Genomic DNA, 52,908 nt, shown 5'->3' with positions numbered 1-52,908 from the left:
CAACTCCGAAAATATTTTATTACCACCTTCCACAAATTGTGGGAATACAGAACTCTTCACTCAACAAACACTCACTCTACAAGAGGAAACTTGTGTTTTTGAGTAATTTCTGAGTTGATTTACAAGTGAAATGGGGAGGCCTATTTATAGTTGAAGCTCCAAGGACAATCTCGTAAATATCCTAAAGCTTAGGGGCAAAATCGTAATTTTCCCTTTTGATTTTTTTTCACCAGCACCGAAAGTTGTTTGGCTGGTTTTGGTGGCTGGATTCTTCTACAAATCTCCCCCTCCAGCCACAGTCATCCCGACAAGCTCGATACATCGTCTGAGCTTTTCTCTGGTCACATTCTTTGTTAGCATATCAGCAGCATTTCTATCTGTATGAATCTTCTTTAACTGGAATAACTGCTTTTCAATGGCCAATCTGATCCAGTGATACCTTACATCAATATGTTTAGTCCGAGAGTGGTACATAGTATTCTTGCTCAAGTCTAAAGCACTTTGACTATCGCAATAAACTATGTATTCCTCTTGCTTCAACCCTAGTTCTTGAAGAAATTTCTTCATCCACAGCATCTCCTTTCCGGCTTCAGTAGCCGCAACATATTCTGCTTCAGTTGTGGATAATGAGATGCATTTTTGCAACTTAGATTGCCATGATATAGCTCCCCCTGAAAAAGTAAATATATATCCTGAAGTAGATTTTCTATCATCAAGGTCTCCAGCCATATCTGCATCTGTATATCCTTCAAGAATTGGTTTGGCTCCTCCAAATCTTAAACACAGTTTGGATGTTCCTCTCAAGTATCTCAAGATCCATTTTACTGCTTCCCAATGTGTCTTCCCGGGATTTGATAAATACCTACTCACGACGCCAACAGCATGAGCGATATCTGGTCTTGTACACACCATAGCATACATTAAACTTCCGACTGCTGAAGAGTATGGAATTGTTGACATTTTCTCCCTTATTATTGGACATGATCTCTTGCTGAGTTTGAAATGCCCAGCAAGTGGTGTAATAACAGGCTTAGCATTTTTCATATTGAACCTCTCTAGAACCCGTTCAATATATCTTTCTTGTGATAACCACAATTTTCCTGCTTTCCTATCTCTGATGATGTCCATTCCTAAGATATGCTTTGCTACGCCCATGTCCTTCATGTCAAATGCCTTTGACAATTCTACTTTTAGATTTTTGATCATTTGAACATCTTGGCCTACAATTAGCATATCATCCACATATAGGAGAAGGATAAGGAATTTACCATTTGGATATTTGTTGATATACACACAAGGATCTGCATCTGTTCTTTTGAAACCTTGACTTTTTATGAACGAGTCAAACTTCTTATACCATTGTCGTGGAGCTTGTTTTAATCCGTACAAGCTCTTTTTCAACTTGCAAACCATATCTTCTTTTCCTTTGACCTCAAAACCTTCAGGTTGCTCCATATAGATCTCTTCATCTAAATCACCATGCAAAAAAGCTGTCTTTACATCAAGCTGCTCCAACTCCAGATCCATGCTTGCTACTAGTCCTAGTATGACTCTGATAGAACACATTTTAACAACTGGAGAAAAAATTTCTTCAAAGTCAATACCTTGCTTTTGGCTGAAACCCTTTACCACGAGTCTCGCTTTATGTCTGACTAGCTTATCACCATCTTTCTTTAGTTTGAATACCCATTTATTTTTGAGTACTCTTCTTCCTTTTGGCAGCTGTACTAATTCATATGTATTGTTCCTTTTTAAAGAATCCATCTCCTCTTGCATTGCCTTCACCCAGCAGCCTTTGTCTTTATGAGACTGCACTTCTTGGAAGCTTTCAGGCTCTCCCTCATCAGCAATGAGGATGTATTCAGAACTGGGGTACTTTGTAGATGGTTGGCGTTCTCTGGTAGATCTTCTTATTTGTGGTTCTACTTGCCCAGAGGTATAGGATGGCTCCCCCTGCTCATTAGCCTCTGTATCAGGTACAACTACTTCTTCATCTACGCTTTCTTCATCCCCAAAAACTGGCTCTTCTGTCTCATGTTCTGGTTCTTGGGTTTGTCTTCCATCAGTGGCACATTCTGATGGAACATGAGATGTTGGATTAACACCATCTTCCATAGGTTTTGCAGCTTCCCCACCTTTTAGATCTTCTATCGTCTCGTGCTCATGGAATATTACGTCTCTGCTTCTGACAATTCTCTTCCTTTCTGGATCCCATAGCTTGTAACCAAATTCCTCATTTCCGTATCCAACAAAAACACAAGGAATGGCTTTATCATCCAGCTTTGATCTTTGTTCCTTTGGCACGTGCATAAATGCTTTGCAGCCAAAGACTTTCAGATGAGAGTAACTTACTTCTTTTCCTGCCCAAACTCTCTCTGGAATATCAAAACCCAATGGTACTGATGGTAATCTGTTGATGAGATAGACAGCAGTCTGTACAGCTTCTCCCCAAAATGGCTTTGGTAGTTTAGCCATTCTGAGCATACATCGTACCTTCTCCACAATTGTACGATTCATCCGTTCTGCAATGCCATTGTGTTGAGGTGTGCCAGGAACAGTTTTCTCGTGACGAATACCATACTTGGAGCAATAATCTTTAAACTCCTTTGAGATGTATTCTCCACCATTATCTGTTCGGATACACTTCAACTGTTTTCCTGTTTCCCTTTCTACCATGGCATGAAACTGCTGAAAACATTGGAATACCTGACTTTTTGCTTGTAGCAGGTATACCCATGTCTTTCGTGAAGCATCATCAATAAATGTGACAAAGTATTTATTGCCACCAAGTGATTCTATCTCCATGGGACCACATACATCAGAATGTACTAGCTCCAACTTATTCTTTTTTCGATTGGAGCTCTTTTTGAATGATACTCTATGATGCTTACCGAATACGCAATAATCACAAGGGTTCAAAAAATCTCCTTTGGCTTGAGGAATAAGGGACTGCTTGGCCAAAAGTTGTAATCCTTTCTCACTTATGTGCGCCAGTCGTCTGTGCCATAAATTAGGTGAAGCATCATTTTCCACTGCATTTAGTTGTCCTTTACACACCTTTACATATGTCTTGTAAAGCGTGCAACATAACTTCCCTTTTGCTACCACCAAGCTTCCCTTGGTGAGTTTCCATCTGCCACCTTTCATGGAATGTTCATATCCTTCCTTGTCCAGCACATTCACAGAAATCAGGTTCAAACGTATATCTGGAATATGCCGCACATCTTTTAGTATTAATGTGCACCCAACACCAGTTTGTAAGTGGATGTCACCAATTCCCACTATTTGTGAAGTACTTTTGTTCCCCATGTTCACGTGGCCAAAATCTCCTTTTCTGTAGGTGGTAAAGTATTCCCTCTTGGGAACACAATGGTATGAGGCAGCCGAGTCGATAATCCATTCCTCATCTGGTTCTGCAATATGACAACACTCTCCTTGATTACATAAGAGTGTTATTTCATCATCACTGGCTGATGTTGCTGCTGCAGTGTTTCTGTCATTTGCCTGATTCTTGTCCTGGATTTCCTTCTTCAGGAATCTACAATTTTTCTTGAGATGGCCTGGCTTGCCACAGTTGTAGCAACTGCGTCTCTCCCTGGACTTGGAATGATCTCTATGCCCTCTTGGTGTTCTGCTTTTACTTCGACTCCTGCGTTCTGTGACAAGAGCATGAGTCTCATTTTTGGCAGCATCTCTTCTTCGGATCTCCTCATTGAGTATGCTATTTCTTACCATATTCAATGATACTTTGCCTTCTGGTGCAGAATTACTTAAGGATACCACTAAAGTATCCCAACTGTCTGGTAATGACCCCAAGAGTAGCAATGCTTGCATCTCATCTTCAAGCGTTAAGCCTGCTGAAATTAGTTGCATGACTAGGCCTTCGAAGTCATTCAGGTGCTCCGCTACGGCTCGTCCTTCTTGTAGTTTCAAATTCATGAGCTTTCGCATCATGAATATTTTTGATTGAGCATTCTTTGTCTCGTACATACTCTCTAGCTTCTTCCAAAGAACTTGGGGATCTGTTTCTTTGGACACTTGATTATAGAGAGTAATATCCACCCATTGACGGATGGTACTTAAAGTCTTCTTCTTTAATTTCTTCCAATCACCATCGGACATCTTTTCGGGCTTCGATCCATCGCCTCCAATTGGATCGTAAAGGTCCAATAAATTAAGACGATCCTCCATCATTGACTTCCACAATGAATAATTTGTTGCCGTCAATTTCACCATGGTGCCTGTGTTGCTCTCCATGACTTATCTGCTTCTTCTCGGATCGCTTCTGCAAACTTCTACCAAATTGGTGATGAAGACCAATTTGCACTATTCACTATTCACGTAAATAGTATTTTTTTTTTTCACAAAATACTATTTACTTGAACAGTACTCTCGCCAGCTGTTTAGCAGAAACAACCGGCTCTGATACCAGTTGTTGGGAAAGAAAGCAGAAACATGTTAATAAAACCAGCCATTTAGGCGGATCCAGCCATATAGGCGGCAACAAATAAATAAAACTAGCTAGATGATGATAGACAAAAAAAGAAAAGAAAGTAGACAACACAAGAATTTTACGTGGTTCACCCTTACACTAGGGCTACATCCACGGGACCAACTCCGAAAATATTTTATTACCACCTTCCACAAATTGTGGGAATACAGAACTCTTCACTCAACAAACACTCACTCTACAAGAGGAAACTTGTGTTTTTGAGTAATTTCTGAGTTGATTTACAAGTGAAATGGGGAGGCCTATTTATAGTTGAAGCTCCAAGGACAATCTCGTAAATATCCTAAAGCTTAGGGGCAAAATCGTAATTTTCCCTTTTGATTTTTTTTCACCAGCACCGAAAGTTGTTTGGCTGGTTTTGGTGGCTGGATTCTTCTACATTTATTATCTAAAATTTCTGTTTGTGTCATGTCAACCTCTTAGCATAAAAATGTGACATGCTTTCACATAGTTTCATTCCAGCATCTTTTACTTCACCACCATCGATTCGTGGAAGGTGAGTTTGTTGCAAATATCAATTAACACCTACTAGACGTTGAAAATTATTTTTCATAATTGAAACTTCGTTTACCAGATCCAAAAAGGACCTATATTAATGGATAAAAATTCATTGTTTGATTTTATACAAAGAAAAATATCTCTCTATATCTATATAATTCTCTTCCAAATTCAGTGAATTAACTCCTTATTTTTTTTTTTTAAGAATATTTTAAATTTTAATTATTTGGTAATAAATTTTATCATATTATTTTTATTTAATTTAAAATAATTAATAATTATATTAAATTTAAAGCCGTGTATCGCACGGATTATTACAAATAAATATGCATATCAATCTTGTTTAATTTTATATTGTTCAGGAAATCTTATTATTCATTAAAAAGTTATAAGAGAACTTATTTTATATTTATTTTAAACTTCAACAATAAAAACTGACATTTAAGTAAATATAGAACTTAAATTTCATAAAAAATAATATGATCTATAACAAAACATTATAAAGGATAAAATAGTGATGAAATTACTGATCAGTGTAACGACCCGGCAGGTCACTACACTCACCATCACAGTACACCGGAAACTCGAGACAGGATAGAACGAGTATATAAATATAGTGTCTAGAATATAAGTATATACAATGTCCTACATCCGACTAGAGTTAGAGTGTAGAGTACAAAATACATCCAAAACCACTATATCAAGTAGCCGTAACAAAAATAAAACAAAACATCCATAGGAGTCAGCTCCGCCTACCAGCTGCAGACTCACCACTATCCACCACCTATCCCTGCTCTGCTCCCATACATAGTATGATCATTGCAGTCCAACCACATGGAAACAACAGAAGGGTAAGCTAGCATAAAAAGAAACAGCATATAGAAAGATTTAAGTAATATAAACAACTACAACTATCAACACTTCATCAACATACATCCCATCGGTTTTTCAACATGATTATCAATGAGCATACAATGCGTCGTCACGCATATCAACTCGGAGATCTCCTACAACAACTCAGCCTTACGGCCTACAACAACTCAGCCTTGCGGCCTACAACAACTCAGCCTTGCGGCCTACAACAACTCAGCCTTGCGGCCTACAACAACTCAGCCTTGCGGCCTATAACAACTCACATCAATATTCCAGCACAACATAACTTATACATCTCAACATATCAACTCACAGTTCAACAAATCAGCCACAACATAACCTCACTTCTCAACACATTCATCAGATATAATTTAATATCAAAAATAACTTTATCTGCTATACATCATTTCATAACCTTCTATTTCAATTCAACTCAGCACAAAATTTCATACACGAACATCCCTTCTCCGCGCCCGGCGCACACGTGGCTGCGCCCAGCGCAGCGCAACCAGAGAGCACCAGGGGGCTAGCGCGCCCAGCGCATGCATGCACGTGCCCAGCGGGACTCAACCAGAGAACCCAAGACTATCTCGCGCTTAGCGCAATAGTCCTTGCGCCCAGCACTGGCCGGGCAGAGACTCAAGGAGTCTCATGCGCCCGGCGCACCAAAACCCGTGCCCAGCGCGGGGAAGGCAGAGACCTCCCTTGGTCTCGCGCCCAGCGCAATTTAAATTTGCGCTCAGCGCCCACAAGGCAGAGACTCCTGAGGAGTCTCACGCCCAGCGCGACAAGGGGCGCGCTCAGCGCCCAAAAGAAAAACCAAAACCTGCCACAACTGGTATCGCGCCCAACGCGGTCCAAGTCACGCCCAGCGCGAGCCAGCCAGAGACCCACATTCTCAAGCGCGCTCAGCGCACTCATCATTGCGCTCAGCGAGCTTGGCCAAATGGGGTCTCCTGGTGGCCACGCGCCCAGGCGCGAAGAACTGCGCTCAGCGCGAAGCTCAGCAGCAGCCAACCATTTTCGAAAAACTCTTCAAACAATCTGCAAAACAACCAGAAACTTCACATGCAATCGGTTCGAATCACTACAAATTCATCCAAGAGTCCAAAAATACCACCTTTTTCAACATGCAACAACAAATCAAGTATTTTCCCCCAAAATTTCTCAACACCCCGAAACCCCAAACAACAAGTTTCTCTTAATCCAGCCACGAATCAACCATCTACAAGCATCCAACGAGTTTCTAGCACACATCCACACCCAAAAATAGCGAAAAAGAACGAGAATACTAGCTTCCCTTACCTCGGGTGAAGATTCCGAGTTCCGGGAAGCTTTGAACGGAGGAGAAAAGAGAACTAATGAGCTTCGAATGCAAGAGGAAGGAGAGGGGATCCCGACACCGGCTAGCACACCTCACAACTCAGCACCACCACCTTGAGTTCAAATAAGGAGAGAAAAGAGTTTTAAAGGATTGAAGGAAAGAGGCTTCAGTTCAAAATGAGAGGGAGAGGGTGAGGTCTTATGGAAGAAAGGAAAAGTTAGAAAAGGGGCTCACAACCTCCCCAACAACAAAAGTTTTCGTCCCCGAAAACAGACTTACTTGAGAAAAGGAACGGATACTGCTCCCTGAACTGCTGTTCCACCTCCCAAGTAGCCTCACCGGTAGCTGCGTCCCACAATACCTTTACCAGAGCAATTGACTTGCCCCTCAGCTCCTTCAGTTTACGATCAATTACAGCTACCGGAAACTTCTCAAAGGTCAGGTTCTCCTTCACCTGCACATCATCTAACTCCACCACATGACTCGGGTCGTGGACGTACTTCCTCAGCTGGGAGACATGAAACACATCATGCAGATTTGAGAGAGATGGTGGCAAAGCCAACCAATAGGCAACCGGACCCACACGCTGTATGATCTGGTAGGGACCCACAAACCTCGGTGTTAACTTCTTTGCTTTCAGTGCTCTACCCACACTGGAGGTCGGAGTCACCTTCAGAAACACGTGTTCCCCTTCGGAAAATTCTAACGGCTTCCTCCTCTTGTCAGCATACGACTTCTGCCTACTCTGAGCAGTCTTCATTCTTTCCTGAATCATTTTCACTTTCTCAGTGGTCTATAGGATCAACTCCGGACCTACTGCCACTGCCTCACCATCCTGGTACCAGCACAGAAGAGTCCTACATCTTCTGCCATACAACGCTTCGAATGGTGCCATCCCAATGCTTGCGTGAAAGCTGTTGTTGTAGGTGAACTCAACTAATGGTAGGATCTCCTCCCAGCTACCCAAGTGATCCAACACACACGCCCTAAGTAGATCCTCCAAGGACTGAATTGTCCTTTCTGACTGACCATCCGTTTGTGGATGATAAGCAGAGCTCAACTTCAACTTCGTGCCTAAGGCTTGGTGTAGACTCTGCCAGAATCTGGAAGTGAACCTCGGATCTCTGTCTGAAATAATACCGGAAGGCACCCCGTGCAACCGTACTATTTCCCTCACATACAACTGCGTCAGCTTCTCCAAGGACCACTTGATGTTGACAGGCAAGAAGTGTGCGCACTTGGTCAACCGGTCTACAATCACCCAGATAGCATCACTATTCCTAGCTGACCTAGGTAACCCGACAATGAAATCCATAGTAATGCTATCCCACTTCCACTCCGGAATCTCCATCTGCTGCATCAACCCACTCGGCTTCTGATGCTCCACCTTTGCTTTTTGACAAGTCAGACAGGCCGCCACATACTCAGCTATTTCCTTCTTCATGCCAGGCCACCAGAAAGTCTTCCTGAGATCCTGGTACATCTTAGTCATACCCGGATGTATGCTAAGTCTACTCTTGTGGCCTTCCTCCAACACAGCTTTCTTCAACTCAGCATCCTGAGGTAGGCAGACTCTGCCCTTGAACCTCAAGATTCCATCTCCTCCTAGTTCGAAGCCAACAGCCTTCTCAGTACCCAACAACCCAAGAAGCTTCACCAACTCGGCATCTTGCAACTGCTTAAGTCCAACCTGCCCTCAGGAACTCACTAGTTATGGTGACTGCCCCACAACTAATGTGATCCGGAGCTAACTCCACACCGAGGTTCAAATCTCGGAATTTCTCAATTAGATCCATCTCCCTCACCATCATGCTCGACATGTGGATGGATTTCCTACTCAACGCGTCTGCCACAACATTGGCCTTACCAGGATGATACATCAACTGGAAGTCATAGTCCTTCAGGAACTCCATCCATCGTCTCTGCCTCATGTTCAGCTCCTTCTGATCAAACAGATACTTCAGACTCTTATGATCACTAAAGACGCTGAACCGGGCTCCATACAAATAGTGTCGTCATATCTTCAAGGCAAAAACAACAGCTGCCAACTCCAAGTCATGAGTGGGGTAATTCCTCTCATGGTTCTTCAGTTGCCTTGAAGCATAGGCCACCACTTTCCCATGTTGCATCAATACACACCCAAGACCCTGGTGAGAAGCATCACAATACACATCAAAGGGCTCACCAGAATCCGGCAACACCAACACAAGGGAAGTAGTCAACCTCCTCTTCAACTCCTCAAAGCTCCGCTCACAGGCATCTGTCCAAATAAACGGCTGTTCCTTCCTCGTCAACTGGGTCAGAGGCGCTACTATTTTAGAGAATCCTTCAATGAACCGACGATAGTAGCTCGCCAACCCCACAAAGCTCCGAATATCAGTGACAGTCCTCGGACGCTCCCACTGCAACACCGACTCCACCTTAGCCGGATCAACAGCAATCCCCTCAGTTGAAATCACGTGGCCCAAGAACTTCACTTCATCCAACCAGAACTCACATTTAGAAAGCTTAGCATATAGCTGCTTCGCCTTCAAAACCTCTAGCACTATCTTCAAATGCTCTCCATGTTCTTCCCGGGTTCTTGAATAAACCAAAATATCATCAATGAACACCACCACGAATTTATCCAAGAACGGCCGGAAGATCCTGTTCATGTAATCCATGAACACTGCAGGGGCGTTGGTCATACCAAACGGCATTACAACGTACTCATAGTGACCATACCTAGTCCTGAAAGCAGTCTTTGGTATGTCACCCTCCTTCACCCTAATCTGGTGATACCCCGACCTCAAATCGATCTTAGAAAACATCGATGCTCCTCTTAGCTGATCCATCAAGTCATCTATCCGGGGGAGAGGATATTTGTTCTTGATGGTCAACTTATTCAACTGCCGGTAATCCACACAAAGACGACTGCCCCCATCTTTCTTCTTCACCAACAACACAGGAGCACCCCACGGTGAAACACTCGGCCGCACCAACTGCTTCTCCAATAAGTCTTCCAACTGATCCTTCAACTCACTCAGCTCGACAGGAGCCATCCTGTAGGGAGCCACCGACACTGGCCCCGCACCTGGAACCAGATCAATGCCAAACTCTATCTCCCTAACAGGAGGTAACCCAGGCACATCATCAGGGAATACTTCAGCAAAGTCTCTCACCACATCTATCTCAGAAATGATTCTCTCAGTCTCCTCACTCATCATAGCAAACAGAAGGCAACCTTCTGCTCCATCCCTCAACCATGATTCAGCTTGACCAGCTGAAATCAATAACTCATCTCCCTCCTGCGGAAAGATCAACCGTCGGTTGGCACAATCTATGAGAACACGGTTGGCAGATAACCAATCCATCCCCAAGATTATGTCAATATCAACTAAAGGTAAAAAAATCAAGTTTACCTTGTACTTCTTCCCATTCACCACAATGGGGCAGCCAGCACACAGCTCAGAAGCGACTACTGAAGCAGAAGCGGGCGTCGACACTAGCAGTCTCAACCCCAAATCAGACACAGGCACTCCCAACATAGCAACACAAGCATAGGAAATAAAAGAATGGGAAGCCCCAGAATCAAACAAAAGCATCACATCCTTACCAGCAGCCTTGCCCTTCCCCTTCACTAGGTCAGAAGAAGTCGAAGCCTCAGCACTAGTCAAAGCGAACACCCTACCAGCTGTAGTGGGTCGGTCACCCCTCTGAGTCTCTGTCCTCTGAACGCTACTCCTCTGAGTATCGGATCTCTGTGCATCGCTCCTCTGAGTACTCCTCTCCGGTCTACCCCTGGTGGGACAGTTGAAAGACACATGTCCTATCTGCTGACATCTGAAACACCTGCTTTCAGTGTGTGGACAATCCCTGATCAAATGGGATCCACCACATCTGTAACACCTAAGGGCAGCACCTCCACCCTGTCCTCCCCCTCTGGTAGTCTCAGTAGGTTGCCTAATAACAGGACCCCTTTGTTGTGGTTGGGGCCTATCATATGGCTTCCCCTGACTTCCACTTCCTCTCTTGGACCCAGATGGTCCATCAGCAGCTCTGATCACCCGGCTACTCCCTTCCAACCTCTCTACAATCTTCGCCTTCTCCACTAAGGCGGGAAACTCGGTGATGGCCATAGGCACCACCACCTTCTTCAACTCATATTTCAGCCCCTCCGCAAATTTTCTGCACTTCCAGGCTTCAGAAATAGCCTGAGAATAGAAACGAGCCAAGTGCTCGAACTTCAATGCATACTCTGATACAGTCAACCCACCCTGAATCAATCGCAAAAACTCGGCCTCTTTGGCGTGTCTCACGCTCTCCGGATAGTATTTCTCCATGAATACGGTTCTGAAACACTCCCAATCAACTGTAACTCCCCGAGCAGTAAGCATCTGGTAAGTGTTTCTCCACCAATGTTCGGCCTCTCCTACCAGCATATACACAGCATATGCCAACCTCTTCTCTGGAGAGCACCCCAGAACATTAAAGATCTTCTCTAACTCACGTATCCAGCGGTCAGCTACCTCTGGATCCGCTTCACCCGTAAACTGCGGGGGTTGACACTTCCGGAACTCAGCTAGGTCCCGGCTCTCTTGTGACCCCATGGGCCTTGCTGCACCAGCTGCAGCTCTCTCAGCTTCCATCCTAGCAAAATATGCATTCTGCTGTTGCATAGCCATAGCCATCATCTCTATGGCACGGGCTATCTGTTCGTTGGTTCTAGTCATCGTCTACAAAATAACAGTATCTTTAGTACACTACCAATCACCCAAACAACAACTATCAACACAGTAATTCATCACATCAATTAGCACAGCAAGCAACACAACAAGGCAACACATCACAGAGTTAACACAACAAAAGCCTAAAGGAACCACCCCCAAAGAGTGTCCACTAGACTCGACCTGCTCTGATACCACTAAAGTGTAACGACCCGGCAGGTCACTACACTCACCATCACAGTACACCGGAAACTCGAGACAGGATAGAACGAGTATATAAATATAGTGTCTAGAATATAAGTATATACAATGTCCTACATCCGACTAGAGTTAGAGTGTAGAGTACAAAATACATCCAAAACCACTATATCAAGTAGCCGTAACAAAAATAAAACAAAACATCCATAGGAGTCAGCTCCGCCTACCAGCTGCAGACTCACCACTATCCACCACCTATCCCTGCTCTGCTCCCATACATAGTATGATCATTGCAGTCCAACCACATGGAAACAACAGAAGGGTAAGCTAGCATAAAAAGAAACAGCATATAGAAAGATTTAAGTAATATAAACAACTACAACTATCAACACTTCATCAACATACATCCCATCAGTTTTTCAACATGATTATCAATGAGCATACAATGCGTCGTCACGCATATCAACTCGGAGATCTCCTACAACAACTCAGCCTTACGGCCTACAACAACTCAGTCTTGCGGCCTACAACAACTCAGTCTTGCGGCCTACAACAACTCAGCCTTGCGGCCTACAACAACTCACATCAATATTCCAGCACAACATAACTTATACATCTCAACATATCAACTCACAGTTCAACAAATCAGCCACAACATAACCTCACTTCTCAACACATTCATCAGATACAATTTAATATCAAAAATAACTTTATCTGCTATACATCATTTCATAACCTTCTATTTCAATTCAACTCAGCACAAAATTTCATACACGAACATCCCTTCTCCGCGCCCGGCGCACACGTGGCTGCGCCCAGCGTAGCGCAACCAGAGAGCACCAGGGGGCTAGCGCGCCCAGCGCATGCATGCACGTGCCCAGCGGGACTCAACCAGAGAACCCAAGACTATCTCGCGCTTAGCGCAATAGTCCTTGCGCCCAGCACTGGCCGGGCAGAGACTCAAGGAGTCTCATGCGCCCGGCGCACCAAAACCCGTGCCCAGCGCGGGGAAGGCAGAGACCTCCCTTGGTCTCGAGCCCAGCGCAATTTAAATTTGCGCTCAGCGCCCACAAGGCAGAGACTCCTGAGGAGTCTCACGCCCAGCGCGACAAGGGGCGCGCTCAGCGCCCAAAAGAAAAACCAAAAGCTGCCACAACTGGTATCGCGCCCAACGCGGTCCAAGTCACGCCCAGCGCGAGCCAGCCAGAGACCCACATTCTCAAGCGCGCTCAGCGCACTCATCATTGCGCTCAGCGAGCTTGGCCAAATGGGGTCTCCTGGTGGCCACGCGCCCAGGCGCGAAGAACTGCGCTCAGCGCGAAGCTCAGCAGCAGCCAACCATTTTCGAAAAACTCTTCAAACAATCTGCAAAACAACCAGAAACTTCACATGCAATCGGTTCGAATCACTACAAATTCATCCAAGAGTCCAAAAATACCACCTTTTTCAACATGCAACAACAAATCAAGTATTTTCCCCCAAAATTTCTCAACACCCCGAAACCCCAAACAACAAGTTTCTCTTAATCCAGCCACGAATCAACCATCTACAAGCATCCAACGAGTTTCTAGCACACATCCACACCCAAAAATAGCGAAAAAGAACGAAAATACTAGCTTCCCTTACCTCGGATGAAGATTCCGAGTTCCGGGAAGCTTTGAACGGAGGAGAAAAGAGAACTAATGAGCTTCGAATGCAAGAGGAAGGAGAGGGGATCCCGACACCGGCTAGCACACCTCACAACTCAGCACCACCACCTTGAGTTCAAATAAGGAGAGAAAAGAGTTTTAAAGGATTGAAGGAAAAAAGCTTCGGTTCAAAATGAGAGGGAGAGGGTGAGGTCTTATGGAAGAAAGGAAAAGTCATAAAAGGGGCTCACAAGCTCTCTTATCAAAATGTGGTACTTTATTTTTGAAGTTAACAAAATATTTTACTTTTTTGACAGTTAGCTTTATTTTTATATATTACCTGGCAATTAAAAACACAAAAATTAGTGATAAAATCTCCTGAAATTGCTTTTAAATAATAAAAAAATGTGGTGGTTTACAGCATATAATTTTAACGGTTTTTTTATAACTAAAATGGATATTTTGCTTTTAAATTTACTAAAATGGTACAATTTTCAATAACTACATCAATCACTTTCCAGATGCTTCTTCACGAAAGAGCTTCCCTGTTAAAAATTAAAACTCTTCGACTCATAATACATTTTCTTATTTTCATCTCAAAGCATTAGTGTAAAGAAGCCAAACATTTTTGCAGAATCAGCAACAGGCAACGTGGACGCAAGCTATTTATGATTAAAAATAAAAATAAACAATAAATAAAAAAAATGAATATTTTTTGAACGAAACTCCAATATATTTTATATTAATTAATATTATTAGGATTGTGACCCTACCATGATGACGTAGTTCTTCTTTTTTAGTTTAGGATACCTAGCTATATTCTGATTTCTGATCCTTTGTAAAAACTATATATGTTTAATTAGGCTAATATCGGGTAGTCCACGCTATAATTATATCTGTTTTGCCGTAAATAAATTGCACCCTAAATTTTGTTTATTTGTCAGTGTTAGTTGCAGCATAGTACCCAGTTAGTGATTAACCGATGGAAACCCTAATTTTCCCAAACTTTCCCTATACCCCCAAAAGGCCATTCCTTTGGTTTAGGCCTCTGGGTAGAAATCTGAAATTAAATTACACACTTCTCTCTCCTTCAATACCACCTCTTTATTAAAAAAAAAAAAATACCGCCCTTTATTTTCAAAACCAGAGGCCAAAATCCCCAAATACTCTCACATACATGAACATCAACCCAAACCCTCAAACACCCTCACCCAAGTTTGAGAGCGACACGGTGGGAGATCGAAACCCTTTCAATATATTTTCATGTTTGGACCAAAATAAAAAATTTGATTTTTTTTTTTTTAAATGACGAGCCCACTAATCTAAAAATAAATGAGTTAATAAACTAGTTGTTTAGCATAAGTTAATTTTTATCCTCAAATATATGTCAATAAATATAATACAAATATTTTGGAATTGAGGCTGAATATACCTCCTCCCAGATTAAACATGGACATCGACCCCACTCCACTACCTTTAAATATCATTACACTCATCAATCATCATAAAACATTTCTCTTTCTATTTCTTTCCCATGAAATACTATATTGATAAAAGCAAGCAAGGTATGTTACATATGCTAGACCTGAGCTTCGAGTTGTTTGAGTTCCATATTTGGCATGGGATCAACATTGGAAGGAGTGATGCAGTTGAAGAAGCATGTGATCAGGAGGTGAGTGATGGAGTTGAAGAAGCATTTGAGGAGGTGAGTAACATGGTTGAAGAAGCAGAAGGAGGCTAGCAGTAAGAAAAGGAGGTTGATGATAGAGTACCACAACAAGTGAACGAGTAGAATCCAAAGAAGAGTCTCACATCCAATGATCCCTGACACGTGGAATGTTATGAGGATAGTTTGGTTATTCATGTCAGTTATGGATGCAAGCACGTGGGAGAAGATAGCAGTGAGGAAAAGCAACAGGGTTGGAGATGGAGTTGGAGTTGAACGTTGGAAGGGATTGGTTTTAGAGACTCCACTCCCATACTTGATTGTAATACATGCTAACTCTAAGGCCATGAGAAGAAGGTAGGCTTTGTCATTGTGCATATTCATGGTGAACAAGTGAACGAAAGAAATAATTAAAGATAATTGTTTATTGTTGTATAGAGAGAGTGAGTAGGGGATAGTTGGGTGTCTAAGGAAATGTGGCATATAAAGGCCAGGGACGATCCATGATTATGTGAGCAGCAGGAAACCCCACTAAAATTTTGGGGAATGCTCCGGTGCCCTCTTATTTGAAGGGGTTTTGGTGCCCCTCAGTACAAGAGTTGGGTTTTTAGGGGCAATAAGGTAAATTGATAGATCAATTTACCTTATTGCCCCTAAAAACCCAACTCTTGTACTGAGGGGCACCAAAACCCCTTCAAATAAGAGGGCACCGGAGCAATAGCCTAAAATTTTACTTTCTCATTTATCTATATATTATTATTTTTAAATATTTTGGTAAGTTTATAACAAAAAAGTCATTTCTTTTAACAAGTATTCTTCAAAGAAGACGGCGGGCGAGAGGATACACAGTACACACATGCACGTAAGCCAAAATTAAAATTTTCATTTAGTATGTAGAATGTTCATTATTACCTTCAAAACTCTTATAAGTTTATTCTAATATATGGCCACAGTTTCTGATGAGAAGTGAACAAGAACAACAAGTATTAATGATTTAACAAATTACAAGCTCAAGCCTTTCTTCGCTTGTTGCCTTAATTCTAGAAGCCCTAATTACGGATGCTACGATACAAAAATGCAAATAGAGCAAGACAGTGACTTGTTATAGTGTTTGTTTGTGACCCCAAATGTAATTAATTTTATCCTCTCGAGCAAAAAAATGTTATGAATACTGCAGTACGTAATATTATTATTACGGAAAGGAAAAATTAAAGGAAGATTGATAATTAATTAACGTATAGTAATGGTCAGGATTATTATAAATGAAAATGATTGATTTATTATTACTTATAAGTTTTCCAGCTAACTTAATTATTATTTTGTATCTAATATTTTAAAATAATTTCACTTTCGTCCTCTCTTTTTATACATCAAGGTTAAAGTGTCTTTTTTTTTTTACTTTCCACTAATTCAAAAATTTAATAAAAGGTATAATTTTTATTTTACAGCAAAAAAAAGTACAATCTTTTAGTTCACACTGTTTGTTCATATTGTTACATTTCCTTAAAATTGATTGGCATTCTATGCATTACTCAAAAGAAGAAAAAAATTGTATACATTATTAACGGAAAATAAAATATACAATTAATATGAAAACATTGATAGTTACGATTTAAAAATGTAAATACAAGTGGAGGAATAAAGATAACACATTTAAATTATTACTATTTTCAACTTATATTTTCATATTATATTATTTTTTTAGTTAATACATTGTTTATTTTAATTTTTAATGAAATATTTTATCTTTAGAAAAAAAAAATGATAAGACTTGAAAAGTTGTGAAAAAAATTAAAATTATCATTATCTATAAAAAAATTAAATGATGTGTTTATTAATAACAGCAATAGAAGACTTAATAATTTTATAGTCAATTATATTATTAGGGCTACATATTTATTAATATTTGTAGAGGTTTCTGTAAAATATTTCTTCCGTTTTTTATTTATAGTCGTTTTGACATTATTTTTTTTTATTAGTATTTTTCTAAAATCAATGACTTATTTTTTTTTTTCATTTTTACCCTTAATAACTAATGTGTGTTTATTGAACAATGTGTTTATTCATTTTTAATGTATTTATTTCTTCTCTAACCACCTAAAGAATATAACAGAAAAATAAATAATAAATACTTTAAAAAACAAAAATATTAATCATTTTCTTAATTCTTGTGTATAAACCTTAAACGTCAAACAAAAAAAAATTGAGAAGTATCATAGTAACTCTGGATTAATGATGTTGTTAACCAATGACTAGTTAATTTCCTTATTATATGGACAAATGTATGTTTAGGGAAGTCTAAGGCACTAGAACAGAAGAGGTAATTAAGTGCAGTGGGTTTCTGCTATATAGGAGAACTTTTAGAGCCCAACCATCTTACTTTGAATTAAGAGGGTAAAATAGTGTTAATGTTAAGAAACAATAGTAAACATCATAATCTTCTATTTTATTTTAGTTCATTATAATAATTGTTTGTTTTAATTTAATCTCGCTTTTATTTTTTGTTTCAATTTGGTCCCTAATAAATTAATTGGTTACAATATCAGACTTTTGTCCAAATTATTTAAATGGAGTTAACTGTTGGCCACGTAGATGCCACGTAGATGCATAGGTGGATGCCAAATTTTTTGAAAACACCTGGAACCAGAACGGCCCGCTCTAGTTTCAGGTGTTTTCAAAAAATTTGGCATCCACGTGGCATCCACCTATGCATCTACGTGACATGGTATTTTTTCTTGAAGTCATTAACGATGTACTCAACAACAACCTGTTCTTGAAAAGATAGAACCTAAAGTAAAGGAAGAAGATACACAGGCACTTCCCCACTAAAAATTTTTTCATTCTTTTTTATATATAAAATATTAATAATTTTACAAAATATATATTATTAATTATATTTTAATTATGTTGTTATATTTAATATAATAAATACATTAATATTTTTTTTATATTTTATTTTATTGTTTAGTTGTTTTTTATTTTGTGGTAAAATTATCTTCATTTTTAATGAAGAAAAAATTTACTTACTTCAAGAGTAAGTCTTGATAGATTTATTCTACTTAATAATTAATGTTCTATATCAAATTTTTAAAAATTTAATTGTTAAATTAAAAAGCTTTTCATGTATAGATCAAATTTATAAAAAAAAAATTTTAAAAATTAAAAATCATGATATTTTGTTAAATTAATTCAAATTAACATATAAAATATTTTTGTTTTATTAAATGAGTGTAAAAATTTAGAGGACACTAAAAGAAAATAAATTAATAATTTTATTATGTTTATTCTATTAATTTTTATCATTTTATTCCTCTAATTTTAAATAAGTTGCAAAAAATTATAAAGTGACATTTAAATATTTCTTCGGACAGAAAGAGAAAAAGGAAAAGTTATTACTCTATGTATAAGACAATTTTATTTTATAAAAATAAGTAATTTTAAAATTTTTACCATAAAAAAAATATTTTTTAAATTATATTTTTAATAAAATTAATATAAAATATTTTATTGTTCTCACTTAACAGCGTTCTGGATCGGGCCGTTCTGAATCCGGAACGGGCCGTTCTAAATCCAGAACGGACCGTTCTAAATCCAGAACGGCCCATTCTGAAACCAGAACGGCCCATTTTGAAACCAGAACGGCCCGTGCTGGTTTGAGAACGGCCCGTTCTAATGTACTGGTGGTTTGTTAATTTTGCATCTGGAACGGCATGTTTCAGATGCAAAATTAACACACCAAGAGTGCACCCAGAACGGCCCGTTCTAGTTTCAGAACAGGCCGTTCTGGTTTCAGGTGTTTTCCAAGAAATTTGACATCCACGTGGCATCCACCTATGCATCTACGTGGCATCCACGTGGCCAACAGTTAACTCCGTTTAAATAATTTGGACGGAAGTCTGACATCGAAACTAATTAATTTATTAGGAACAAAATTGAGACAAAAAATAAAAGTGAGACTAAATTAAAACAAACAATTATTATAAGGGACCAAAATAGGTTTTTAGCCTTCTTACTATGAATGTTGTCCTAGAGTAGTCAACTTGTCTGGAAAATCATCCAAGATTCCGGGATTAATTATCTAACCCCTTAATAATATTTCGAGCTCTCATATTTCGCTTGCTCCAGTTTTCTCTGTATATGGTTCTTGTTTTTTGCATTTATTTGTTAATTATCTCTGATTTCTTCAATAATCTAGTGTTGTGTGTTTTATTTTTTGTTTATCTCATAAGTTAAGGATTTTATTTTTCATCAGGGAAATAATCGCCTTTTATTTTTTTCAAAAACACTCTGAAAACTACAAAAAGAAGAAAAAAAATTACACCAAACCCCAACCTTAACCAAAAATGTGCTAAACTCTTATAATATAGGTAAATTTAGTTAAGGTTCATGATTATTGATTCATTTCATTTGATACATCTTAACCAGCATGTTGAAGTAAACTTGTAAGCTAAAATTACAACAAAATTTAAGAAAAATAATTATGGTCTTTATGCATCTTGAACCGGTACTTCAAGAATATCTTCACAAACTCGAACATGATATTATTAGTTTCTTATGGAGAAACAGCATCACGATCCATGTCTTGCATTAGGTTATGCTCTTGCTGAATTTGAGATGTATATTTTAACTGCAAAAGTAGTGATGATGCAGGCAGTACAAGAAGCTTAAGATTCATTTGTGGTTATTTAAAAAGAAATGATGGCTTGAAGCATAAGAATCCTCTCAGGTTGACTTTGACAGAGTTAATCTACACCCTACAAGCTTAGGATCAGAGAAAGAAAATAATTATTAATTTGTCAATTAACACATTCAAAGCTGCCAGAGAAGAAAACAAGCATCAAAGCAGGAAAGAATACTCTTTGTTACCTACTGTTATGCAGCAGATAGCAACATAGATGCATGGCTGATAAACTAGACAAGACCTACTCACCAAAGTGAAGATAAGGTAATGGAGAATACTCGATGTCAAAGGAAAGGGAGAAATCGTGGTTGACACTTCAGCGGAATAGTTGGTGTTCTATCTGGAATGAGTCAAACTTATCAGAGTGAGTCAATGCTTTAAAAATTACTCTCTACATTTTTCATGTTAAGTCATGCAAGATGCACCATATTTGATCCATACAGAAACAACTTGTTGTTACAACATATGCTAGACAATTACAAGTAGTGGCTCTGTCTCAACTCAATTCTCTGCTGAAGTAGAAAATGTCTTGGCAGCAAATCAAGCTATTTGACTAAGAAAAATCTAGCTAAATTGAGACAAAATTAAAATGAAGCTATTTTATTGTGGGATGATCATAAATCAACCATTACTGTAACTAACATTCATGTCCAGCATGAAAGGACTAAACGCATAAAGAAAAGTTTCATACAATCTAATAATGAGAGAAACCCGGTTTTGTCCAACTCATAGCTACTCCAAAAAACCTGTTAGCACATATTAATGACCAAGGGTCTGACCAAAACTACATTTGAATCTCTTAAGACTAAGATTTTTAAGGATAAACTTTAATGGGTGTTGTGTTCTTATGTTGTGTGAAATTTTAGGACAGACATTTTGACAACAAAAACAGTAGTGATCTTGAAGTTCAGAACTTAGTTTTGGGATGTGTTTAAATGTTTAAAGTGTTGATCTGTGTATCCAGTAAAGCTTAAGTAAATGACATTCAGCTTTGGCAGAAAGAAGCTAAGTACAAGTTTGCAGAAACATATGCTCTGTTTAGTTCAGCTCTTTTTAGCATGATTCTAATGTAGCAGGTTTATTTTTTCCTTCTTGTTATAGTGACTCTAACACTAGATACAAACCAATCTGTGGTCCATCAACAACATAACGATTCACAAACCAAAGAATCCTGTAATGGAGAAATCCATTTTTTCACTTTAGGAATTCCTTATTAAATACTGGCCTTCACAATATTTTTTTCACCAATACTATCAACCAAAAGGATTTCTTAGAGTAGAACTAGGCTTCAGTGAATTGGATTTTACCCAACATTAGGCAAAAAACTTGCAAACTCAATTGATCAAAAACAGATGCATCATTTTTTATTCATGCAGAGACAAAGTGATGATTGTAAATATGATAAACAGAAATAAAATATGGTGGCTCATATCAATCCTCTGCTGAAGCGAAAAATATCTCAGCAGCAACAACAGTAAACAAGCTATTTGGCTAGGAAAAACCCAAATAAATAATGAAAAACTTGTAATGAAGATATTCATTGGGGGGATAATAATAAATAAGCTATTACCAGATCTAAAATTCCTGTCCAACATGGAAGTTGGTTAAGTTAGTTTATTCATTACAGCTCTTAAAACTAGTTGGCATGCATAATGCTTAAGGCTCTAACCAAAAATACATATTCTCTTAGGACTAAACTTGTGTCCAGGAAAGCTTAAGGTAATGAAATTCAGTTGTGGAAAAAAACTGCTAAATACAAGTTCTTGCTCTTTCCAATTTCCTGCAATATAAGTTGTTTCAGTTCAGTTCAGTTCTTTTGGTATCCCATACGGTAGGCATGTGTGTTCCTTTCTGTTACAATGATCCCACTACCATAACCAAACCAATCACAGGCTTCTACTAATAGTTGTAATTGCCCTAATATCATCAAGAACTGTCTTACGAGGAAGCCTTTTTTTTTTCCTGCTACAGGAATTCTTTTGTAAATATTGCTTTATTCAATATGCTTCCTCCAATATTCTTTGCTTAAAGCATCACTTGTAGTGAAACTAGGCCACTCTGAACTGAATTTTATTCAACATTAGGAAGAAAACTGGCACCTTAAATTGATCAATAATATAGTTATACAGAACTTGTACAATTATGAATTACCCAACTATGTGTATATCAAGTTAAATATATTTGAGGAAGCCTCCATAAAATATGATAGTAATTCTGTATTAGGTGATTTTAATCAATGCCAATTGCCAAATTTCCTTATTATATAAACATAGTATGTTTAGGGTAGTTAAAGGCAGTAAAAGGCATGCTTTTAGCTGATAGCCCCCAACCATCTAACTTTGTAACAGTCATGCTATAAGAGGATAAAATAGTGAAACTGTTAAAAATAACCAATTATGATTCTTCTGGACTCTTTGTAGCAAGCAGCACAGGGTTCTCACATCTGTAAATTGAACTTCATAACCTTCTATTTTTGCTATGGATGTTGTGCTAGATTAGTTAACTTGTATGGAAAATCATTGTAAAATTAAGCAGGCTGGACAGCTAATGTATAACCCCATAATTTCAGGATTAATCTAACCAAACCCTTAATCATTATTGAAATCCAACATAATCATGAAAGGAACTATTACAGCAACAAAAGTTGTGTGTAGAGAGAAATAAGAAAATATCAACAGAAACACAACTATAAGGCCATCCAAATGCTACACCTGAACTTCCTGCAGTTCCATATTTGACATCTGATCAGCATTGGAAGGTGTGCCACGAAGCAGCTGAGTGATGTTAGCAATGTAGTTAAAGAAGCAGAGGCAGAGAAGCAGTAAAAGAAGCATGTTGATGATAAAGTACTACAAGAACTGAGCAAGGAGAATCCAGGGGAGTGTTTGACATGCAACTATCCCTAACATGTGGAATGTTATGATGGTAGCTGGCAAGCTCATGTCAGCGTTGGATGCAAGGACATGGGAGAACATAGCAGTCACGAAAACCAACTTGGTTGGAGTTGATTGTTGGAATGGATTGGTGTCAGAAACTTGATACTTAATTCAAATTGAAGCTAACTCCAATGCTATCAGAACAAAGTAGGTTTTAGACTAGGTCATAGTGAAAGATGAAAATGAAGGCCAGAGCAAAGATCAAGTAATTCTTACTTATCCCCCAAAAGTTTTCTATATATATGTATAAGATTGTAAGTGATGGTGATGATGTCTTTGGAAAATATGTGATGATGCTATTGTCCATTTATATGTTGGTATTGAACGATAAAGACGGCCAAGGACGTTATGATTGCTGCAGTGAGAAACACGATGAAACTTTTTTTTTTATTATAAATGAATATGATTATATATATACTTTTTTTTAGTGATAAATATATTTTTTTTACTGTAAAATATTACTCATTTTAAAGACACGTCTAATCATTATTAGATATTTGAGTAATTTTATGACACTATTAACTACTCTTAAGTCTTAAGGTGGTGTCAAGAGAAAATGTTAAGGTAAAATTAATCATAAATAGACATTTCAATAATCTCATAACATCAAACCACTGGAAATCTGGAAGCATCCCTAGGTCGAACACATTACTAAATACATATTGATAATAAAACCCGATTACATATGCATAGTGATATACAATCACATGCATTTATTCTCGACTATTTGTGAAATAAAATTAATCATGTTTGAACATATAATTAATCATGTGTACCGTTAATAGTTTCGTGATATTGTTAGTTACTTATGTAGTAATATTAACTAAATTAGAAATTTTAACAACCACATCACTAAAATTACGTTTATTTATCCTTTATTACTTGTGTATTTATAAATGGAGAGAAGTGTAGAATTCTTGATGTACGTTGCTTTTTATTGGGAAAAAATTATGTAGCCACTAACCTAAATCTGACTTGTTTCGTTTATACACTTGACATTCTGTATTCAAAGCTGATGTTTTGGACAAAGACCTACCCAAAATTTAGTTTTTAAAATGAGCAAGGACATCAAGTTTAAGTTTAAGAATATCAAGACATGATGAAGACAAACACTTAGTTACCGACTGTTATGTTGCAGAGGGGAACATTGATGATGCATTGCTGATAAACAAAGGCAGCACCAATATCATTGCTTCTAATGCAAACAACTCCATGAAACCAGACAAGCCTGCTCTCCAAAGTGATGATAAGGTAATGGAGAATACTCAATGTCAAACGAAAGGGATAAATCGTAGTTGACACTTCAACGGTTGTAAAACTAATCGTTGGTGTTCTTTTAGTACCTGGAATTAGTCAAACTTATCAGAGTGAGTCAAATGCTCTATAAATTACTCAACAATTTTCATTATAAGTCATAAAGATGCATCATATTTGATCCAGGCAGAAACAAATTGTTGATAGTAAATAGGATAGAGAAAAACAAGTAGTGGCTCTCAACTCAATTCTCTGCTGAAATAGAAAATGTCTTGGCAGCAAATCAAGCTATGTGGCTAATAAAAATGACACTAAATTGAGATGAAGCTATTTTATTGTGGAATGTTCATAAATCAATCATTCCATCTCTAGCACACCTGTCCAGCATGAAAGGACTAAGCACATTAAAGTTAAGTTCCATGTAATCTAAGAAAGAGAAAAACACAGTGTAGTCTAACGCATGGCAACACTCAAAAACAATTAGCACATATAATGACCAAGGCTCTAACCAAAAACATATTTCTATCTCCAAGGACTAAAGTTGGATTTTTAAGGATAAACCTCAAGGAGTGTTGTATTCATACATTGTGGGAAATTTCAAGACAGAAATTTTGACAGCAATATCACTGGTGACCCAGAAGTTTAGGAGAGAATTTTGGGACTTATTTAGATTTTTAATGTTGAAGTTGGTCTGTGTGTACAGTGGTAGAGAACAGGTAGATACAAGTTAGCAGTAGCATATTCTCTGTTTAGTTCAGCTCATTTTAGCATCATTTATAATGTAGCCTGTTTATTTATTTTTTCTTGATATAGTGAGCCTAACACCAGAGCCAAACAAATTATAGGCTCTTACTATTAGTCGTACCTGTTGTAATTCATCAACAACATTTCGATTCATGGACCACAAGAATCCTGTTATGGAGAAATCTATTTTTTCACTTTAGGGATTCCTTAGTAAATATTGGCCTATACACAATATGTTTTTCCCCAATACTATCAATTTAAAGCATTTCTTGGAGTAGAACTAGGCAAAATGATGCGTCATATTTGATTCATGCACAGGCAAAGTGATGATTGTAAATATGATAAATAGAAACATCGAAGTAGAGGCTCAACTCAATCCTATGCTGAAGCATAACTTATCTCAGCAGCAACAATAAACTATTTGGCTAGGAAAAACCCAATAAATTGGGACAAAATTGTAATGAAGCTATTTATTGTGGGGATAACAATAAATAAGCGATTACCATCTCTAAAAATCCTGTCCAACATGGAAGCAGTAAAGATATACTATTTATTTTTCATGCAACCCAAGGAAGAGGATGCTGGTGAAGTTAGTTTAGTTCATTGCAGCGCTCTGGAAACCAGTTGGCATACATAATAACCCAAGCTCTAACCAAAATGACATTTGAATCTCTTAGGAGTTAGGATTAAACTTGGATACTCGAGGATAAATATTAAGGTGTGTTATACAGTCAGATTTATAGGACAAAGATTTTGACAGCAAAAGAAGTGGTGACCCTGAACCTGAAGTTTAGGACTGAGTTTTGTGCTTGGTTTAATGCTGGAGTTGGTATGCTTATGTGTCCAGGGTCACAATGTAGATACAAGTAATTGCTCTATTCAGTTTTCTACAACATAAGCTATTTTCAGTTCAGTTCTTTTTTGTATACCATATAGCAGACTTCTGTATTCCTTCTCGTATAAGTAAGAGTTCTCATTGGTTGTTCTTACCTGTTGTTCCTATATATATATATATATATATATATATATATATATATATATATATATATATTAGGGATTCTTTTGTAAATACTTCCCTGTTCAGTATGTTTTCCCCGATTTTCTCTGCTTAAAGCATCTCTTGCAGTGGAACTAGGTCACTATGAATTGAATTGTATTCAACGTGAGCAAGAAAACTTTTATCCTCAAATTGATCAATAGAGTTATATAGAACTTGTACAATTAAATAGCGCACTTGGTCCAGGAACAATATCGTTGTACCCAATATTTAGTACTGAGTTAAGGTAGAGTTGAGTTCAACAAGACAACTATGTGCATATGAGGTAGTTAAAGGCATCTCTAAGGAACTATAGACATGATGATTTTATAGCAAGCAGCAAGATCAAAGGCAGTAAAAGACATGATGAGTTAACTTCCAGGAAGCAGCACAGGGTTCCGTAAATTAAACAACATAGCATAAGCTTGAGTAGTTAACTTGTATGGAAAATGAAAGTAAAATTAAAATAGCCTGGTTCATCTTTCAGCTAATAACATGAACATGATGATTTTGGGATTAATCTAAGTAACTAACCCCTTAATTATTAGGAATTTAAATCTGAACTGAAAAGGGAAATATTACATGAAGAAAAGTAGTTGGTAGAGAAAAGAAAGAAAATATGAGCATAAAGGGCGAAACACAAGTGAAAGACTATTTGTGTGTTTGGTTACGCGTCAACAGCATCTGAATCGCGTAAAAAACGTGAAAATCAGAAGCAAATATTACTTGCTTCTCATCAAATTGACGTGATTCTCTTCGAAAACATAACTCAATATGCGAATCCAAACACACGTTATATGTTGATAAAAGCAACGAGGGTATGTTACACATGCTAGACCTGAGCTTGTTGTGGCTGCGGTTCCATATTTGGCATGAGATCAGCATTTGAAGGAGTGATGCAGTTGAAGAAGCATGTGAGGAGGTGAGTGATGTAGTTGAAGAAGCATAAGGAGGCTAGCAGTAAGAGAATGAGGTTGATGATAGAGTACCACAAGAAGTGAACAAGGAGAATCTGCAGGAGTGCTTCACATCCAATGATCCCTGACACGTGGAATGTTATGATGATAGTTTGGTTGGTGATGTCAGCGGTGGATGCAAGCACGTGGGAGAACATAGCAGTGAGGAAAAGCATCACGGTTGGAGTTGGTGTTGATGGTTGGAAGGGATTGGTTTCAGAGACTCCACCCCCATACTTGATTCCAATACATGCTAACTCTAAGGCCATGAGAACAAGGTAGGCTTTGTGCATATTCATAGTGAACAAGTGAAAGAAAAAAATAAAGATACTTGTTGTGTAGAGAGAGTAAGTAGGGGATGAGTTGGTGTCTAAGGAAATGTGCCATATAAATAGAGGCTGAGAGCATCCACAAATCACATGCATGCATATCTCCTGGGCCGCTTTGGTTTGAAAACTTATTACATAAAATCAACCACTTTCAACAAAGGTCGTGCCAGTTAAGTAGCAAGGGCAAATAAGATTCATGCTATTGGTTGGAGAAACTTTTTACATATGATATGGCGGTGGACGAGGCAAGGGCAAATAAGACAATGCAAATGCTTAATTGCAAAGTCAAATGTAGTGATGGTTGGAATATTTATTACATATTTCAATTCTTTCCATTTTCCAGCACGGTCGTGGAAGTGGCAAGGGCAAATAAGACAATGCAAATGTTCTCATGCAGCTTTTGTTGACATATGAAAAGAGCGGTGGACGTGGCAAGGGCAAATAAGACAATGCGAATGCTTTTTTGCTTTGGTTGGAATGCTTGTTACGGCCGATTTCAGTCCCTTTCGACACTACTCGTAAAGCGGCAAGGTCAAATAAGGCAATGCAAATGTTCTCCTACTTTGGTTGGAACACTTGTCAGTTATTATATATTTCAATCCCTTTGAATAGGGCTGTGTAAGTGGCAAGGGTAAATAAGACAATGCAAATGTTCTGTTTCGGTTCGAATACTTTTCCCTGTCATGGTGGACTATGTTTTCCAATGGTTTATTGCCCAACATAATTAATATTGATGGATTAATCTCATCCTGATATCATCCATACTCCATATTGTATCCCTTTTTCTTACACCGGAGAAGTACATTTTACTTTTTTAAATTTTTTCTTTTAAAAGTGTTTTTGAAAAAAAAATTTAATAAGTTAGTTGATGTAAAAAAAAAATTATACCAACAACTAATCAAAATTTATTTTAATATGATTTTTAAGGTATTTATTATAAAATGATTTTTTTACATAATATTTATTGTGGAATGTTATAATACCATACGTGGTAATTTGTAGATAAACGTTTACATTGTTGGTGTATAACATTTTTTTTAATATATTATCTAAAAGTTAAAAATATTGTATTGAATTAGTTTGAATTAAGAAAAAGGTATATATTAGTAAAATAATTTCTTGAATTAGTATGAGTTAAAAAGAAAAGGTATAGTTTATTAGCAAAATGACTGGAGTTGAAGTTAATTGTTCGAAGGGATTTTTATGAAAGTAAAATTAAAATCTAACTTAATCTTATAAAATTAATTTATAAGGGAAGGATTATTCCTCACTTGTATATACTTTATTAATTTTATCACTAATTTACATAAGATTTCCAACACATCTCTTCACACCGAGGATTGGATATTTTTAATGTAAAATTCGAACATCGGCGATCCAATAACAACCCAATGGAGGATGACTTTGATCCTATATTTTTAAGTGTTTTACCCAAATATTTATTTGTTCTCTTTGAAGGTAAATTAATCTAAGATATCATTAGCTCCCTCTCAAGATATCATTAGCTAAAGGTGTGTTTAATTGAATTAACTCCTACTTTCATAGTAGCTATGTTCAATTAAACCCATTAAGATTTTTGTTAATTTAGTTGATCATCGAAAGATTGAACATACTCTCATGGTTTAAAGCCTAAGTTTATTTCTTTATGTTTCAATATTTAGGTTCATTTTTCAATACGTTCCTAAATATCTAAGATTATGAAAAGCGATGACCAATCATTTAGCATATATAAATTGTAAAGAAATCAAATAAGAAGAGATCAAGATTAAATAACTAAATAATTCATAAAAACATTAAGGTTCTCAAGAGTTAAGTCCCAACCCCAAAAAAGAGAGACTAACTCACATATATTCATAATAATTCTTCTAAAAGAAAAGAAAGATAACATAAAAAGAAATAAATTGAAGAATCGAAGAAACACCAACACAAATTCCTCCTCTTCCATCTCTCTATCAAAGCTTAAGATCAAAAAGTACTCTTCCTAATTCCAATAGTCTAATTTATAACCTAGAAAAAACCTAAAAGATAAGCTTGAAACAAAGTCTTAATGATAAGATAAAACAAGATATTCCTAAAGATAATGTGTAACAGTTGGATCATGTCATGGTCACAACCATGAGATGTTCGGCCTATGATGCTTTTCTTTGTGTTGTTAGATTAGTCACAGACGTGACTAGTGAGTCACAACTATGACCTTTTCTGTCTTGTTTCTTTTATTAGCTTTCGAGACAATCAGGTGACTCATGAGTCACAACCATGATCCTTTCTGACTTTTTTTTCTTCTATTTTCTTGTCTTTCTTCATTAATCTTCTATGAGCAATGATGGAGAAGGTGAGGAGGAGTGATAGTTGACTTCTCCTTAGCTACTCCTTAAACTCGGATCTTCTTCAAAGGAGATTGAACACGAAATGATGAACCAAAGAAGGAGGAAGTATCACGGATGGAAAAGGCTTAAGCCTTGGATGGAAGCATCCAAGCTTAAGGTGCAAGGGAAAGCTCACTTCAAAGAGGAGGAAAACCTAGTAGGGTTCCTAAGGTGAAGCTTTCTCTCATGGTGACTCTTGAACGAAATTTGGCTGAATAAGCTCTCAAATTTCATTATTCTCAAAAGTGAATACAAAAGGTGAAAGAATGGCTTAAGTATGCACGGAATTGTGACCCATAGGTGCCTAAACTAAAGCCTCACAAAATGGCGCCTAAAGTTTGAATTCAAATTTGAAATTTGAATTCAAACTTTGGTGCACATGTGTAAGTCCGAAAATTTAGGTACCAAGGTGCATTTAGGTGTGATTTGAGAGTCATTTAGGGTTAATTTGAGTGGCACATGTTCAGCCACCCATGGTGCTAAACATGTGACTCAAATGTAACTTAAATGACTTCCAAATTAAACCTAATTTAACCTAATTAGCATACTTTAGTATTCCTTGTATTTTCCTATTCTAATGACCTAATTACATTAGTCAAACAATTACAATGGAAAGGAAAGATTACAAGAATGAAAATGAGCCCAATATTGGGTACCAAAAGCCCAAAGGCCCATGAAGCCTGTAACAGCCCAATTTTCATTGGGTCGTAGGCCCAATTCGTTGCCCAGAACGGGCCGTTTCAAAAGTGAAACGGGCCGTTCTGGAGGGAGAACGGGCCGTTCCGGTTTGGAGAACGGGCCGTTCCAGAGGGAGAACGGGCCGTTCTGGTTTGGGAACGGGCCGTTCCAGTTCAAAAATTTGCGTAGGTTTGAAGGGCCCAGAACGGGCCGTTCCGATTTTGGAACGGGCCGTAGTGGTAGGTGGGCGAAAAATCCTATAAATAGGCCTCAAATCCTCTCATTTCTACACACCTCTCATTCTCACTCTCTCTTCTCTTCTGTTCTCTCTTTCGTTCCTCTTCTTCTCTCTGAAGACCAAGGGGAACTCAGAGGATGAGGTTCTGCTCCAGTCTTAGTTCCGATCCTTATTTAAGGAAAAAGAGGAGGTTCTGCCCGAGTTCCTATGTATCCAGGTACAGGGGGAAAAGAGATTATTTATATGTGGAGTTACATGAGGAAATTGGGTAGAAGAAGAACCCTTAGGATTATGAGCAATTTTATAATTATTTCTGTTTGAAAAATTATTGGCATTATTTGATTCTGTATGAATATAGGAGTACGAATATATGATTTATTTGTAAAAATAATGCTCTGGGAGAGAGAACAAAATTATAGAAAAGTGCCTGTAGGCTAGGTTTTGGAAAAATTGAATTATTTCTGTTTGAGGAATTAATTATACCATTAGATTCGGTATGTGTTGAGGATTATAAATATGCTAATAATTTGTAAGAATGATGATCTGGGAGAGAGAACGAAATTGTAGAAAAGTGCCTGTGAGATAGGTTTTAATTAAGGGTTTTACTGTTTATGCTGAATTATATTAAATTGATAATTTCATTGTTTATAATATTAATTTACGAATGTTATTATTGTATTGATTGATAAGAATGAATGATTTTGATGTGAATTACTTGAGGGGTGTGTAAACCCTTATTTTGTTGGGCTTATCTGTTGTGTATGTGAGGTGGAATTGTGTACGTGATGTGAATTTGAATTATGAGATGAGATGTTGTATGAATGTGATTATGATTGTGATTATGGTGCCTCACATCAGTGACTAGGGATGGCACGGCCCCTGGGTAAGTGGTGCTACAGGGAGGGCGTGACCCTAGCATGGTGTGGGATGAGTAAGACAGTTAACACACACCACTTATGTCGATTATGGCAGCCCTGACATAGGGTTAATTGCAAGAGACTGTATGGATTGTAATTTGATTGTGGTTCCTCACTGTAGACCCCTAAAATTGTCCGGGTCGGAAATAAGACTCGAAGACTCTCAAAGATTAATGGAAAGTCAGCCAGAAGGACTCCCAGAAGACCATAGGATGACTATCTGTAGGTTTAGAGGTCTTAGAGTAGCTAAAAATAAGAAAGTGAGAGGAGTGGAGCTCAATACGGCCTCTTTGGAGCTCAGTACGGCCCGTATTGCATTTTTGAACTGCAATACGGCCGTACTGAAACCAATACGGCCGTATTGATGTTTTTGAACCTCAATACGGCCGTATTGAAGTTCAAAACTTCAATACGGGCCGTATTGACACCAGGGGCCGTACTGCGCCTCACCCCTATAAATAAGACGTCATTTGGACGTCATTTGACACTTTTCCACACAGTTTTGACTCTCTCCTTGAGTATTCTGGGGTTTTTGAGCAGTGTTCTGCCCTAGAAATCGCTCTGAGAGTCAATCCGACGAAGTTCTTGAGTCACGAGCCATTTGCTTGAGTCTCGAACTTAGTCGAAGGGAAATCTTTTGGATTTCCATAGTCAAAAATTATTTAGGAAGGAGCGAGCGAGCTTGTAGAGAGAGGGAGCGCCAAAAAGCCTCCTAGATTTCATTGATATAAAAGCACGCTTCAAAGGTTTCCTTTCCAAATCCTTTCTCTTATCGCTTTCCTTTATTGCTTTCTGATTGCTGCATTACATGTTTAAAGTTTTCATAATGTAGATATCTCGTTTATAATCGTTTACAATAAATAGGGGTAATTTAGTAATTTTACACTGTTATTTATGAAATAATCCGTCATAGGGAACCCGAAAGGGGCGCTGTGGGGTGCTAACACCTTCCCCGCACGTAACCGACTCCCTTACCCAACTCTGGTTGTAATGGCCAAGGTTGATTTATAAAATCAATTGCCTTAAATCTTTTTCCAATGTTTTGAGTAAAATATTGGTGGCGACTCCAAGAACCCTACCTTTTGCGAAAACCACTAATCTATGGAGGGTCCCGCTTGGGATTAACATGGATTAGTGAATCATTTAATAAAATTGTTAGTTCGATAAGGTCTCAGTTTGAGAATAAGTCGTTCTAACAATCCATCACTTTTCAAAACATTAATAAGAGTCCGACCATCGTCGCGAATGCCAAGGTCCGTTTCGGCGGGTGGCGACAGATGCCGACTCCACTGGGGAAGCCTCGAGAGTCAGTCCCATTTAGTGATGGATTCTTTTCAAAAATAATAGTTTAAAATTACTTTATTACCCCTTACTTGTATGATAACATGCTTTATCTATTTGGCTTTAAATAACTGTTGTATGTTTAAATTCTCGCAATTGTTTGAAATACAAACTGCACACGAACCTTTGCACACAACAGTTCCCTCTATACCCGGGGGCATGAGTGGTAAGCCATAGGGAGTGGATGTTAGTACGGCCGGTTGTCGAATGGGTCTATAGGTGCCCGTAGACCGTTGTCGAAAAGCATCACTCAAGGTGATAACCATGAACTCAAGTCCGACAGTGCGTTGGAACTTTCCATCGACTTACGACGAGAGGAATTGGGTCCCTATAATGGGGGCACCTTGGGGGCCTCAGACCAGTGAGAACAGTTAGAACCTCCTTGAATATGCACTTTTCTGCAGGATACCCCTACCTCGTGATTCGCTCGTGACTGATCGTGGATGAGTGAATTGTGTGTGCATTGTTTATGTGACATTGTTTGAGCATACATTGCATTATTTAAACATACAACATTCCTTTTAAATAAGAATAAATAGGAATAAGAATCTTCCATTACATGGTGTTAACATCTACCTTCATCACATTCATGTAGGTAGTTTCCATTTTTTCACCAAAAAAATAATAATACAAAAAAAAATACTCAAAGAAAAAAAGAAAAATATATTTATCCAAACCAAGCAATATCATGCATCATCTTAGGAGCATCCCGAAAACATGATAATGCTTAGTTGAATAAACACAATGCATGCATATTCAACGCCATCATCTCATATCATGCATTCTTATCAAAGATCATGGAGGGATCTAGGTTTGCATTTCATACATCCCTCCTAGTAATTCATTAATAAACATAAAAAGAAAGGATTAAATCGATGCGTATGTTCAGAATGGATCGCACGCCATTTGTTATTAAGTGTAAGCCAACAACCGCGCCAAGCGAACGCACATCAACTCCGTTGTTGGTAATCAAGACGAATAAAGGGGAAGGTCCGACACCGTTAAGGATCACTGCTCCAAGACCTTTCCCCTACGAATCAAATAAGGCTGTGCCGTGGATATACGACATCCATTCTTCTGCCAACAGCGATATCTCCAACATCGCTGGACTTGGGGGCATGACTAGGAGTGGCAGGATCTACACTCCCGAAGATTTTCATGATAAAGCTCCCAAGAATAAAGGGAAAGAAAAAGAAGAGAAAACCGAGGAAAACAAAGAATCCAAGGAGGAGACTGATAAGCTGTTAAAATATATCCGACAGAGCGAGTAGTCCATCGTGGATCAACTTCATAAGACGCCAGCAAAGATTACTCTGTTGTCGTTGATCCTATGCTCCGAACCGCATCGACAAGCTCTGTTGAAAGTCTTGAACGAGGCATACGTGTCGCACACTATCTCCCAAGACAAGTTTGAGGGGATTGTTAGTCACATCACGGCTAATGATCACCTCACTTTCACCGATGAAGAAATCCCCGCTGAGGGACCGAACCACAACAAGCCCTTGCACATCTCTGTAAAGTGCAAGGAGTATCACATCGCTAAAGTCTTGGTAGACAATGGATCTTCCTTGAATGTGATGCCAAAAAGAACGCTTGATCAAGTGGCAATCAAGGGAGTCCAAATGCGCCCAAGCAACATGATCGTCCGAGCTTTCGACGGTTCTAAAAGAGAAGTGGTGGGAGAAGTCAATCTCCCAATCCAAATTGGGCCCACCATCTTCAACGTCGAATTTCAAGTGATGGACATTACTCCCGCATACAGCTGTCTCCTTGGCCGACCTTGGATTCATGATGCAAAAGCTGTTCCTTCTACGCTCCATCAGAAAATCAAGTTCATAGTGGGTGACAAGCTGGTGACCGTACAAGCTGAAGATGACATACTCATCAACAAGCCATCTGCCATACCTTGTGTGGATACAGCGGAGGAAGCTTTAGAAACCGCCTTCCAAGCATTGGAAATCGCCAATGTTGAAACGTTTCCCTGAGAAATGAAGAAGGTAGCCTCCATGCTCACCAAGAACGGATACTTGCCAAGACAAAGACTTGGCAAGGATTCCCAAGGAATTCCTGAGCTACCCATTATCAAAGATAATCCGGGAAAACAAGGGTTAGGATACCACCCTAATAAAGATCAAAGGACGAAGAGGAACCAAGATCCTTCTCGACGTTCTTTAAGCCAGATCTTTAGGAAGGCCGGTTCACAAGCGTTAAGGCCGGTCGTCGTCGTCAAGTGTTTTTCTCCTTCCGATAGGGATGTATAGACCTGATGACTATTAGAGATTACTCCTCGGGGACAGCCCGACCCCCGAGCCTCGATAGGGCACATGTTTCCATTATGATTATAATAAAATCATTCTTTATTATTTCTTACTGCTTCTCTTCTTGCTTACAATAAATTTCTAAACCGCATTATTTTTAACCCTGTTTGAATAAACATGAATGAAGTTAAAATTGTCTTAATAATAATAAACCCGCATCATTTTTATGTGGAAGTGTGTGTGACAACTTGGAGCACCTTTCCTTGGCCTCGACAAGTGCCATCATGGATAAAAAAGAAATCCTTCAAAAACAAAAATCATAAAAACAAAAGCTCGGCAGGAAACCCAAAAAGGGGGCTGCGCAAAAATAAGAGCAAAAGACCTGCTAGGAATCCCACGAAAGGGTGACCTAGGCAAAAGTTAGGGTTGCAAAAATGAACAAAAAACAAAAGTCCGCTAAAACGCCACAAAAGGGTGTTTTAGACAAAAATAAGGACAATCAAAAAAGCAAAAGAAATCCATGATGACACCATGAACCGAATTCAAAAAGAAAGGTTCAAGGGAAGCTATCTAAGTTGTCAAAATCACAAAACAAGACTTTCTTAACTTCATAAGTGTTTAATCAAACAAAGCCTAAACACATAAGCCTACCTTGGCCAACCATTCTTACAAAAACCATTTTTGAAAAATAAATCCCCTCTAAAACACAAACTTCAGAACAAAAATATCTTTCCTTTCTTTTCTCTCTTGTCCCAAACGATTTTAGAATAATCTGGTGGAAGCATGGAGAAATAAATCATCACTGAAAATGGATCTAATCTGAATAATAAAATGGTGGAAGAACTGTGCCAAGAATTCAAGATCCAACACCACAACTCTTCCCCATATAGGCCGAAGATGAATGGGGCAATCGAGGCAACCAATAAGAACATCAAGAAAATAGTGCAAAAGATGGTTGTCTCATTTAAAGACTGGCACGAGATGTTACCCTTCGCTCTTCATGGTTATAGGACTTCAGTACGCACATCTACAGGAGCTACTCCATTCTCCCTCGTCTATGGGATGGAGGCAGTTCTACCCGTCGAAGTCGAAATACCTTCTCTAAGGGTAATCATGGAAGCAAAACTTTCCGAGGCAGAATGGGTTCAAAGCCGATACGACCAGTTGAACCTTATCAAAGAGAAACGGCTGAACGCCATATGCCATGGTCAAGCCTATCAGAGGAAGATCAAAAAAGGCTTTTGACAAGAAAGTCCACCCTCGAGTCTACCATGAGGGAGAGTTGGTAATGAAGAAGTTGCTACCAGTTCAAAAGGACAAAATCGGAAAGTGGGCCCCGAATTACGAAGGACCATACGTGGTGAAGCGAGCCTTCTCAGGAGGAGCATTGATCCTCACAGACATGGATGGAGAAGAACTTCGATACCCAGTCAACGCTGACGTGGTAAAGAAGTGCTACGCTTGAAGACGTTGCTTGCATAGGCCCGCTAGGATGAAAACTCGAAAAGGGCGTCCTAGGCAAAAGTTAGGGCAACATAAAAAGCCCGCCAGTACAAGGGTACTAGGCAAAACAAAGGCGAATTTATCCCCGCTAGGATACGTCCTAGGCAAAAATTAGGGGCAAAAGAATAAGACACAAAAACAAAGCAAGCAACGATCACTTGAATCGAAAACCGAAAGGCAGTTCAAGTGATTATCTTCTAGAAGCAAGCGTCTTGCAGTATCTACACTCCTGGCTCAGACATCTCACCCGAAGCAATTAGGGGAACGTAAGAGCAACAATTACAGATATAATTGTTAAGCCTGATGTATATAGCCTACCCTGGCCAGCCATTCTTCAGAAATTCCTTTTGTATATCTTTCTGTAAAAACATTTGTGAATATCAATAAAATATCTATTCATTTCTCTTCTCTCTTGACCATGTGATTATGCCTCTAAATTGGTGTTTCTTAAAAATTGTATGAAATTCCTTTAATAATCGGTCAATAAAGAAAGTTGGAGGGGTTCCTATAAAATCCGTAATCTCCTGCGAAAAAGGCTCACAAAAATCTTCCCTCACGTCGACGACAGAAATTCCTCCAAGAAAAGGAGGATAGGGAGAGCCATTCATTTTTCTAAAAACATTAACAAAATAACTAAACTTGCATTTTATGCATCACACACACATTAGTTGCACATTCAAAGACCTTATCATGAGGCAACCGCATAAAATAGAAAAATAGGAAAAATTGCTTGTGTATGACGGCAGTCAACAGAAAAAGCCAAAACGACAAAAAAGGCAAAATACTGAAAAAGCCAAAAACGACAAAAAAGACGAAAATTCAGAAAATCAATCACATCATAACAGAATAATTGAGCCTGGAGAGGCTTGCCGAAATAATACTCTCTCATCATAACAGAATAATTGAGCCTGGAGAGGCTTGCCGAAATAATACTCTCTCATTGTACAGAATAACTGAGCCTGGAGAGGCTTGCCGAAATAATACTCCCTCATCAGAATAATTGAGCCTGGAGAGGCTTGCCGAAATAATACTCCCCAGAGATATCTCATCCTCCACTCACGGGCCAAATTCCCCAGTGAGAGCTATCAAACCAAGATCAGCAAGATTCCCCAAGGAAGGCTTGATCATCCAAACAGAATATCCAAGTCGAAAGGACTCATACTTCCTCAGTGGAGAATAGCTTTCCAACTCAAGCAATGAGTGAAGCTAAGTCTGAAGAGGCTTTCTAAATAATACTCTGGGATACATAAGAACTTCAAATCCCCAGTCGCCTACTCAGAGGCACCCCTTCAAAAAAATCACAAAAGACAAATAAACATTCCCCAAGTGGAATCCGGCTTTCAGCCAAACATCAAGCGTCAAGATGATCCGCCTAACAGAAGAGGCTAATCACAATCAATGACAAAATCCCCCAGCGGATAATAGCCTACACAGAGGCAACAAAACCAGAAAAACAAAAAGAGTCACCTGAATAAGGATAATCGGGATACTCCACCAACGTCGAAAAGACGTCAGCCAATCATAAGGCACCGCTCATCTCAGAAAGAGCATCTTCGTGTCTACAACCCAAGGAAACAGAAATTCCTCAATGGGCACCAACTACGCAATGGAAAGTTGGGACACAAGAACCTATGAGTAACTGCACATCCCCTAGACGGATCCTTGCGTTATCCAGCCCTCAGTGGCACAAAAATCAAAAACAATCGTCGAAGCAGCATCGTGGACTGTGGAGACAAAATCATCACAAATCCCTAGAGAGGGCAAACTCAACTGCCTAGGTTGCCAGAAACACCGAAGCAGAGCCTGGAGAGGCGGGTACTCGGCTACCCCGAGGTTGTCAAGAACACGGAGGTATGCAACTGCCAGTGTCGTCAAGAACACGCTGGTATAGCCTGGAGAGGCGGTACTCGGCTACCCCGAGGTTGTCAAGAACACGGAGGTATGCAACTACCACGAGGTTGTCAAGAACACGTTGGTATAGCCTGGAGAGGCGGGTACTCGGCTACCCCGAGGTTGTCAAGAACACGGAGGTATGCAACTACCACGAGGTTGTCAAGAACACGTTGGTATAGCCTGGAGAGGCGGTACTCGGCTACCCCGAGGTTGTCAAGAACACGGAGGTATGCAACTACCACGAGGTTGTCAAGAACACGTTGGTATAGCCTGGAGAGGCGGTACTCAGCTACCCCGAGGTTGTCAAGAACACGGAGGTATGCATGAGCCTGGAGAGGCGACGACTAATACTCAACCTGGAGAGGCTACTCAACAATTTTCCACCGGAAGACACTACAAGTCAGAAGGATGGCCTACTCCCCGTACAATTGGGTCAACTCCTTTACTTGTCAACTGGTACACTAAAAAGTCGCTTGACTAAGTAAAGGGGGGGCAGCTGTAGACCCCTAAAATTGTCCGGGTCGGAAATAAGACTCGAAGACTCTCAAAGATTAATGGAAAGTCAGCCAGAAGGACTCCCAGAAGACCATAGGATGACTATCTGTAGGTTTAGAGGTCTTAGAGTAGCTAAAAATAAGAAAGTGAGAGGAGTGGAGCTCAATACGGCCTCTTTGGAGCTCAGTACGGCCCGTATTGCATTTTTGAACTGCAATACGGCCGTACTGAAACCAATACGGCCGTATTGAGGTTTTTCAATACGGCCGTATTGAAGTTCAAAACTTCAATACGGGCCGTATTGACACCAGGGGCCGTACTGCGCCTCACCCCTATAAATAAGACGTCATTTGGACGTCATTTGACACTTTTCCACACAGTTTTGACTCTCTCCTTGAGTATTCTGGGGTTTTTGAGCAGTGTTCTGCCCTAGAAATCGCTCTGAGAGTCAATCCGACGAAGTTCTTGAGTCACGAGCCATTTGCTTGAGTCTCGAACTTAGTCGAAGGGAAATCTTTTGGATTTCCATAGTCAAAAATTATTTAGGAAGGAGCGAGCGAGCTTGTAGAGAGAGGGAGTGCCAAAAAGCCTCCTAGATTTCATTGATATAAAAGCACGCTTCAAAGGTTTCCTTTCCAAATCCTTTCTCTTATCGCTTTCCTTTATTGCTTTCTGATTGCTGCATTACATGTTTAAAGTTTTCATAATGTAGATATCTCGTTTATAATTGTTTACAATAAATAGGGGTAATTTAGTAATTTTACACTGTTATTTATGAAATAATCCGTCATAGGGAACCCGAAAGGGGCGCTGTGGGGTGCTAACACCTTCCCCGCACGTAACCGACTCCCTTACCCAACTCTGGTTGTAATGGCCAAGGTTGATTTATAAAATCAATTGCCTTAAATCTTTTTCCAATGTTTTGAGTAAAATATTGGTGGCGACTCCAAGAACCCTACCTTTTGCGAAAACCACTAATCTATGGAGGGTCCCGCTTGGGATTAACATGGATTAGTGAATCATTTAATAAAATTGTTAGTTCGATAAGGTCTCAGTTTGAGAATAAGTCGTTCTAACAATCCATCACTTTTCAAAACATTAATAAGAGTCCGACCATCGTCGCGAATGCCAAGGTCCGTTTCGGCGGGTGGCGACACTCACACTAAAGGATCAAGGATGATACGAACCCTGGGTAGGTGATGCTTCAGGGACGAGCGTACTCCTTAATGACTAGGGATGGCACGACCCCTAGGTAAGTGATGCTACAGGGAGGGCGTGACCCTGGTCTGGTGTGGGAGGCAATTAACCTGTATCACTTGTGTCAGATATGGCGAGGTCTTGGCATAATGTTAATTGTAAGATTGATGTGAATTATGGATTTGAAAATGATATTGTTAATTGTAAGATTGACATGAATTATGAATATGGAAATGATGTTGTAAATTGTATAATTGGTGTAGATTATGATGGATTGAGATATGTATGTGAAATGAGAATTGAGATGTGAAGATGATGAATGATTGATATATATATATATATATATATATATATATATATATTATTAAATAATGAATTATGATGAGATTATATTGTGATGTGTTTGTATGTACTTTGCATATAGATATTTTCTTTTCTCACCGTATAAACTGTGGATATTTTAGGTGAAGAAGATCCGGCTACGAGTGGCATCTAGAATGCCAACAGTTAAATTATGGGAATGCTCTGATAATGTGACATCGGGGCAGAGGATTTCTAGGACAGAATATTTATATGGATTTGGTATTGTAATAAATGTGTTTAAAATTGTAAACTCTTAAATTTTACCTTTCAAGTTTTATTTTTCAGTCATTTTCTTATATTGAAGAAAGAACAGTTTCGAAGTTTTATGTGAACCCTTTTACGAACCCTTTGAAAGTTTATTCTTCTTAATTAAATTATATTATATATGTGTTGGGGTAGTAAGGGTGTCACAAAGTCCAAAACTAGGCCCAACTAGCCTAAAACCTAAAATGCTACTCTATGTGGTCCAAAATACAAGACCAAAATATATTCAAACTATGCTAACAAAAATATAATAAGAATGTTAATAACAAGATAGGCCCATGTTGAAACTTGGTTTGGGCCTTCCAAGCCCATAGGGCCCATTGGGCCTTGACAGGCCCAATCTTCCATGTCTAGCCCACTCCTCTTGGATCTTTGAGTGTGTTACCTCTTGCATTCCCAAGTATGATTCCATCAAGCAATCATATCTTTACCTAATATATGCAAATCACAAAGCAAAACATAAATGTAACAAGCTTATAAAGAAAGACTAAATTTAATATAATTCCTATGATAAGCTATCTTATATGATGCATGAAAGTATTAAACACTTAAGACAAAAACATGATAAAAATGAAAAAATTAGTTAACAATTAATTAAAGGTATAAAAGAAATTTTCTTTTTAATAACTTTAAAATCAATGTTTGTTGCTTATAATTAGGACAAAAAAATCCAATTTATTATTTATAATTAAAACCAAAGATAATATCTTCTAAATCTAGACAATATTAACTTAAAAATTTGAAATCATGAAACCTGATACGTGATATACTTTTAAAAATTGAAATTAAAGTTTAACTCAACTTTATAAAATTAATCTATAAAATAAAAATTAATCTTTATTTATATATATTTTATTGACTTAATTACTTGTCAACATGAGATTTCCAACCAAGATAAACGGTGTTGATATTAGATACTTTTCGGTAATAATTAACTCTAAAGTCAAGAGAATAAAGTAAGTTTTATACCTATTAAGAGACAAAGTATGCATTAGTTTTACTACAATTGGATCATATTATAAAAAATATATTATGATATTTTTTATATAATATTTTGTAAAAAGTGCACGTTCAAAGACTAAAGCAGCATAAGTTTTTTATTTTTATTTTTATTTTGGAGACTAAATAGATTAACTTTGAAACTAAATGACTCATGTTTATCAAATTACTACCAAGCGAATAAATTATTTGTTTTTGTTTCGAGTTTTCTGCCTGAAACGATATATCATGTTGCAAAAACTGAAGAAATACGAAAATGTTGAAGTAAACGTTAAGTGATAAACTAAGTATGTTTTTCTCTCATTGTTTTTTACCCTTTGATTTGATTTAAAGCAAAGTCATTGCGTAATATCAAGAGAGGATTTTCATATATATAACTATAGTGTTTCTTTTCTGAATAAAATTAGTGCTATTAGTATTATTTGCACAACAACTAGTTTTAGGCAACTTTTATTTTTTTTAATATATTTTTGCATTTGTATGTGTCATATTTGTACGGTTCTTTTATATCTAAGCCATAAAGGTTCACCAGTATATTGAATTTATTTTAGTATGTCTTCTTCTTCCTTGTAGTGGCTTTGCAGAATGGCTTATGCTCATGTTTTGTCTCCCTTTCAACTCGTTCGCGAAATCGAGGACGTAAATATGTGTTTTGTTAAAAGAAAAAATGGGCATTTATTTTTTTCTCTCTGTATTTGTTAAAAGCGTCATAAAGATGTTGCTTAATTATGTTTTTAGATTTTTAAATTTAGAGTAATTTTTTTTCTTAAATTTAAATTTTGTTTTTTTTTTATTTTTGTAATTTTAAATTTTTTTTTATCTCTCGGACTTAAAATATATATTTTTAGTTCTTCAAATATAAAAATTATTATTTTAGTTCTTCAAATTTTTAGTCCCTCAAATTTACTATTTGTCATATTAATTCTTGTAATTTTAAAAATATTATTTTATTCACTCATAATCACTGATAGTATAATTGACAATAACAGATTAAGACAATTTTATAATATTAGTTGATTTAATGAGTTGTTTTCACTGGCAATGACTAATAATAACATAATTGATAGTGATAAATTAAAATAATTTTATAATATTAGTAATAAAATAAAATGAGGGATCTACTTATTTCAAGAGTAAGTGTATCTATACTTATTTCACTCAATAACTTGTGTTCTACATCAAATTTTAATGATCAAATCATTAAATTTAAAGTTCTTAGTACATAGGTCAAGTATGAATTTTTTTTTTTTAAAATGAAAACTATTTGGTACTCTATTTCATTAATTTAAATCAACATATAAATATTTTTATGATTATTTGCCAATTTGAATTAATGAAACAGAATGTAAAAAAGTTTGTAAACTTGATATAGGCATCAAAAACTTTTAACTCAACAATTAGATCATTAAAATTTGATGTAGAACATGAGTTATTAAATAAAAAGGAAGTATAGATAGATTTATTCTTAGAGTAAGTAGATCTTTCTTTGTAAAATAATTGACAATAATAAATTAAGACAGTTTTATAATATTAGTTAGTCTAATGTGATATTTCACTAATAATGACACTAGTAAAAAAGAACGCTAACAAATTAATTAATGACTTTTGAGCTGGTGACTAAAATAATATGGTTTTTTATATTTTGGGAGCTTAAACGTATGTTTTAAAATTGAGACATCAAAAAGATAAATTTTTAAATAGGAGGACCAAAATAATATTTTTTTTTATATTTTAAATACTAAAAATACAAATTTTAAATTCTAAGTATAAAAAGAATACATATCTTAAATTTATTTAAATCTTAAAATATTTTACAAAGTTGCATGTAGATAAATTTACTAATTTTTAAAAAGTTGAATTTACATTTTGTCTTTTTTTTTTCCTTTGGTTTTAGCTTCAGACTTCAAAAATTAAATCTTCTTCCTTGTGTTGACGGTGGTTGTTGGAGAAAGTGAAGCACTGGTAGCGGAGCACGGAGAGCATGTTGTGGGAGGCATGGTTGAGGTCGAGGAGACTGTGGTGGGGCTCCCACGAGATCGTCGCAATAGAGAGCCAGAGACGTACTATGAAGCAACATTTAAATAATATATATTAATTATATATTTATTAAAAATAAATAAATTTAAAGTTTAATATCAGGCGATTCATGTATAAAACATCTTTTATAATCGTTAATATATCAATATTTTATTTTTTTTCTCTCACCTTCTCACACAAAAGAGTTTCTTGAAGAAGTTTCTTCTAGGTATAATTTTCTTTCTTTCCTATTTTTCTTATTATGAATTCTCTTAGTTTTCTTTATTTTTAATTTTTTGATTTATTTTATTTTCGTTTTCATCTCTATCTTAATCTTATATTCACATTTTATTTATGTATTTTATTTTCTATACAACACATAATAACACATATAGGTTTGTATTTGATAGTTTTAATGTTTATTTTTTGCTTCATTGCATGTAAAAAATATTCTCTTTGTTAATAGGTTTTACTTATTCTTTTAAACTTTGATAAAGCATTTACTTTGATAGTTAAATGTGTTAATAATTTTTTTCCTTCTACCTTTTTTCTTTCTATATATACTATCAGGAAAAAAGTATTTTGTGCCTGTATTTTATTAAAAGAAAAAATAAATAAAAAAAGAAAAAATGAGAAGTTACTCGTAAAAAGATAGTTGTTGAAAAATAACCAAATGATAAAATAGTTCATGTAAAAGTAAAAACCAAATGTAGTTATTGAAAGTGGTATTTCCCTTATATATTAGTATAGATTCATTAGTTTTAAGTTTTTAAATTTGATTAAAAAATATTTTTTCTAATTTTTTAAATAAAAAGAGTATAATGGTCTAAAAAAGTGGAAACCAAGGTGGTTACTAAATCCCTTTATATATTAGTATAGATATATAGTCAAGATCCGTTAATATCAAGCGTATACTAAATCTTATACTTTTTATATTTTTGTATACAATATAAATTTAATCAATTTAACTGTTGAATTATGTAATATTATATTCAAAATTGTATATATTAAATTTGACTTCATTCCAAAAATTATTTATTATTTCATCGTATTATTTTTATTTTAACGCATAATATAACATTTAAAATATATATAAATAATTTTTAGATATCATATATAAAAAAGTTTAAACTAGAAAATGATTTTTAAAAATTTTAAAAAAATATTACTCTTTCCTTTTCATAACAAGTCATGAGTTAAAATAAAATATAAGTTCTAAAATAAATGTCATATTAGTTGTTAATATGTAAATTAATTAAAAGTTAGATGAGATGTAAGAATATAATTAAAAATTAATATAGCCTTGAACTTTAAAAATAACATATAAATAAAACAAACTTTACTTAAAAAAAGCAACAATTAAAAAAGACCGTAGCAAATAATTAGAAAATAATTGTTGTATCGTATTATTTTAAAAAATTATTATAAAAATTATTATTCTTTTTATTAATTGACTTTTCTTGATTTTTTTATTATTAAATTTTTTTATGTGTAAAATGACCATGAAGAACCTTATTACGGGTTTGTAAATACTTAAGGTAAAAAAAAAAAGAAGAAGAAGAATTTTTTGAACACGTCTTCAAAAACAACTGTCCCACTCCACTATTGGATTTTCGTCGTCATCACCATCATAAATAAAAAAATAACAATATATTATATCAGAAAATAATGAATTTATTTAAAATAAAAAACAAAAGGATTTTCTCTCTCGCTCCTTTCTCTTCTCTCTCTTCTACGGTTTCGTGAGTTAGCATCTCCTCCGCCTCGCACGAGCTTCCGCCACCGTCGCCGCCGCCGCATCCTACCGCCGCCATGCCAACGCCGTCCGCTTCCTCCGATCCAATCCTGAATCGCCTCGCCTCCTCCGATTGCGACGTGAAATTCAAAGCCATCCGCGAGGTGAAGAACCACATCATCGGAAACCGAACCAGGAAGGTCTCCTACATCAAGCTCGGCGCCGTCCCCGCCGTCGCCGCCGCACTCTCCGACTCCGACCCCAACCTCATTGTCCAGTCCGCCGCCGCGCTCGGCAGCTTCGCCTGCGGCGTGGACGCCGGCGTCCGCGCCGTCCTCGACGCTGGAGCTTTTCCTCGTTTGATCGGACTCCTCTCCGCTCCCGACGAGAAGGTGATTCAAATATTCAATTGTTTGCAACCGTTTCTTGTGAATTTTTTTTTATAAAATATTTGGTTTGTCTGAAATTTGATGCGTTCTGTGATCAGTGCTTTTGGTTTAAGTTTTAAAATAAAATGAAATGTGAATACTGGATTGTTTGCTTCATTATTTGTTAGATTTTCTTCGTCGTAATCTAATGAAACTGGAAATTATAACTCTGATTGTCACGGTTTTGTTTCACTTCAAAATAGTTAATGTCTCTACCAAGTGCTTGTTTAGAATTCAATTACATTTTCTGGAGTGTAATTATGGTTTTGGAACTATGAAAGTATGAATTATGCTTCCTAGTTCTTCTTCACTGCTATAAATTTTGGATTATTTTAAGTACGGATGTAGCCTTTGAATCATTCAATATTGATGTATTCTATCTTGTTTGTGAGTAGAATGCTTATTGATGTTTAGTATACAATTTTTGTTACTTGTGTGAATTGTGATCAAGCCACAAAAGAATTTTTATATTTCTTTTTCGGTGACTATGAAACTTAGGATTAGGGACATGTGGAGTGATAATGGAAAAGAAGAAAAAATTGCAGTGGAGTGAAGGAAGTACTTCGTTGGAAAGATTTAAATAGGAAACATTGGCTTCGTTATTTATTATTTTCCCCTTTTTTTAATGCTATTTTTTCATTTGGAATGCCATTTAACTGTCCATTCTCTCCTTATCAGGTTGTGGATGCTGCTGCTCGTTCTTTACGAATGATTTATCAATCAAAACTTGCTCCAAAGTATGACTTTTCTCAAGAGGAAAACATGCAATTTCTTCTGTCGTTATTGAAAAGTGAGAATGAAAATCTTACCGGACTAGGTGCAGGCATTGTTATTCATTCTTGCAAGACAATTGGGGAACAAAATATATTATGTGACACTGGTGTTTTAGAGAAACTTACTAGCCTTCTTGATGGTTCTCTAAGTCAGCGAGATGCTAGTCTTGAGTCCTTAGCAGCAATTATTAGAAACAACCCAGCAGCTGTCTCTAAATTTGTGGAACTTCATAGTGGAAGAGCTTTATGTTCTGTAACTGAACTAACTAAAGACAGATATCCTCGAACAAGGTTACTAGCATGCTTGTGCTTGATTTCTGTAAAGAATTCTTCGTCTTGCTATCTTCAAGACATAGGAATCAAAACCAAATTGGTATACATTTTGCTTGAGCTCCTTGATGATTCCGGTCAAGTTGGAGATGAAGCTGCTTTTGCTTTCTCAAGTTTAATTGCAGAGAAGGAAGATTTGCAGAAGTTAGCATTTGAGGCAAATGCTATTAATAAGTTTAACTGTCTCTTGCAAAAGTGTCCTGTGCATCCAAAACGGCTTGAAGGGGTATTTCTGGCCTTGGCTGATCTGTGCTCAAAATTGGAGTGCTGCAGGTCTAGTTTTCTTTCATTGCAGGTCTGTTGCTTGTGTCTGTGTTTCTGTTTTTTGATCACATGCATAATTATCTCCATTGCTGCAAAATTGAGACATGAAAGTTATAAAGAAAAAGCGGCACTCAGCCATTTTTATAGTCGTTCATTATGTTTCAAGTTGTGGGTCTTAATTTCTTACCATTTTTATAGCACCATATGCAAGGGTGCACACAAGGATTAAAGGTAGCAGGTCTATGATTGGAGAAATGTAATAGATAGTGTGGCAGGATGCAAATTAAGAATCCTGAAACTAATAGGCTTGCTATAGTTACCTTCTCTGGATCTTTTTTCCAGGGTTTTAAGTAGTACACTATAGTGGTGTAGTGGTATGGAGCTGCCATTGCCTGCTACAGGAGTTGCCGTAGCGGAGCAGTTTAGTTTAGCGGGTTGAATAGCGGCCATATCAGGCACTATAATGGCGCTAGGTGTTGATTCTAAAAAAATTCCTTCTTAGCAGAGACATTAGGGCTTTTTGGAGGTCTTTTTTGAAATTTTAATCTCCAAAAATGAAACCTATAAATGTAATAGTAGTGAAAATGATAAAGAAGACTTGGATTTAGAAGATGATAATGATTGATGATTCCTATCTTGTATTTACTTGTGTGTTTTGTTTAAGACACTTAAGACGTTTTATGGTTAATTATGAATGTCATTAACTTTGAGTACTTTCATCATTTTTTAGAATTTATATGTACATAGTATACATTATATTATGAACTATATAAAAAAATTCAAAATAGTGGCTATCTTGCTATACGCTATCTCGCTAGTGTTTTTTGGGGCCGACTGCTACGTGCCACTATCCAGGTTTTAAAACATTGCTTTTTTCCTGTTCTCCTTTTCATGTTGCATCTTTTCATTTTGGAATGTTATGTTATTTCTCTTTATTTTATAGCACAGGTTAGTAACATCTTTATGATTATTATTTTTTTTTTCATTTGTCTATTTACCTGTGTGTTTGCATGCAGTTTCTGCATGTGTTTTCTTGAACAATATTAGTTTAACTGAAATAATTTTTAAATTATTTAGCTCATACTACTTTCTTACTAGCAAGTAGCAACACATTTATGTATATAGGATTTTACATGTAAATATACTTTTGCTGATATTTTCATATGTAAAAGTATTTCAGCAGAAACAACTAATTAGGGACATCATTTTTATTTTACTTATCATTAAGGTGATTGATTACCTTGCAAATTGCAACTAAATAACTAATTGTTACATTTTACCCAAAGTCTGCCATAAAAAACCAGAATATAGCCTTATCCCACTAGGTGAATCCCAAAGTCTGCCATAAAGATCGAAATTTTTGCACCTGGATAAATCGAATGTTAACAAAATGTTTTGGTGCTTGCTTTGATTATTTATAGGTGTTGGTGAATTTGGACATTTATTGTTGTTGGCATAATATTTTATACCACCCCATGTTCCCATTTATGAACATGTTTGAATCAGTGCTAAGCCGTATTTCTTCCTGATAGATGACCAGAGCCAATTTTGGTCTTTCTTCTCAATCTCAAAAAGGATGAAGTTATAATAAGGCTTGCACCAGTAAACTATGTATGGATGAAGTTATAATAAGGCTTGCACCCGTAAACTATGTATGGATGAAGTTATATTAAGGCTTGCACCAATGAACTATTTTTTCAGATCCCAAATCCACTTTCAACTTCTAATACGCTTTTGTGATCCAGGTCTTAAACCTAGTAGTTGATGCCTTAACTCATGAGGATGCCAATGTACGCACTGCAGCTTGCATTTGCTTAAGAAGTGTCTCTCGCTCAATCAAGGTCAGTAACATGAGATGACATCTAGCACTTTAAGTGTTTTATGCTATTGCCATGTATAATTTAATTCTCATAAAACTCTGTTCAGAATTTGAGTGCAGGTCGTTTTATGAATGAAAGGGTTGTTTTTCCTTTGGTTCAGCTTCTCTCTGATCTTTCTACTTCTGTCCAGGTATTTTGATTGTATATATAATTTTCATTTTTTTTATTATTACATTGAGTAGCTTGTAGGTTTGGAAGAGGAAGTGATTATCATACCAAATGATGGGCTTTTAAGCATTAGAAATTGAGGGGTACAGAGTAAAAAAAGATTTGAATATATATATATATACATCTGTTACTCATAAATTTATTTGACTATGTGTATGCTATTGTGATAATAGTCTGATGCTATTCTCTATTGATCTAAATTTGAAACATTTATGTTGTCCCGTTCATAAAAAAGGCTGTTACAAGAAGCACTGACATATTGGTGGACAAATGCAAATGATTTAGCATTGAAATTGTTATATCTCAAATTAAATGAGGTTGTCTCAAATGGATAATATGTTATCCTATTGTTGTTGGTCGCTACTATAAGCTTACCTGTTATCTCACCCATATTGTTTCTTGCACTTGTATGATATGAGGTTATCACAAGGGCTATAGTATATGTTATCATATCATTAATTTTTTTGTTGGGAAAATATTATATTGATTTATTGTAATTAAACAGACGTTGCCCCATAAATTTTAGTTTAGTAAGGCAGATCTTTTGTTGTTTTATCTTACAGGTTGCAGCCCTTGGTGCCATCAGCAACATAGTGGTTGACTTTATGCCACATAAATCAACATTCATACAATGTGGGGGCATTAAAGAGCTTGTGCAATTGGCGAAGTCAATGGACTCGTCTTTAAGGTTAAATGCTGTATGGGCCTTGAGAAACATGGTATTCCTTGCAGATAAGATGTGCAAGGAAGGAATTTTCGTGGAGTTAACAGCCTCTTCAATGGCTAGCCTTATCAATGGTATTTATTGACACTTCAGATTTTTTGTTTTATTGGTTCTTATTAGTCTATTACCAAATAAGTGCCCTTGATTGTATATACTATGCAGATCCAGAACCTTCTGTTCAAGAACAAGCTCTGGCCCTTGTTCGCAATTTTGTTGATGGATGTGTGTACTCTGTTGAACATGCTTTTGCTGAAGATGGTATTATACTAGATGCTGTTGGAAGACAATTACAAAAATCTTCAAAAATTGAAATTGGGATACAGGTTGGAATTAACTTTTGAATCAATTATTTTTGTATAGAATGATGAAATAGATGTCCACACTTTACTAATATCATTCTCTGAGTTGTTTATTTATGCCTTTTGATTTTATTTTTCATGCAGGGGATGTATGTTCTCAGCAATATCGCAAGTGGCAATGAGTTTCATAAGGAAGCAGTAATGCAACTACTCTTCCCTCAAGATGAGAATCGGTCTTGCTCTTTCTTCGAGCAGTTTTTGAAGAGTAATGACAGTCGCTTACGCACAGCTGCTGTTTGGGTTGTAGTAAACCTCACTTTTCCTGCTAGTCCAGGTGCATTTGGTCGGATTGTAAATCTCCGTAGTTTTGGCATTGTTTCTCGAATAAAGAAGATGGTCAATGATTCTTGCATGGATGTGAAGGTCCTTTAATCTTCATCCTGAATCTTTTATGTTCTGTACTGTAAAGTAGTTGGTTTTTAAATGTTCTTCTGTTGATGCAGCTTCCTGCGAGCCTTGCACTTAGGCAGATTATTACTTTTGGTGATAGTTGAAAGCAATAAAAATCCTCTGTTTCAAGTCGTTTGGCTATGGACAAAGTCAAGATAAGGGATATTGATAGAATTTATTTTCTCTTGTGCTCACTCCTTTTGAATACAGTACAATGTGGTCTCCTGCCTTCTGCGTCAGCTTTAAATATGGTATGTTTCAATAGATGTTCAGTTCTTTTTCCCTTTAACCTAGCATTGTTTGTCGTACCTGGTACTTTTTTTATCAATATTATATTTTCCCCCTGAAGTTTCTTAACTTGAAGATATTGGTATTGCTGTTCTAATGTATCAAATTGCTGTTTTTTTTTTTTGGTTTCCTTTGCAGGTATCAATTTGCTTTAGTTTATCTGAGTAAACTCTGAAGTTGGTCATTCATAGATTCCAGTGTGACCTAATAAGCCCTCCAAAGATTTTTGTCAACAATATATTCCCTCAAAAGATATGATATATCACCACATGACAAATGGTGATACAAAAAGATGAATTCGGTAATTATTTTATATTTTTTAATAGATTAATTCGGTGACAAAATTTTAGAGGACTAATGTGGTAGCACATTAATCTTTTGAGAACCAACGTAGGGGTTTACTCTTTCTTTTAACCAGTCAGAGCAGTGTCTTTGGTTCTGTATACAACTCTTGGCCAGGTTACCCTCAATTTCATTTTCTTTCTGTACAATATGTTTACTTTTTTGTAAATCAGATGATCATAGACTCATGGTAGATTTACAGGCTTTAGTGTTGTAAGATATGAGTTGTAAATGTCAATTTTAGAACTGAGTTTCAATTTGATTTTGGTTATATTGATGAATAGAAGAATTGTCTATGTTTCTGGCATTGATGCATGCTTTGTAATTTTCATTTTTTTGGAGCTTAATCTTATTTTCAAAATATTTTGTCTATTAAGAAGAAAAAATATTATGGGGGGATGACTATGACAATGATGGTGATCATGTACGTAGTGGCTATATTTAGTGAGGGTGCAGGGACAAGTAATGAACGGTAAAGATTTTTTCTTTTACTTGCATTCTGTTCTTGAAATTGTAAAGAATGGCTCCCTCGCCCCATTCTCAATCCTCTAGGATCGTTTTTACGTCTCAAAAGGCTTAAAAGTATTTCTTGATTATGCTGTGTTCAGCGTATTTTGTTCGGCTGCAAGCACGTGACATTTACAATGTAGATAACAAATGGGCCATTGATTTTGAGAATGAAGCCTCATTTCAGTCACTGCAAAAAATGGGGAATAAGCATATCTGTTCATTCATCATTTTCTTTCGTCGTGTGGATTTTGTCCCAATAGCATACATATTGATAGGTCTGTTGAGTACCCGAATTTAGCCTCCTGATATGAAAAGAAAACTTGCGAGATGCATGTATGTGTAAAATGGGTTGTATTCGAGTTCGTTCTCTCTTAATAGATGAGTTTCTTTTTGTGATTGAAGCCTGTGCAAAATTCAGTGACACGGTATGAATTGAAAAAAAAAAAGAAAAAACAATTTTAGACGGGGAAATAAATTACAAACATTGAGACTTGATGATTGGTGTTACGATTGATTTTTAAGTTTTAAAGTCTAGATTTGAATCTTAGAATTAATAAAAAATAATAATATTGAAAGGAATAATTTTAATGCTAAGAGAGATTAATTTTTGATAAAGTTCGAAAAAATTTGTCAATATCTTGATATAAAAATAAATAAATAAATTACAATGAAGTATAAAAATTATACTCATTTTCCAGATGTTACAAATAATTTGTGATAGAATTTTTTTTGTCCTTCAGTGATGGAAGGTCTGACGCTACCGTTTATGGTGATGTTGGTTGATTTGTTATGACTTATGGAAAAAGCATATTGATTATTTTTTCGAATAATTATATTATAGATGCCAAAT

At 36.9% G+C, this 52,908-nt stretch overlaps 2 protein-coding genes and 1 long non-coding RNA gene across 4 annotated transcripts; 1 reads left to right on the top strand and 2 right to left on the bottom strand.

Moving 5' to 3' along the window:
• Positions 1–7,998: 7,998 nt before the first annotated feature.
• Positions 7,999–11,794, bottom strand: LOC145956442 (uncharacterized). Its single transcript, XM_083072040.1, has 6 exons — positions 10,876–11,794; positions 10,188–10,722; positions 9,703–9,785; positions 9,300–9,352; positions 8,792–8,895; positions 7,999–8,164 (listed from the first exon to the last, which is right to left on the bottom strand). The coding sequence occupies exons 1-6, from the start codon at positions 11,792–11,794 to the stop codon at positions 7,999–8,001; spliced, it is 1,860 nt and encodes a 619-aa protein (XP_082928166.1).
• Positions 11,795–16,527: 4,733 nt separating this feature from the next.
• Positions 16,528–27,618, bottom strand: LOC145955868 (uncharacterized). 2 transcript variants are annotated; one of them, XR_014432604.1, is made up of 5 exons: positions 26,893–27,618; positions 24,142–24,363; positions 22,796–22,858; positions 20,334–20,424; positions 16,528–20,164 (listed from the first exon to the last, which is right to left on the bottom strand). It is a non-coding gene; the product is annotated as an uncharacterized LOC145955868 (long non-coding RNA). The 2 variants fall into 2 exon arrangements; XR_014432603.1 differs by lacking the exon at positions 22,796–22,858 and having other exon boundaries at positions 16,530–20,164; positions 26,893–27,603.
• A 17,918-nt stretch (positions 27,619–45,536) lies between these two features.
• LOC109797130 (uncharacterized) lies at positions 45,537–51,857 on the top strand. Its single transcript, XM_020357055.3, has 9 exons — positions 45,537–45,994; positions 46,709–47,428; positions 49,143–49,238; positions 49,324–49,407; positions 50,009–50,243; positions 50,332–50,492; positions 50,613–50,891; positions 50,972–51,169; positions 51,345–51,857. The coding sequence occupies exons 1-8, from the start codon at positions 45,680–45,682 to the stop codon at positions 51,020–51,022; spliced, it is 1,941 nt and encodes a 646-aa protein (XP_020212644.1). The 5' UTR covers positions 45,537–45,679; the 3' UTR covers positions 51,023–51,169; positions 51,345–51,857.
• Positions 51,858–52,908: the final 1,051 nt, after the last annotated feature.

Source organism: Cajanus cajan, chromosome 3, assembly GCF_000230855.2.
Source record: "Cajanus cajan strain Asha chromosome 3, NIPB_CcT2T_4, whole genome shotgun sequence".
NCBI lineage: Eukaryota > Viridiplantae > Streptophyta > Magnoliopsida > Fabales > Fabaceae > Cajanus > Cajanus cajan.
The sequence above is the reverse complement of the archived record's forward strand: the minus strand, read 5'-3'. Positions and strand labels throughout refer to the sequence as shown.

What these genes read in the sequence shown, in the direction of transcription:
- LOC145956442 (XM_083072040.1), bottom strand. Translation starts at nt 11,794, where the DNA reads ATGGGGTCACAAGAGAGCCGGGACCTAGCTGAGTTCCGGAAGTGTCAA. An exon ending in TGACCGACCCACTACAGCTG is followed by an intron (nt 10,723 to 10,875) that starts GTAGGGTGTTCG and finishes CTATGTTGGGAG; the next exon opens with TGCCTGTGTCTGATTTGGGG. An exon ending in GTGGTGGCCTATGCTTCAAG is followed by an intron (nt 8,896 to 9,299) that starts GCAACTGAAGAA and finishes TCCTGAGGGCAG; the next exon opens with GTTGGACTTAAGCAGTTGCA.
- LOC109797130 (XM_020357055.3), top strand. Translation starts at nt 45,680, where the DNA reads ATGCCAACGCCGTCCGCTTCCTCCGATCCAATCCTGAATCGCCTCGCC. An exon ending in CTAGTTTTCTTTCATTGCAG is followed by an intron (nt 47,429 to 49,142) that starts GTCTGTTGCTTG and finishes TTTGTGATCCAG; the next exon opens with GTCTTAAACCTAGTAGTTGA. An exon ending in AATGGCTAGCCTTATCAATG is followed by an intron (nt 50,244 to 50,331) that starts GTATTTATTGAC and finishes TATACTATGCAG; the next exon opens with ATCCAGAACCTTCTGTTCAA.